The 72,089-nt window shown below is 39.4% G+C and overlaps 1 protein-coding gene across 2 annotated transcripts; it reads left to right on the forward strand.

The window, feature by feature from the left end:
- The first annotated feature begins 10,930 nt into the window (after positions 1 to 10,930).
- Positions 10,931 to 56,069, forward strand: TFPI (tissue factor pathway inhibitor). Of its 2 annotated transcripts, XM_014067920.2 has the most exons (8): positions 10,938 to 11,347; positions 22,737 to 22,856; positions 35,929 to 36,129; positions 40,977 to 41,015; positions 42,982 to 43,158; positions 43,702 to 43,788; positions 51,762 to 51,944; positions 55,531 to 56,069. In XM_014067920.2, exons 2-8 carry the CDS (start codon positions 22,742 to 22,744, stop codon positions 55,635 to 55,637), a joined length of 909 nt encoding a protein of 302 aa, XP_013923395.2. In that variant the 5' UTR covers positions 10,938 to 11,347; positions 22,737 to 22,741; the 3' UTR covers positions 55,638 to 56,069. The 2 variants fall into 2 exon arrangements, with proteins under 2 accessions (XP_013923396.2, XP_013923395.2); XM_014067921.2 differs by lacking the exons at positions 51,762 to 51,944; positions 55,531 to 56,069 and adding an exon at positions 45,671 to 46,066 and having other exon boundaries at positions 10,931 to 11,347.
- Positions 56,070 to 72,089: the final 16,020 nt, after the last annotated feature.

The raw sequence follows: 72,089 nt of genomic DNA on the forward strand, positions 1-72,089 counted from the left end.
ATTAAATTCCCAAGACTAAATCCACAAATCCACCCTGAAAAGAAATATTAAAAGGAAGTTTGGAAGAGTCATGCAAAACCACGTCCAATTCATGTAATATAATTGGGGGGAGGGAGCATAGATTCTAATACACAAAAGACATTTCAAACTATTATAGGATTGAGACTATAAAATAATAAAGAAAAGATAATAATAAAAAGCATGCATAATTCAAACAAAATGAAGATTGAAATCTGTTTACAGCTATTTGTTGGCTAAATTGGAGAAGCTTCCTTAAATAGGCTGTCAGGATGAAATATCCCATAAGGAAAACCAAGAGGTCCTTCCAATCTGGAGATGGGGAAGACCCAATCTGGGTCTTCTGGAAACTCTCCTTTCCATTATCCTTTCTTTCTTTCTTTCTTTCTTTCTTTCTTTCTTTCTTTCTTTCTTTCTTTCCTTTTTCTTTCTTTCATCCATTCATGCTGCTCATCTCACTCTGAAAAGGGACTCATAGTTGCCTGTTATCTGATTAATGAGACATTAAAAAAACAGCATCTGGCTGGAGATGTTTCGCTTTTCCTTCCTTGTCCCACTTTTCTTCCCCAATTTTCATTTTCTTGAGATCTTGAGATTTTTGAAGTATGGTTTACCAATGCTTTAACTTCTTGGATTGATTTCAGATCAAAAAGGGTCTGTTCCTTCTCAATGCGAAGTCACTTGGAGGCAGGCTATTCTCTGGGAGGATCCTGTGTGATCCTCCTTTTTCATTTACCTTTTGATATAAAAAAGCTATCAAGACAATACAATCTACAAATAAATAGATAAATAGATAGATAGATAGATAGATAGATAAATAGATAAATAGATAAATAGATAAATAGATAAATAGATAAATAGATAAATAGATAAATAGATAAATAGATAAATAGATAAATAGATAAATAGATAAATAGATAAATAGATAAATAGATAAATAGATAAATAGATAAATAGATAAATAGATAAATAGATAAATAGATAAATAGATAAATAGATAAATAAATAGATAGATGAATAGATAGATAAATAGATAAATAAATAGATAGATAAATAAATAGATAGATAGATAAATAAATAAATAGATAGATAAATAAATAGATAAATAAAAAAGTAGTTCACACCAGTATCAAAAGTTCTGAGTTAACCATTGTTTTCAAAAGAATTAACAAATTAGAGCGGGAAGAATGTACAGTAGAATCACTATAATCAATACATGAAAAATAAGCTCTGTTGATTGCAGGTTATTTCTTTCAAAAATGCCATCTCTCAAACTTTGCAGTAACCCAGGACATTTGTGTGTGTGTGTGCATTTGATTCATTGTTGACCCATGATAACTGCTTGGGCACGTCCTTGCAATTTTCTTCAGAAACGGTTTGCCCTTGTTTCCTTCCTCAGGCTTATAGAAGGAGAGGGAGACCCAGAGAGGTCACCAAACTGCCCTCTCCCAATCTCAGGGAGGAACTAGAACTCATGACCTCCCAGTTTCTGCCGAATCCTTTAACCACTACACCGAACTGGCTCAAACCAGTAAACTAAATTTCCTAACCTGTAATGTTGACCCTTTGGTCATTTCCAGGAGCAAAGCAAAAGGACCCTTAGAGATAAAGCCAAGGAATCGTTTGTAATGGGCTGCGGGAACAACCTTGAGGAAGCGGTGTTGTGAAATTCTTTTAAGGCAAACTCTGCAATAAAGGTAGCTTTAGCATTCGTAACTTTGTTATTCAAGTCAGGATGGATGTGTCCTGAGAAGCAAAATTCCTCAGGTGAACGGTCATTGGTTTTAGTTTGTACAGATCTGCTGAATAGCTTTAGCCTAAAGAATGTGTGATGCTAAACACTATCAGTAGAGGGCCACAAAAGATAACACATGCCTTTCAGTCTCAGTAAAAGGCTTTTCATCCGGCATCAAATGTAAATAGCAAGTTAGAATACAGTACACATAATTAAGTCCCCAATGCAGAATTAAATGAGAGGGTTGTTAAATGGAAGTTCAAAGGAGAATTGAAGGTAGAGTGGCCCGCATCTCTCTAGAACGCTTAGAATAAACCACAATGGAGTCTTAAAATGTAGACAATCATCTGACAAGTCTGAACTAAATGAAGGAAGGGAATTGTAAGTGGTTCTTAACTCAAGGTGGAATGGGAATATCCAAATGTCCCTAATTCTGATTCAAAATCCTCTAGGGACTCTATCTTTATCCCCACAATAGCCGTGAAATAGGTTGGGAAATAAAGGAATAAGGTAATAATAAGGATATGTGCTAGTCATTCCTGACTCAAGGAGGCGGTGCTCATCTTTGATTCAAAGCCGAAGAGCCAGCACTGTCCGAAGATATCTCCGTGGTTATGTGGCCAGCATGACTAAACATCGAAGGTACACGGAACGCTGTTACCTTCCCACCAAAGTGGTCCCTATTTTTCTACTTGCATTTTTACATGCTTTCAAACTGCCAGGTTGGCAGCAGTGGTGGGTTTCAAAAATTGTTCAAACCTACTCTGTGGGTGTGGCATCCTTTGTGGGAGTGGCTTGCCGGCCATGTGACTGGATGGGAGTGGCTTGCCGCCCATGTGACCAGATATGAAGATGCCGACCACACTTGTCAGAACCACCTTAAATTACCTCACACACAGCACTGCCATGCATAAGAATATGATGTAAACTTGTTTTTTAAAAGGCATCTTTGGTTTGCGTTAAAACAACTTCAACACACGCAATGTTCTGATTGTACCACAAACGCAGTAGTTATCCTTACCTTTCACAGAGGCACTGAGTTTTATAAATATGAGCATGATAGTGTAGAATAATCATATCCAAGGACCAGTGGTTGGTTTCAAAAAATTTTGGAACCTCTGCTGTAGGTGTGGCCTGCTTTCCAGGTCCACTGGTGGAACCTCTTCTAACCGGTTCGGTAGATTTGACGAACCGGTTCTACCGAATAGGTGCTAACTGGTAGGAACCCACCTCTGGATGGCAGAAGCTGGGACAAGTAACAAGAGCTTACTCCGTTTCACAGCACTAGGGATTCGAACTGCCAAACTGCTTATCTTTCTGATTGACAAGTTCAGCGTCTTAGCCACTGAGCCACCGTGTCCCCTAAAATAAAATAAAGGAATAGCATGCTCAAAAATTACTCAGTTAGCTCCATGACCAGGTGGAGGCTTAAAGCAAGATCTCCCTGGCCCAGGTTCCTCAATTGATTTTCTAATTCTTGCTTTAGTATTGGAAACAAGTAGAGAGAGGATATCTCTACGAGGAAGAAGAACTGGCCACAAAATGGCCAGATAGTCCTAACTAGAATGCACAGTGGAAAAAGGCTACTAACTCTGCAGGAATATTTGAATAAATGACATCAGAAGAACTATTACAGCAAAGACCTGTTTGACATTATAAATGTCCTGCCAAAATGACTGCCAATTTATCATAAACTGATTATAATAATTGCAAGAGAGAGAGAGAGAGAGAGAGAGAGAGAGAGAGAGAGAGAGAGAGAGAGAGAGAGAGAGAGAGAGAGAGAGAGAGAGAGAGAGAGAGAGAGAGAGAGAGAGAGAGAGAAGGAATAACAATGAAATATTGGACTATCAGAAGAAGAAAATTGATCTCAGGCGAACTCAGTGACCATTGGATGTAATAGGAGAATGTAGAGGTTATAAATAAACTCAAAAACTATTTACATTTATATTCTGAAGACATACTGTACATTGTGACAAAATAGTGTAATCTGTTATTTGCCCCTTATTATTAGTATTTAAATTTAGATGCTATCCAACTCTCAATATTAAAAAAAAAACATTAAAAACAAGAAAGAACAATATCCATTAATAAAAAGGAGTGGAGAGTGACAAATAACAAAATGAAACAAACCCACATGTCCTCCACTTATGATCAAAATTGAGTCCAAAATTTATGTTGCTAAGCAAGACTGTCTGCCACATTTTACGACCTGTCATGCTACAGCTGTTAAGTGAGTCACTGCAGTTGTTGGGTTACTAACATGGTTGTTAAGTGAGTCTGGATTCCCCCGTTGATTTTACTTGTCATACCGTCACAAAAGTCAATCACATAACCCTGCGACACTGCAACCGTCATAAATATGAGCCAGTAGCCAAGCATCCAAATTTGGATCATGTGACCATGGTAGGCTCCAATGGTCATTAAGTATGAAAAACGGTCATAAGTCACTTTTTCATTGCTGTAACTTTGAATAATCACTAAATGAAGGGTTCTAAGTTGAGGACTACTTGAAATGCAAAGAGTGACATCGCTTATCCCATAGGTCAAAGGCCTGAGCAAACAACTTGTTGTTTCAAAAGACCTTTGAAATATAAGCAGGATGTGAATATTTGAAGAAGCCTCATTCCAGAGGGCAGGCACTGCTATAGTGCAATTCTGAGATACCAAAAGATGGTGTGTGTTTTAATCATAGAAATTAGCCAGGGAGATACTGTGAGTGACATATGGATACCTAAAACAACTGGGCCCTATCCAATGTAAAGTTAAAGGTTCCCCTTGCACCAATGGTGGGTTCTGGATCCCGTTGCAACTGGTACAATGCAACGGGGCTGGGCACCCACCACATGCATGCGTGCAGCATGTGTGTAGCGCACGCATGCATACCCATTGCCTGTGATGCTCCAGCTGCTCGGCAGAGCATCATGCAGGCACTGTATGCTCCGTGCGCGTGTGCAAATGCCCCGAACGGCTCAAATAGCGGTAAGGAGAGTGGGCAGGTAGGTGGGCCCTCCGGAGCACCCTACTGGAACGTACCTGGTGCTCCCAGTAGACACCGTATGCCTGTACAGGTGCGTACTGGTCGTATCCCACCACTGCCTTGCACATATGTGCTAGTCGTTCCTGACTCTAGGGGGCGGTGCTCATATCAGTTCCAAAGCCAAAGACGTCTATGTCCGAAGACGTCTCTGTGGTTATGTGGCCAGCATGATTAATTGCCAAAGGCACATGGAACGCTGTTACCTCCCCACCAAGGTGGTACCTATTTTTCTACTTGTATTTTTACTTAGCAGTGCTTTCAAACTTCTAGGTTGGCAGAAGCTGGGGCAAGTAACGGGAGTTCACTCCATTACGCGGCACTAGGGATTCGAACCACCGAACCGACCTTTCTGATTGACAAGCTCAGGGTCTTAGCCACTGAGCCACCGCATCCCTTATACAATGTAGGACTTTATAAATAATGGCCAGCATCTTATATCTCGTCCAGAAGGAAACTGGACACCAGTATAACTAGGGAATCAGAGGTGTTATATGATCATACTGAATTACGCCCTTCACTGCTACATTCTGGACCAATTCAGGTTTGTGGGTGGTATTCAACAGCAGATCCACTGAGAGCACATTGCAATAGGTAACCCATTCATCTTTTCTCCTTGTAGGAGATTTCCTACTCCGTTCCTCCCACTCCAGGTAAGTGGGTCACAGCCTTCCATCATTTTTATTTTCTAACAACACTTATAGGATCATCTGGATTGTAGAGGAATTCTTAGAAATAAAGATAATGCTTATTGGGGTCTCTAGATTTGGTAGGAAGATCCAGTACATATAAGGATGCTGGGTTGGGACCAGCATATACAGTGTTTGTGCCAATCTAATCTTATTCAGAACAGAGCATGAAGATAGATTAAGGTTGGATGGGGAAACTAGCCCTTTGATTTCCATTAACATGGCCAGTAAACATTAGGAATCATAGAACAGAAGCATCTGGTTGGCTACGGTTATTTACATCTCATTTAAAAGATTAAGCAATTCATGTCCTGATCTCTCAGTATTGATTCCACATATACCTACAATCATACAGTATATCATTTGGTTGAGATACCAATGGTTTAGATCAGGGGTCCCCAACCCTTGATCTGTACCCTGGTGTTGAGCCACAGAAGTGGTGGACGAGTGTATTTCCTCACTATTCCCTCGCCCTCTCCTGCGCCATCTCTGCTGGTCCACAAAACTGGAAAGATTGGAGACTACTGGTTTAGATAGCAGTTCTTTCACTTTAGGCTAAAACAAAGGCTGATCAATTCCACTAAGCAACTAGGTGAGAACAGTGGTGGGTACTTGAGAGACCGCCTACTGCCAATTACCTCCAATAGACCGATTAGATCCCACAGATTAGGCCTCCTCCGAATTCCATCCACTGGCCAATGCCGACTGGCAACCACCCGGAGAAGGGCCTTCTCTATGGCTGCTCTGGCCCTCTGGAACGAGCTCCCCGTAGAGATTCGGACCCTCACAACCCTCCAGGCTTTCCGCAAAGCCCTCAAAACATGGCTGTTCCAACAGGCCTGGGGCTGATGAGTTCCTGTCCCCGCTCGAATGATGTGTCTGTTGAGTTGCTTTTAAATTGTGGTATTGTCTGTCCATGTCTTTTTTTCCCCTATTTGTATCCCCTAACCCCCCCCCCCCAACTTGGGTTGTGAGCCGCCTTGAGTCCCCTCGGGGAAAAGAGCGGCATAGAAATATAATAAATTCAATTTCTACCGATTCAGCCGAACTGGCCGCAACCCAGGCCTGCCACGCCCCCAAACCGGTTCTCCGGATGGTGCTGTAGGCGCCAGCATCTTCTTTTTTACTTCTGTGCCTGAACAGAGCAATTTCTATTGCACTGTACATGTGCGCAAAGTGGGCATGTGTGGCGCAACCACAAGCGAACCAGCAATAATGACTGTCAGAACCCAGCCCTGGGTGGGAAGCTTAAAGATGTCATACCATGTTACTTTATGCATGTAACTCTTTTTCTTTCCCTTTCTTCCATAAGTGATTCTTTCTATATATTAAGGTCTAGTATTATTATGGACAATATATGTACTACTTTTGCATACAGAACAAATAGAAGTGACCTGAAATGTGAAAACTGCAAGAACTGTTAAAAAACAGAACCCATCAAAATACTATATGTAGCTGTTTTAAAAATGCATTGCTTTTTACTACCTGCTCTTGAAGTATCACACTTAGATTTTCTATCATGCTGGGAAGCACAAGATTTGAAATTTGCTCCATCCGTTGACCTGGACTTTCCCATAACGAATTTACTTTTGGGTTATCTTTTACTGTTCATTCTTTGTTCCAGATCAATCAATATATAGTCAAAACAAAGCTCCTATTCATTGCTTTGGATTTATGAGTATTTGTTTTTGTGTGTGACTACCAGCAAAGAAACTTTTCAGGTTCACAAAGTTCATGCTTACTGAAATTTGGTAAAGATTTCATATGTTAACGATTTCTTCCTGAATGTTTTTCTTAATTCTTTCCTTCAGTTTCTTTTGCATGTATTGTCTACAATGCAATGCTTCTCTTCTCAGCCTTGAGATGTCTTATGGAACTGAAATAGACTAAACAATCACAGATGTAGACCAATATTCTTTGCTGAAGCTGCTAATTCCTGGGGATTTGCATTGACATTTTGTATATTTCCTGTATTTAAGACATGCAGAAGTAAATGGTATTCATATATATTTGAATAATATAAATGTGGTTTATTTACAGTATATTTGATAAATACAGTGCAGCATAGAGTATACAATTTTGATACACCTTATGCTCAGTTTTAAGTTATGAGCAAAGCATGGTACTTTAGTATTGACTAAAAGCAAGGGAAAAAAACAAAAAATAAATACTAACACTGAGTTTATTGACTGCCTTTCTGAAGTTTAATGAAAAACTACATTTTCTCAAGATTCAATGTCCCTGTGATGGCTCAGCAGCTAAAAAGAGCTGGAGAGCTATTTGCCCAGGTTCGAGACCCGTGCAACGGGTTGAGTTCCCATTATTTGCCCTAGCTCCTACCCATCTAGCAGTTCAAAAGCATGCAAATGTGAATAGAATAGCAGAGTTGGAAGGGACCTTGGAGGTCATCTAATTCAAACCCCTTCTTAGGCAGGAAACCTTATACCATTTCAGACAAATGATTATCCAATAGTTTCTTAAAAACTTCCAGTGTTCTAGCATTTACAACTTCTGCAGGCAAGTTATTCCACTGATTAATTGTTCTAACTGTCAGGAAATTTTTCCTTAGTTCTAGGTTGCTTCTCTCCTTGATTAGTTTCTACCCATTGCTTCTTGTTCTGCCCTCAGGACAGTGGTGAGTTTCAAATTCCGGCGCTACCGGTTTGGCCGGTAGCGCAGAAGCGACTGGGAGGGTGGACGGAGCCTCCCGCCACTGCCACTACCGGTTCGGCTGATCCAGGCTGAACCGGGAGCAACCCACCTCTGCCTCAGGTGCTTTGGAGAATAGATTGTCTAATAGAGTAGATTCATAGATACCATTTCAATGGGAAGGTGTTGATCATTGAAACACATATTTCAAATTTATAGAATTGCATATAGCAATAGCAATAGCAGTTAGACTTATATACCGCTTCATAGGGCTTTCAGCCCTCTCTAAGCGGTTTACAGAGTCAGCATATCGCCCCCACAGTCTGGGTCCTCATTTCACCCACCTCGGAAGGATGGAAGGCTGAGTCAACCTTGAGCCGGTGAGATTAGAACCGCTGAACTGCAGATAACAGTCAGCTGAAGTGGCCTGCAGTACTGCACCCTAACCACTGCGCCACCTCGGCTTATATAAATAATGATTCAGAGTAATTATGAATTGAGTTACAAATGTTCACAATAAAAATGCACACATAATTTGCATTTGATCTTTGTGAGAAGAGTGATATGAAAATGTGTTAAGTAGTTAAGCTTACACAATCACAGTGTTTTATATAACATTGCTATTCCTGTTGATGTAATGGGTTTTTTTAAAATCTCATGAAAACAATTAGAATCATTTTGGAGTTGGACAGCCCAGAAAGCTGATAAACAGACATTTATACTTGAAATCAATGAATAATATACATTTCAGGTAGTGCAAACAGCAAAAGGTAAAATGTGTTTTAGTTCCTTTATTTGATCAAGAAATATGGTTTAGACCAGTGGTTCCCAACATGGGGGCCAGGCCCCACAGTGGGGAAATTTGATTTTTAATAGGGGCAATTTGAACCTTATTTAAACCAAGTTAAGAGCCTTTTAAGCTTCCTCCACATGAGTAGAGTTCGCTTTTTGAGTTAAATGAAGAATTATATGTCACGGTTCACCGACAAATGTGCGCCGACAAAACCGCGGTGAGAAAACTGCGACGTCGAAATCGCGCCCACAACGCACCCACAACAGCGCGCCAACAAAAGCGTGCCATCAGCAAACAACGCAAAAACAAAGTAATAACCCTAACCCTAACCCTGAACCTAATCCTAATCCTTACCTTAAGCCTAATCGTGCTTTGGGGACGCGGTTTTGTTGGCGCGCTGTTGTGGGCGTGATTTCGACGTCACATTTTTCTCGCTGAGCTTGTCGGCGCGCTTTTGTCGGGCGTGCATTTGTCGGGTCATGATATGTCACCGGGGTGGGGGTGGGGGCAGCATTTTAGAGATGCTTAGGTGGGGCATAGCCAAAAAACTGGGTTAGACTTACTGGAGCTGAAGTTACCACCATGTTTCACCTATTGCTTTGACCAATGTGTTTTTGACACAGGAAATGACATATAAAGTAATTCAAGAATGCCAATAATATTAGGATTAAATGAGAGGCCAGGCACTAAAATGACTCAGACTGGTAAGTCTATGTCTGGCACAAGCTTTATGTCATTGACAGAAAGTCACATAATTAGAGCCAAAGATGATCTTATTCAGAAGTCTGGCCTAGGGCAACTGTCATTCCAAGCTGCTGTTTTTTTTGGGGGGGGGGACTGTAACTAAGGAGTTTCCCAGGTCCCTGAGTTGTGGGATTCTTTTTACCCTAAAACCATAATTTTCCCTTGCACAAACCAAACCATCATCACATTAGTTCTTTTCTTCCAATGCTTTCACCTTTCATGATTGTTTAAAAATGCCCATATAGATGCCAGAAAACAGGAGGATACTGAAAATAAACTCTCATACGACAGTCATCTTTTTGCAGATGACAAAACTGCAACCTACTGAGTAGTCTTCCGTCTGCACTTTTATATTCAATGACTCTGCAACAGCTTGTGGTTTCAAAAATACGTTCCTGCTGTTAATATATTCAGCGTTTGAGAGTGTTTTATCTCAAAATGGAACAACTGGGCTTAACAGACTTAGCTAAGCAGAAGTATGAGGGGGAGGAAGGGGAAAGGAATGACAGTCCCAGGTCTTTGTGCCTGGATGAGAGCCAGGCCGTCTGCTTTATACAGGATCATATTAGCCAACAACTTCCTTTTTACCCAGTAGTTGCTAGTAACATGCCCTAACAGGAATGCGGTCTGGGATACTCTGGGATAAGTATTATCTTGTTTCTTCATGGCAGTGTTTCATGAAAAACCGCCATTTTTCAGAGTATAGTTTGGGAAAAAGTGGGGGGGGGAGGAAGATTTATTTGCAATAGGAATATGAAGAGAAGAAAAGGCTACCCCCCCCCCCCAAAAAAAAACATGCACATATCTGGCATTATACCCCAACCATCCTGGATTTCTCTCATAGTTGCAAATGTTGTTTTTTTTCATTTTTTAAAGAAAAGCCTGTTTTTTTGCCTAACATTTTTGCCTAGTTCCTTCTAAATTCATGAACAGTAGCATTAAGATTCCTACCCATCCTTGAGGAGGGAGGAGCGGACAGCAAAACCAGAAGATTTCCAGGTCCAAGTATATGCATGATTTGTCTGGATTTTAAACATTAAAAAGATATCCTGAGTATTCTTGTGAAGGGGGGGAAAAAAACAGGCGGAAACTCTGTTTTATCCCCCCAAAAACGAACTCTTCTGATAAATGGACTGGAAACCACATAATTTTGTGGGGATTCTATAGCAGTAGCCCAGATCCGAGGCATGCAGAAAAAACCTATTGCTGGAGAGATCAATTTACACTCCTTGTTTGGGGGGGAAAAGGGAGGCGGCTAATCAAGAGAAGACAGCCTGAAATTAGTCAGAAGGGCTGCTCATCCTGCCTCCCACATACCGAAGAGCCTATTATAGAGAAAGGGCTTTCCTGGAAGGAGAGAGAGGTGCAAGATAATTTCACAGGAAGATCATCAACAGGCTTTGAACCGGAAGCTCTGAAAGTTGATCCTTGCCAGGCGAACTCCTTGGGATCCCAAGGTTTTCTGCACGGCATTAAAAGGAGCAACTTCAGAGCAGTGTGTTCAGATCCCCCCCTCCCCTCTCCGTCTATTGAAAAGTCTGGTAATAAGATCAGATTATATTCCTCCCCTTGTCTTTTCTCTCCCCGTTCCCTCCACCCTACCCCAGGCTCTGCAAATACCAAAGCCTTCCTGGAATCTTGTGATAACTTTGGGGACGTTTTCCAGCCCTGCAAGCAATTTGGTGGTAAGGCAACAGCGATGTTCTTTTCATGTTATTTCTCTGGCTGGGTCTGCATTGTTGCCAGATTAGTGTCAGATGTCAGATTTATTGATGTTGTCGAAGGCTGCTTTTGTATACCGAGCGCAAAATTAAAACGCACAGTAATTTAGCTGGAAGGATACCTGAGCAAGGTCAGTGAGTAGTGCCTTCGCAGATCCAAACTTTTAAAGCAACTAACTGCAGACAGTTGGCATTGTAAATAGGCATATTTTCTATAGAGACCAAGGGGGGGGAATAAATGTTTTCATAGTTTAGATTTAGAGTATTTATTTTCTTGGCTCTGCACATCCACTACTGCCTGCAACATCATTTACAAGAGACTTCCTTGTGCATGTTAATGCAGAATTCCATCCCAAGTTAAGGATATGATATTATGTTAAGGATATGATATTATGTTAAGGATATGATGTTATGTTAAGGATATGATATTATGGAAGACTTATGTACTGAAGAAGCTGTTTCAAAGCAATCTATAAAGGAAAGGGATTTACTCACGTACATATATGTATGAATGGGAACCAAGGAAGAATGCAGTAGTTAATCAGCCACTATTTTCATGAAACAAGTTTTAGTACAGTTGGTGATAAGTTTTGTCTATGCCATTTGTATAAAAGAAAGTTGGTGATAAATAAAAATTCCTCTCTGAAACTGGAGGGAAAAGAGTAGGTTTTATGTTGCAATTCTCTTCTCGTATAATTATCATAGAGTTCAATGAAATATACTTGACAGTTTGAGAGAGAAGTTGTTACACTTAGTGGAAAACACAGTATTTTAGTTGTTAACAAGTGCAAGGAAAAGGGAAGAGAAGAGATGCTGTCTATACTGAAAGATGGGTACTGATTTATCAGGCACATATTAAGAAGTTAGTCTTGACTGATAAAACTCAACGAGGCTTAGGTTTCTATGAAACCATCTCTCCCATTTCACACCTGTCCAGGTGATATGATTGACAGAAGAAGCTCTGTTGCTTCTGAGATCAGAGGCTTGTTCTTTTAACATGCAAGAGAAGATCTTGGTCCTGATTGCTCCTAGATACGGAAGATCCTACTACTCCCTTGGGAGCTGTGTTTGCCCTTCTTGGTATTTAGAGTCCTGTATAGGTGGTATATCTCTTTGCCAAGCTTGGAATTGTTAGATCATTTCATTACTTGCTGTTATAATTGCTATTAATGTTAATTTTAATCTATAATCCTAACTGTTTTTATATATTACTTTTGTCCTAAATTGGGTTGGATGCCTTGAGTGCTTCAGACTAGAAGAGAAAGTAATTATAGAATTCTAATAAATAAAAGTAAACATGTCTTCCCACTAGGCAAAAGGTCGCTATCTCATTTAATCTGCCATTGATTTTGAATCCCTTCAGATTAACAGCCTTGAATTTACTTATTAGAAATACAGAGTTGCTTTTATACCTAGCCTCCTCCTCCTTTCATTATCATCCTTCCTATAACTATCTCTGGAAAGAATCAAAAGTCAGTTTGGCATTGTGGTGAAGGGACCACGACACTCTGAATACAGTACTAGTTCCACTTTAGGCATGAAAGACATCTGGGTGATTTGGCCCAGTCTTTCTTTCTCAGCCCAATCCACCTGACAGGGGATTGTTGTGGGAAAAATAGGAGGACGGAGTATTATTAGTATTAATTCCCACCTTGGGTTATTTATAAAAATGATAAAGGCAAGATAAAAACAAACACTTTAAATAACTAAAAGAAATAAAACTAGGACAGCTTGGGGATCATGACCCAACAAGTGTGCACACGACAAAAGCGCGCCGACAAAACTGCGGCGAGAATACCGCAACGTCATAAACACGCCCATAAAAACGCTGACAAAAGCGCGCCCACAAAAGTGTGATTTAAGTTAAGGTAAGGGTTAGGGTTAGGTTCAGGGTTAGGTTTAGGGTTAGGGTTATTAGGTTGTTATTACTTTTTTGTTGAAGGCCCGCTTCTCCAAGCATTCGTCGGTGCGATTTCGACCTCACAGTTTCATTGGCGCGCTTTTGTCGAGCGCGCATTTGTCGGTGAACTCTTGGGGATGTGTCTAGGGAAGAAAAAAGCTGATACAAAAAAATCATGGCATTTGCATAATAATGTTACACGCATATATGGATGCCCATTAAGTTACTCCTAAATTTTAACATTTGTGGCATATGAAAGTTGCTTTTGCAAACAACCTTGAACATAGCACACAATAAATATCCTTTGGGTAGCAAATTTCCTTTATTTGAGTAAAAAAAGGATTTCCTTTGGTTCAAAAAGTTATTCTTGGTAGGCTTTTTTTTTAAGGAAGGGCTAAGAAATGTTAATGTTTGAAGCTCTAAAGATGTCACGCACATGGTCAACATGAGCTGTGCAATTTCCTGTGACATTTCTACACAAAATAGAAAGTATATATAATTATAATATGATCCATTCAAATCTAAAGCTAATTCCCAGGTTCCGGGTTTTCTCTAACTCATTCTAGAGTTTCGGGTTTTCTAGGTTCCGGGTTTTCTCTAACTCATTCTAGAGTTTGATTTAAAACTTTCTTAAGTATCAACATCTGCACACAATTTTCCTAACTTCTGAAGAAATATAATATTCATTTAAAACTTTATCTCTCTAGAGAAATGGAACACTTGCACCAATACTGCTTTCCAGAATTCAAATATTTGTCCTGCATTGAAATAAAAACTCCCTAAAGAATGCTGCTGATTTTAAAGTCAGTCTAATATTTAACCGGCATTAAGGCAAGATTCTTAACTAGCTAAAACACATTTTAAATCAAAGACTGTTTTCTCATTGTTTTATTTTCTGCAGACTAATTCCTACTGAAAAATGTAGTGGTAAGTTATCTGTGTGATTGGGTCACCACTGATAAGCCTTATTGTTTCACAAAATAAAGATAGTTTCATATTACTAATTAGTTACTTTTTCATGTGCCATTATACATTATCCTGTCTCATGATACGATGATCAGCTATGGAGACATTGAGTATCATAGAAATTTATATGAACTATAGCTTTTGGTTTAACGATAGACCTATCGACATAGATATACCATTGATATAGATATGGATATAACTATAGCTATAGATACGGATATGCAGTAGATACAGATGTAGATATAGAAAGGCATAAGCTTGGCTTAACAATAGACTTCTGTCCTGAGTGATTACTGTCATATGGGTACATTATTACTTGTCATATTTGACTGAGACAGTCCTGATTAAAATGGAAACAAACTTCGGGTTTAGGTTCTTCCTCAGTGAGTTCAATCGGAAATGTTTGTTTTTAAAACTCTGAATCTGTGTCACCCTCTCAAAGAGATCAAACAGACCTCTTTACTTGAAAGTCAGTAATAAGATTGAATTTAAGGATACTTTTTAAAATAGACATGGCTGGTAGTGTATAAAATTAATTCCTGATAGCATGTGCTTCTGTGCTCCTGCCTTCCTATACATAGGTTTGGGGTACACTGAGTTAAGTATATCTAGCTCAATATTACTCTTTTGGCTTTACAGCAATTTTCTAACATTTTATGCAAGAGCTTTCCCTACCTGGAGATGAAAGTTAAAGCTTGAGTCTTCTGCAGCAAAGCATCCAATTCTGCTTCTCTGAGCTCATTAGACATTTTGCTTGCAGGTGGACAAGATACACATCAAGGCCAGGGGTGGGTTTCAAAACTTTTTACTACTGGTTCTGTGGCATGGCTTGGTGGGCGTGACGTGGCTTGGTGAGCATGGCTGGGGAAGGATATTGTAAAATCTCCATTCCCTTCCCACTCCAGGGGAAGGATGCTGTAAAATCTCCATTCTCTCCCCACTCCAGGGGAAGGTTACTGTAAAATCTCCATTCCCTCCCCACTCCAGGGGAAGGTTACTGCAAAATCCCCATTCCCTCCCCATCAGCTGGGACTCAGGAGGCAGAAAATAGCTGGGGGTGGGGCCAGTCAGAGGTGGTATTTACCAGTTCTCTGAACTACTCAAAATTTCCACTACCGGTTCTCCAGAACTGGTCAGAACCTGCTGAATACCACCTCTGATCAAGGCATGAGCAAAAGTTTCACACACAAGCACACACAAATTGTGTTTGAATGCTAGTCAGACATTGTATCAAATGCACATGGGAATAGTGGGGAACAATCCCAATTTATATTCCAAGTTTGCATTCAGTTAGGTTATAAGGTCGTCATAAGACTTATCTCTTGTGACTAATGAACACAACTATATTAAAAGCCAGGGGACTTTTTGCTAAACCACAGAAACATTTTTTTTCTAATAATAAAAGATTACCACTAAAGTTATGACATCTTTTCCTCTTTGACAGCTAACTTTGCAGACCTTTAAAAAATCTTTCATTGAAATTGCATTCTTAATAACTTCAGACTTTTATCTCTTTTTGGGTTTTTCATTCTATCCTTCCTGTTGTTCCACAGCCACAAAAGTGACTCATTCAAAGTGACAGCCCAGGAAATTGAACAGAAAAACAAAAGGCTTTTGAAGCTCAAAATCAACCTATGAACTTTTTTTTATTCTATCCATCAGGAACACACATAGTTAAAATAACTAAGGATGTGCTTATGCAAACAAGTAAACAAAAATATTTTTTAGGATCTGGGAAAAGCTGAAGAAAAGATTGTTACAGGTTTGAGAAAGCAAAATAACAAACTATATTAACGTTTGGATGGTCTAGTTATTTATCTGTGGTTTCAGATTTTTTTAAAAAATGGCAAATGTGTTGTTTTATCATTCAAGCTCAAACAACATTGATCCCTAGCAATTTTATTTTCTAAAAAGAATATGGATACAAATATGCTGAAATTCTACCATAAAGGACTTGGAAGATCACTGCACAAAGGCAGAAGATGTTCAAGATTAAGATCTAAAACTGTGGCCCGCTTATTAAATATTTCTCAAGAGAGTAAACATGTGGATAATTATTTTCCCAGTTTGTTTTTAAATTAGATCAAGGCATGCAATTCACAATACAGTGTGATTTGGTATTCTTTATCTTGATTCTTTCCTTTGAAAATATTGGCAGCATGGTGATGATTCGTAAAAGCGAAGAACCAAAAAGCTACTTTGGATAGAACTTGGTTTCATGTGAGCAAAGTGATGGTCCTAATCTCCCACCTGACTCTTCCTCTCAATTCATTTTCCCACTCCTTATCTTATAGCAAGTCTTTATGCTGAAACTGGGGGGACTGTGAATTGCATAAATCATCTGCAAATAAGATTTGTGATCCAAAACAAAGCCAACAACCATCTGTGAAGATTCTCAGTCATCCAGATCATGGGTTTTGTCTCTGTTCTGACCTTCCCCAGCAGCACGAAGCTGAGTCCACGTCCCAATAAACCCCTTTTATTTAATTCACAGTGAATTCCTCTCCAGCAAAGTCTTTCCTCTCCTGCAAACACTCCTCCTATTTCACTTTTCTTTTATTCCCTATGGGAGGGGCCATTCACCATCCACCTGTGGCCTTACTCCCAAGTCGACCCTTGTTCCATAGGTGTTCCCTTTGTCAGGCCTGCATTTATATTCATTTTAGAATTTTGGCCTGCCACACTTTCTTTTATTTCATTATGCTGTTTCTTTAGTATAGTTGATGGGAGGGGGTGAGATTGTGGAATGTATTGTTTTTCATTCTTAACTAGAAGCCAAGGTCAACCTTTGTCTCCGCACCAGTACACCTGACCGGAAGCAGCTGGGCGTAGATGCCTGCGTGTAAGAAGAAGATTGGACCATGTGCTGGACTGTGGGTGTGGGGACAAGATCATGAACTTTTAACTGGGTGGGATTCTGATGTAACTGCCAGAATTGGAATCCCACAGCACGATGTCAACATGCCTGTCTTATTAAATTGGAACTTTAAGCATAGTTTTGCCTTCGACTCTGATTTAATTCTGCATGGTATTTGGAACGCTGACATAATTCCAACTCTCCCTTCAAAATAAATCACCAGTACCCCTCCCTCATGGGAAGGGGCTGGTGAGGGTGTGGGGGATGGGAAGTAAAGGAATGAAGGAGCTTAATCTCAATGCGTCTAGGAGATGGCCAGAAGATTTGATGAATGAAGATCCCAGACTATTTTGGACAACTAAATGTGAGTGCATGCTCCCCCTCCTTCCCCCCAGCCAAGGCTTGGGAAAAACCCTGGAGTGGAGATTTTGACTCCTTCCAAACGGGGATATTTGAAATGAGCCAATGCCCTGCAACTGAGTTGAAGACAGAACCCTAGCAAGATGGGATTTTCAACCCAGCCAGCAGGAAGGGATTTGGCAAGCATCCTTCATGCCACCCACCAGAAATTGGGCTGCAGCTAGTGGATGAAGCACCACTAAATTGGGCTTTCTTCCCAGAGTATGAATGGTTAAGATTCCTCTACCATCAACATGGGAAAGTCCCCCAAGCCAGCAGAGGGGGCCTTGAGACAGAAATCCCCCAAGCCAGCAGAGGGGCCCTTGGGCCAGAAATCCTCCAAGCTAGCAAAGGGGCCCTTGGGCCAGAATTCCTCCAAGCCAGCAGAGGGGCCTTGGCACATAAAACCCCCTAACCAGCCATCATTGGGTGAACTGCAACCTGTGAATCAGGCACCCTCGGGATGGGTCTTCATCCCAGGTCATGGATGGAAGGGTTTCCAGTTGGTACCTGCCCTTCCTCAGCAGATGGCACCATGGCAGACAACTGGGCAGTGGCCAATCGAGGGATTGACCTTCCCATCAGTTCCAGTCTCCCCTGCAACGTCCCAAAAGGTTCTTTCCCAACCTTCCTACAGAGAAAGGTTCTCAACAATGGTAGAAGGGATAACCAAGGGGCAAGCTACAGAATGGATGGTGGAAAAATGTGATGAGGCGGTTCCTAAGTTTAGAGATGTAACTAGGTCCCTTTCCTCGTGGGGGCAATTAAAATGCCACCTTTGCTGTCAACTTGGCCACAAAGAGTCAGAGTGCTTGGCTCCAGCCCCATTGCCACGAACGTGCGCACCAACTGCCACGGTGGAAAACAGAAGGCCCCAGATGCCACCACAAAAGAGTCATCTGTGCCAACAACCTCTAGAAGAGGATCCCCAACTTAAGATGACGAAGAGTCCTACCAAGGGGGAGGCCTCAGAGGAGGAAAAGGGCAACCAACCTCTGGAAGAGGATCCCCAACTTAAGATGACGAAAAGTCCTACCAAGGGGGAGGCCTCGGTGGAGGGAAAAAGCAAACACGCTCTGGAAGAGGATCCCCAACTTAAGGTGACAAAGAATCCTTCCAAGGAGGAGGCCTTGGAGGAGGAAAATGCTGAAGATGACCCAATGGTGAATGCACCCATCCGCCCCTTCGCCTTCCAAGTCAACCTCCAAGTGCCTAAGACGGGGTTGGAGGGGGAAGTTGAAGCAGTTGTGAGCACCAGTTGCGCTTAATGCTTAATCAGCATGTCGATTGTCAAGCAACTAGGCATAAGCACAAGACCTCTAGCCTGTCCCATTCGGGGTGAGCAGGTATTTGGAATGCTGACACCCTTCATCTGGCAACTCTGCAAATGCACACACTGGGAACAGGCTCCAGCTGTTCATCTGCCTCACTGATGTCTGACTCAGAAGGCAGCTGATAACTGTCAGACAGCCGTGGCCCCATCTCTGCCTCTGATGCAGAGCACTCGTCAGAGCCTTCCCCAAACTCAAGGACTGGCCCATGTTCCTCCCCAACCTCCTCACTGTTCAAATCTGCTGCTGGCTCTGCTGGCCACTGATGGGCTACAAGAGTCTCACAGGTGCTTTTTCCAAAGGGGCCAGAAAAGTATATTTCTCATATCCTTTCGGGGTTCTGAAAGATTGTAAGATCTGCAGAGCACATTAACCTTAATTCAGTTGGATATCTGAATGCACAAGTCTTATGTGTCTTCAGTTTTCCCTTTGTCAGTTTTTCAGCATTACCAGGTTGTATACTTGATGCGAAGACAGAAAGCTAAAACTAAAACTGGCTTCTGCTTTTGTTTTTATAAAGCAAACATTTGAAGCAAACGTTTTAAAATTGCTCAGTGAAGGAACGTTAGCCCAAGTTTTATTTTTAACAATGGGTTATACAAAACAAGGAAGAAGGGAACCACAAAAAGTAATTAATCTTGGAAGCTTCAGTCCCTGCTTCTGCATCTCCCAGATGGTGCAATAAATAAGTCAAGTTTCTGAGATTACGAAACAGATGGAAGATTCAAAACAAAACATAGGTACTCGGTAAATTGAAACAGGTAATTATAAATTCTAATGAACAGGAATGTCTGTCCCCCTATTTCCTTTTGCTCCATTTCCCATAATAAGATTGCATTTTAAAGTGTTTGATTTTATTACTCACTCTTTTACATTAAGAGTGATTTAAAAAAAAAAGCTTTCCATGAAACCTAGTTTCAGGTTGAATCTACTACTGCATTCATATTGCATAAGCATTTCACATTCTTTGCTGCTTACTAATGTCATATCATTATATACTACTGGCTTCTACGAGACAGGCTGATGATGATCTCTACAATCCTTGTTTCCTAATCCTGAATCTCCCAGGGAATTTCTTGCAAATACAGATTGAAGCTGTGATTTAATATCAAACTACTGTTAAATAATAAACCCTAACATTAATAATTGGCTTGAACTGTTTCCAAATTAAGCGCTTAGCAATGTTTGTTAGAGAACATTACTTGGGGAAATTTGCTCTGACTCAGTTGAAACCACATAAAAGATTTCTCCGAAAAGGGAAAGGATTTTACATTACACTATTTCAGTCTGCCTTGTGCGGTCTTGATATTTAATCAAAACATTAATTTTGTGACTAGACTAGATTTTCAGGAAGCAATGAGCAGATTTAAGATAATAAACCTTTTGAAGAAAAAAAGCAATATTTTCATAAAAGTCAATATGATAATTTCACTGGGGGCAATCCTACCATTGATGGTGCTTTACTTTCTCTTCTGGAGCTATTCCTCATCTTGCCCCTGTGTTCTCAAAAACATGGAACAGATTTTGAAGGCATACTTTCCAGAAGAAAGGAGAAAAAATGTACCTTTTTGTGTAATTTCACTTCTAGGCTTTGTCAAAAACAAATTCATCTAACAGTCTACAGATTTGCTGATAATGCATTTCAAATAACCGTTCAAAATCTCCATGTTCTGCCACCAAACAATGCAGAGTGCTTCAAATTATAAAGAAAACCTATTCCACATGATAATTTGATCAAAGCTGGACAAAAATAAGTTTTATTGAACATATAAGTTGTATTTAGTGATAAATAAATGTGATTAATAGATGTATAATATGTGTTATTATGGGTAATATATTATTGAACATAATAACATATTAGTATTAAGGTTCCAAAGATAGAAAAATCTTAGTATGCTTCTAGCAAATTTGCAAAAAGATCCAAATAAAAAAGGGATACCCTGAGTCTCAATCTAATAACCAATATCATTGGATTCCTTGGAAAAAAGAAATGTTTCTCTCCTTCCAAATTGTACTTAATTCTTTCTATTAGAAAATGTATTCATAGAGCATATCAGTATCTCATAAAATTTTATGTTAATTCTAAACTTTTTCATTATTAAATAGATTGTTTTGTTTTTTGTTTAAGCGTACAGGAGACAGACAGATAGTCTCTCCATTATTTAAGTATAATTATTTCTTGTCTCTTGAAGTATGGCCAAGGTTACAGATACAGGTTTCATGAGGACAAAGATAAGCATTTTTGTCCTGTTGATAGAGGGGGGAAAGGGGAGAAAAGGAGCATAGACTTACGTATCTTCACATACTTTTGTGGAACAGATTGAATGTGTGTCAGACCTGGAAGCCATCTTTTACCTTTGGGACTCCAGGCCTGCCACATTTTCCCGAGAGGGGATTATACAGAATATGGGTGATATTTAGTCAAAATAACATTCTTTCTCAGAAAGTCAAGGCCATCTTGCCCTGCACCTACAATGAGGTGACAGGGAGGCATCTCCAGCTATGGAGGGTGCCTGATTAGATCCTGTGATGGACATGTGGGTGCTTCATAGAACATGTCCAAAAGAGGATCTTGTGTGCTTCAATTCTGAATTGACTTGTTCGTTGATTCATTTGTTTGTTATCTCTGCTGTCTACGGTATTCTATGGAATCTTCTCCAACACCAAATCTAAAAGTCTCAATACTCTTTCTGTTCTGCTTCTTCGAAGTCCATCTTTCTTTTTGACAGAACCTTACATTGCCTGCACAATTCTGATCTTTGTAAGTGTAGAGGCATCCCTGAATCTTTTCTCAGGCCTACTCTATGAAGTGCTAGTCTGGCCTATATTTCATAACTGCTGATTCATTTATACTTTATAGTTGACTCTAAAAAGCGGAAGCTGTTCATCCTGTCTTCATTGCCAATTAAGATGTAAATGGCCACCCCTCTTAAGCAACTCTGGTGGCTTACAATAAGCATAAAACTAATAAATAATCATAAAGACAGTGGTAAGTCTGCTTGTTGTACCTGTTGTCATTAATTTGGTGGTTTTTTTGCATTTAATCTTAATCTTTTTTCCCCTTAAATTGAGGTTCTTATACAGCCCTTAACTGGTATAAATATAAGTCCCCCTTTATTCAGGGGAAATGTAAATGTATTAAAAGTAAATATATAAATTCTAAAATGTACAATTTAAACTGAATGAAATATATGTGATTGTGGAAGAAACACATAAAATGTACCTGTAACCAATGGATACACTTTCTACAAGATGTAATGAAAGATGATTTTTTTGTGTATTTTTCTTTAATAAAAACAATAAAAACTTTTTAAAAAATGTATTAAACAATAGGTTACATTATACATTGGATGGAAGGGACTGCAGCAACTTAAAACAGAGGTACCCTACGTTAAATAGGAATTAGCAGTGGGGTGAGGAAATTGCAAGCCAATATAACGCTTTGCCAATTCCAGGATTAATAGAGAGCACCCAGAATGCATAATTCACCCTGAATTGGCAACAATCAATCGGGCCAAATATAAGAAAAAAATAGAGAAACTGGTGCTAATTCAACCCACTTAATTTTGTTAGGATTTACCTCATTTGATTAAACTCCAAAACCCATTTCTTTAGACTCAGTATTATTCAGGATAAGCAGGGACAAGCTTTTCAACTTCCCCTCAGGATGAACAATATTTTTGAATTAAGCTTCGACAACTCTGGTGCTGCATTAAACGCAGGCATCATAATAAGTAAGTCTTTGAATCCAGGCCCTTTTTTCTCTTTGCCTGGTGGATGATGATGTGAATTGAACTGTAATACCTTTAAGAGCATTTTTCCTTGGCAGTGGAAGGATGTTCCAAAGCTCTCTTGTTTCTTGCCTTCTGTACTAAAGTTTATTTTTCTTCGCTTGTTTAGAAAAGATGAGCGGAAGGAGGATCAATATGTTTGTAACCGCCGCCTTGTATCTTCTCTCCCAATTTGTCCTTTGCGATGGGGCTGCAGCTTCAGAGAATGAGGAGAACGCAGAGATTATTGGTAAGTGCTCTTTTATTTATTCTCACAAAGCTACAGTACAGAGAAATAAATATGTCCCGGGTTTAACAGGGTGTATTTAATGCAATTCCTAATTGCGGTATGCATTTTCAAGATGAACGCGTAATAATATTTTCAGCCCCGATTGAATTCCACTGGTTATCATTCATGAGCCTGTTCTGCCTTAATTTTCAATTAGTCTGCAATTTCATCCATTCAAACATAGGGTTTCGAATGTACTTTCCACAAAATACCCTTTTAGTAGCAAACCTAATTTCAAAGCATATTTTATCTAAACTAAAAGTGTAAATTAATTATGGCAATTTAGTTGAGGTATGAAATTGAAAGATAATGTAAATACAGAAGAAATGTTTTAAAAATGTAGTCAAAAACAAAACAGTTTCCATCTTTGGCATTAAAATATATCCTGCTCACTATTGCAATATTTGAAATTATCCAGACAATTCCTGTTACTGTCGAATTTTGTTTGACCAAAAAATCAAAGAAAGAACATTGCACTAGGTGTGAAAAGAAAATAGCTGTCAAGTATATATACCAGGGGCCCAGAGAGGGTGTGAAAAAAGTATTATCCATTACTTTATTATTTATTATTTACAAATCAAATATCACAAAAGATGGAGGCCTGCTACTTAATTGCTCTGACAATAAAGCTGTATTAACCCCAATATTTTGTGTGGAGTGCAAGCTTTAAAAAATTCCTAGGAATACACAGAATTCGATTGTAAGGAGGATCCTGACGTATTAATTATGTGAAAGACGCATTTCCTGAAGGAAATGAGTCACAGCCATTGAAACTGCCTCTTTCTTGTAAAGGGTGAAAGTCCATAACTTATTAGCACCACTCCTTGGAGATTCAGCTTGTCTAGCAGGAAAAGCTTTTAACAGGCGTGGGTGTTGGGTGGGCGGCAAGTTGTCAAATTGAGCTTATGATGGGGACAAAAAAGAAACTCATTTTCTCTCAATGTGACAAGCTGTTTTGGCTTGATAATGCTCATCAACAAGAATAATTTGAACAGAGCCTTGTGATGAACTGTATAAATAGAATATAAATAGAATACATAGACACGAAGCATTTCACTTGGGAGACAACAGAACAATCAGCCACAGGGAAGAGTACTGAATATTTTTTCCTGTCAAGTCGGCTTATCATAAATAGGTGATCATTTAGTTATGATTGTAGAATTAAAGAATTGTCATATTCTGCAAAGAAAGTTGATTTGGGTGAGTAAAAAAAAATGCACTTAGCCAAACCTACATGCAAGAGGCTCATTTTAGTAGGAGTAAGAAATAAGGAATCAGTTTGATAGTGAAGGTACTGGCCTAGAAACCAGTAGACTGTGAATTTTAGTCCTACCTTAGGCCTGAAAGCCAGCGGAGTGACTTTGGGCTATTCACACACTCTCAGCCCAACCCACAACACAGGGTGGTTATTGTTGGAGAAATAAGAGAAAGAAGGAATAGTAGATATGTTAGCCATCTTGAATTATTTATAAACAAACAAACATGCTGTGAGTTTCAGTCTTCCTTTGTGCCCGAAGCAAGCTAGGTGAGGTTGGATCAACCCCTACCTCTTACTTTAAGGGAAAAAGCAACAACAAACCACTTTTAAAACAAGTTGACAACTATTCAGACTGATTTGAAGATATATACATAGTAGAAGAATGCAACTTTAAACGATAATAAATTCCTTTAATTCTTCTTTCAATTCAACCTTATCAAACCTCTTATATGAAGCATCATTTTTGAAATAAATTCTTCTCCATATTTTATAAGCCTTTAGACAATTCTTTAAGTATTATTATATATTAATAACTAAGCCCAGTGCAAAATGGGATAAGTACAAGAGAGGAAAAATGAGGAGCAAAACCTGAGTAATTTAGCCCCTCAGCTAAATAGAATCTTCTGTGATAAATACAATATTTAGGTTAGGCTAGGCTACGTTAGATTAGATAAGATAATGCTATGCTATGTTATGCTATGCTATGCTATGATATGCTATGCTATACTATGCTATACTATACTATACTATACTATATATTAAGCTGTTTATGTATCACTGTTTTGCAGCTGTTTATGTATCACTGATTTGCAATAAATTTGACGGCTTAGCTTAAGCTTTACCAGAACTTTATCTAGCTTCAAGGGATAATTAATAAATGACCCAAATTATTATTTTTTGCAATCTGTTTTTTTTATTTTTAAACATAAAAATAAATAAAAAACAATATTAAAAAAATGATCTCATCCATTACATACAGCATGTCGTTTGGTTACAAGTGTTTTTACATCCATATTCTCAATTACATTTACAATCACAGATTTTTCATCTAATATAACTACATACCTCACTTTCATTGTACAATGTATATTCAATTACAATTAATTTTTTTTCAATAAACCTAATTCCCTTACATTCTTGATTGTCTGTTTAATAACAATATACCTTTTTATAATCACAGATCCCGATATGAAAGAGATTTACCAACCATTTATATTTGTATATCACTGTTTTCAATTATGTATAATTCCACCAATCAACTATCGAGTATGCCCTTATTGTCCTTGTACATCATACATTCAAACAAAAATGTTATTCCTTCATTTTTCAACAAGGTATTCTAAATAGTCACTTCATATATATACCAATTTTTAATTACTTCCTTATTAAAATTATTTATCAACAAGATATCTTTATAATATATTCTTAGGGTTATACATTATATCACCAATCCTCTATCAAGTATACATAAATTCATTGTTATCCTTATCCATTTTAAAACCAAAAAGTTCCAAAGTATTCAATTCATATATGTATCAGTCTTTCATTGTATCATTGATAATCTATTTCACAGCATAATTGTATTATCACTTAGTTCCTTCAGTTAAAACATAAGTAAAACATTTTTCATTTCCAGGTTTTTCCCCCCAGCCACTGATAAAACAAATCCCATATCTTATAAAATTGCTCGTCTTCTTGTTCTCTAATTTCAAATGTCAATTTACTCATTTCAGCACACTCCATTATTTTTCAAATAACTTCTTCCTGTTTTGGTATTGTTTCATTTTTCCAGTTTTTTGTAAATGCAATTCTGGCTGCTGTTAGAACGTTTACAATCAAATATTTTAAGTCTTTATTATAGATTTCTGGTATAATTCCCAATAAAAAGACCTCTGGTTTAAGATCTATATGTTTGTGTATCATTTTCTCCAACCACATGTGAATTTTAGTCCAGTATCTTTTAGCTTCAATGCAAGTCCACTACATGTGGTAATATGAGCCTGGTATCTGATGACATTTCCAACACTTTTCTGATTTATTGTTGGACATTCTTGAAATTCTTATTGGGGGTAGATGCCACCTGTAAAACATCTTATACAAATTTTCTCTATATGCAGTAGACATTGTCATTTTATAATTTTGAGACCACAATTTCTGCCATTTCTCTAAATCAATCCCATGCCTAAAGTTTTTCCCCATGCTATCAAAGTTTCTTTAACTTGTTCCTCTTGTAATTTAACCTCCAAAAAATATCCATATAGTTTTTTAATTACTTTTTCATCAGTACCTGTTAGGATTTTACCTAACTCAGTCATTTTGTTGTCAAAACCTTTTGATTTTCTATCTTCATTATATCTAGATTGTATCTGTACATATGAGTACCAATTCATTTCTATCCCTTCTTGTTTCAACTCTTGGATAGATTTGATTTCACCCTCTGCACTCAATATTTCAACATAACTAACTGTTTGTTCCTTTTTATATATTATTGGATATGAAAATGCTTCAATCATTGATATCCAGACTGGAATTTTTATGTAGTGTAATCTTTTAACCTTTCCCAATTTAATAACAAGGCCTCCCTTATATAATGTCTTCTGAAATAGCCATATACCATAAAAGCATGCCATCCCAACAGTAAATCATGACCTTCTACATTCAATAATCTAGAGTTTTTTTAGTGTTATCCACTCCTTAATCCACATCAAATTTGTTGCTTGGTAATATAACTCCCGACCCAAATTATTTTTCTCGTTAACTACACATCCCTTGGAAAAGGTTAAGAACACAGGAATATTAAAAATAAATAAACTTTAAATATAATACACTTTACATTTAGTGTAAATTAAATCACATTTAATGTTTTGCCTTTCTAGTACTCAGTTCTTTGTTCTTGCCATACGTATATATTGGAGTCTGTTCCTTGCCGTGCCACTTAAAACAAAAAACACATGTTCAACCTTAGAAAGACAAATGAAATCAGGTTTGATGCTTTTGACTGGAAAAATACTGTATCGAATTTCCCTTCCCGCCTTTCTCAGAATTGTGAGAAATGATATGATGAGTTTATTCCATTATATCCGGTTTATGGCTGTCATTCTAATCCCTACTGAAATCAAAGGACAAGTTGGGACATCAATTTCAGCTGCAGGAACATTCCACAAGGATGGGCTGTATTCGGGATTTCTTGGAACCTGTATCATTCTGAGTGTGGCTTCCACAATTGCTTTTCCGTTAGAGTTCTTAGTGTGCTCCTATTCCATTATGAACAAGGGAAGAGACAAATGGGGGGAAAAAATCTTACCTCCTTTTCTAAATTGAATCCTCTCTTGTATTTTAGCCAATCCATGAATAACGGATGTTTCTCTTTATTGGGCATGAAGTTAATTCCCAAGGCATTAGTGGGTAAACAAACCCATGTAAATATAAGAATACACTAATTTGCCATCATTGCCTTACTTGTTTTGCTTTTTTGTGTTTATTTTTGCAACCCTTTTTCTATTATTCATCGGTCAGCTCTTAAGAGAAAAGCAAATAGGAATTGAAATAAGTTAGTGTAACACGTTACAGGTCCACCATAAACTCCTACTGAAGAGCAGGACATGCAGTGGTGGGTTTCAAAAATTGTTCAAAACTACTCTGTGGGTTTGGCCTCCTTTGTGGGAGTGGCTTGTTGCCCATGTGACCGGATGGGAGTGGCTTACTGCCCATGTGACAGGATATGAAGATGCCGACAATACTTGTCAGAACCACCTTAAATTACCTCACACACAGCACTGGCATCCATAAGAATATGATGTAAACTTGTTTTTAAAAGGCATCTTTGGTTTGCGTTAAAACAACTTCAACACACGCAATGTTCTGATTGCACCACAAACGCAGTAGTCATCCTTACCTTTCACAGAGGCACTGAGTTTTATAAATATGAGCATGATAGTGTAGAATAATCATATCCAAGGACCAGTGGTGGGTTTCAAAAAATTTTGAAACCTCTTCTGTAGGTGTGGCCTGCTTTCCGGGTCCACTGGTGGAACCTCTTTTAACCGGTTCGGTAGATTTGACGAACCGGTTCTACCGAATAGGTGCGAACTGCTAGGAACCCACCTCTGAGGACATGAATGCCATTTGTACTTGGCTCCCATCTATATTGGCAGCTTCATCTTTCAAGATTGTTTTTTTTAAAGAAATTTGCAGGCAACAAAGAGGTTGGCCTACCAATTTTAGTTCTAGTTAGCCAGTGGCTTTTTTTTTTTTTTTTTTTTTTGTGAACAGTCCGTTCCCAGACCGTTATTTCTTTAAATTGTCTGCTTTTGTCCATCTCTCCCACATCCACCCCCCTCCCGGCTTACTTTCTTCCTGCCATATTCACTGGAAACATTTTATATTTGCAATCCTGTGGTTGCTGATGAGGCATCCCAAGCAGCACAGGATATGTTGTGTGTTCCTCTCCAAGGACCACAAGGACAGTTTGACCTTATTACTACCTCCCAGCTGCTGTGGAAGCCTCCTTGGGAGAAGTGTGTATGTGTACATGTTGTCCTCTTGTTGAAACTAATATAGTTGAGCTCGTGACGGGAGAACTGTCACGTATGGAGGAAAAAGTTCAAATATACTGTTCCACTCTCACTTCTGCCCTGCTAGAATGAACCCAGTAGAGCATGAGACACAGTAGTGTGTTTCCTGTGGAATTTCTGCAACTCAGCGAGTATCTTTGCTAGAAAGAAGTCCAAGTCTGGTATATTTTTATTACTGAGGAAATATTGACCTCTTGTATCTCCCATATGTTTGGAAGTCTTTGATTCCAAAAAGGAAATCTCTAATGTTTGAAATAGAAACAAAGACAGCTGCACCTCACGCGGTGTATAAATAATGACAAATACAATGGAAAAACTAGGATGTTGTGGGGTATTTTTTGGTCATTCCCAGAATGGCTAAGAGTAAGGATACTCTTTGTGCCTTATGGGGTCAACATAACTAGTTTAAATATAGTTTTGGATGAAAGATTAGGCGAGCGTCTATCAAACGGTAAAATTAATCTCCAGTGTTTTGTCATATTTTTTCCATTATGTTGCTTCTGAATTCTTTGACAAAAAATACACCGCCAGGAAATTAAAGAATAAATCTACTTCATATTCACAGATTTTACTATCTGGAGATACCTTAGTGAGGGTGAGGGAAGCTGCTTTCTCTTCTTTTTCTTCCCCTGAACACAAAGAAGAAAGAAACTAAGATATAGCAGTAGACTTAGCAATAGCAGTAGACTTATATACCGCTTCATAGGGCTTTCAGCCCTTTCTAAGCGGTTTACAGAGAGTCAGCATATTGCCCCCAACAATCTGGGTCCTCATTTTACCCACCTCGGAAGGATGGAAGGCTGAGTCAACCCTGAGCCGGTGAGATTTGAACCGCTGAACTGCTGATCTAGCAGTAGCCTGCAGTGCTGCATTTAACCACTGCGCCACCTTGGCTCATCTTGATGCCAAGATATGCCAAGAATCAAACAAAAGAACAAATCCTTGGATGGAAAAAAAAAACTATTAATTCTCTTCCTTCTGTGTAAATCAGGGATAGTCAACCTTTTTATACCTACCGCCCACTTTTGTATCTCTGTTAGTAGTGAAATTTTCTAACTGCCCACCGGTTCCACAGTAATGGTGATTTATAAAGTAGGGAAGTAACTTTACTTTATAAAATTTATAAAGCAGAGTTGCAGCAAACTCCTACCGCCCACCATGAAAGCTGGAACGCCCACTAGTGGGCGGTAGGGACCAGGTTGACTACCACTGGTGTAAATTATTACACTTGTAAAAGGTAATGGAAACTTCCCAGTACTGTGTGCAATTGCACCATTTATTGGGAATGTGTTAACTATTAAAACCACCAAACGTGGAAAATGGAATATATTTTTAAGGGGCTACAAAAGCTCTTGAGAATAGAAGACCTTGCCTTTGATTTGCATTTATTCGGCTCAGATTGAAGCTTCCGCTAATAGCCTTTTGGTGTACCGAAAACAGTTTTTCCACTAAAGAATGATATTGTTGGATTCCACTTAATAAAAATGAGGCATGTTTTGCAGTAATAATGATGTAAAATCATTAACTTTGCCACACTGAAAGGGCACTCAGACATATGAGAATCTCTCCAATCTATTTTACACAAGGTCATTTCCATGTCAGTCAAGCTCACTATAAGATAATAAGTGTCATACGGGACAAACCCAAGTTAACTGTGGTGAACCACAAAAAGATTATTCAGCAATGGACTCAATATGCAAACAACATCCACCCACCCCACATGTACACATAGACATTTTCACATGAACATAGTGAATCAAGATTTGATTGTGCGCTCAGGTTTTTAATGTCATTTAATAATTGTTGAGATATTTAAAAAAAGAATTTCCTTTTTCCCAATTATACATGATAGATAGCACTAAGCTCCCATTGTTCAATGGCTTCCTTCTCCCTGACCACCTTCTCTTTGGGGCACTGAAATTTGTCCCATCCTTTCTACTAAACAATTTATACTCTTATCTTCCTCCCTGGTCAGAGCAGAGGAAAAGAGGGAGGCACTGTAGCCACAGATGGACCAGCTTTAGCCTACGGTACAATCTGGCCTGGCTATTTTTGAGGGCGGAGAGGTTTTCTGGCTCCAATCATAACCATCCCCATTGACAGATAGGAATGATCTAAACCAGGGGTTAGCAACCCACAGCTCTGGAGGGATGTAGCTCTTTCATCCCTTTGCTGCGGCTCCCTCTCGCCAGTCAGCACCACAATTTTGAGAGGAGCTTCCGGTTTGGAGGGGGGGAGAGAGCAGGGCACGCTAGGAGGAGACTCTCTGGCAAGGGGTGTGTTTTCCGGTTAGCTCCATAATTGATAAGGCTTTTGGTTAGGACAGGTAGAGGAAAAAGGATGCTGCACTAGGAGGAGACTCTATGGTGGGGAAACGGGACTTCTGGTTGGCTCTGGAATTGAATGAGGGGTTTCTGGGTAGGACCTTTGTGGCTCTTTGAGTGTTTAAGGTTGCCAGCCCCTGATCTAAACCAAGCGTTCCCAACCCCCAGTCGATGTACTAGTACCAATCCATGGCATGCCAGAAACTGGTATGCACAAATAAGTGAAGCCCCATCCATGGGATGCAGGCAGTACACAAACTGGTACATGGAAAACCCCTCTGGTACATGGAAAAGCCTCTCTCTATGAAACCAGTCCCTGTTGCCCAAAAGGTTGGGGGATGCTGATCTAAACTGATAGCAACTGCAAGGGAGAAAATAATCAGAATAACCTGTGGTCAGTCCTAGGATGGGATCAGGGCAGGGGGATAATTCAAGAGGAACTTGTTTGACAAAAGCAACAGTATTTAGGTTATATCCAGGATCAGATTACCCTGAAATATGCAGAGCCCTGATTAAGGCTCCTATCACATTGGCAGGGGGTAGAGTCTGAATTCGGCATTGACTGGGTGTAATGATGCAATGTATCCCCATGGTCATGTGATTTACATTCAGATGCTTGGTAACTTGTTCATATTTATGACGGTTGCAGTGTCCCGGGATTATGTGATCCCCTTCTGACAAGCAAAGTCAATGGGGACACCAGATTCATGCTTCTAATTTAACAACTGCAGTGATTCAATTTAACAACTGTGGGAAGAAAAGTCGTAAAGCGGAGCAAAACTCACTTAACAAATTTCTCTCTTAGAAACATAAATTTTGGATTCAGCTGTGGTCGTAAGTTGAGGACTACCTGACAAAGCCGCTTGGGAACAATTAACTTCTGAAAAGTGGGGGAAATTTCTTGCTCGTAAACTTCACAGCAAAAGAACCAAAAAATTAAAATATCTCTGCCTACGGATGTGGTATCTTTTCCAGATTTTGCATTTGCACTAAAAGCAGTCTAGGGGGGGAGAAAGAGTGACTCCTTTAAAAGAATAGGATCCTTAAACATTGATTATGTCTTATCTCATCTTTTTTTTAAAAAGAAAATATAGATCTATATCCTATTAAGATTTGTTATTTGTAATCTTCAAAGGAAATGAATAAATGAACAGTGTGTGTGACACTTCAGATTTGTAACTTCCAGGGAACTGATGGCTCTTTGATGTGTAATTTCTAGGCAGATGCTGCCCTCTAGAGATTAGTTATTCTTCTTTAAGTCTCAACAATACATATTCAAATGGTTGAATGAAGCTATACATATCTATAGGGATGTATAGATAAAATAGTGCCATTTAAGAGATAAACTAATATTGAACTTTGTAATAGTATAAACATATATAGACAATGTATGCTATATGTAGTATAAACATTCAGTCCTTTTTCATGCTAACTTGCAAGTGAAAAAATATTGTACCAATGAACTGCTTTTCAGCAGTATGCTCATGGTCAGTGATATTCTTGTTTCTTTTTATAATTACATCCTATAATAATACACATAGTAATTACGCTTTCATATGAAAACTTTCTATTTTCCATTTTCATAACATATATTCACGTGTATACTATTACTATTACATAGCCAATATCATGTTGTGTTGTTAAATATTTACATCAATTCATCTTACCATCAGCTCCCGAAAGAAAAAGAAAAAAACCAATTATTGGCTCTTCTGTTCTCCATACACCATATTTGTGCCTTATCCAACACTTTTTTCTCCCTCTCTCCTCCCCCTCCCTACCTCCTTTCTTCCTTCCATCATCCTTTTCTACTCTACTTCCCCTTCCTTTCTCCTTCTCCTCTCTCCCCTTTCCACTCCTCCTTATTCTCCTCATCTTCCCCCCTGCCCTCTCTCCTATCCCTTTCTTCCTATCTTACTTCTCTCCTCTGCTTCCCACTCTTCCTCTCATTCACTTGATGTATTTCAGCATCTGAGCAAGCTCCATTTTGTGTTGATGGTATTTATAATTCCATTTCAATATAAATAACATATCTTGCTCCTTCTTTGTTTAAAAAATAAGACAAAACAGTATACATGTATGATCATAGTGCTTTAAAACCCAACACCTCCCCCCAGCCTAATTTAATTGCAAATATTTACTTCCCTCCCTCCCACCCTCCCACCCAGATCCCCCCCAACCTTCCCCCCCCCCCCGACTTCCCAGAACCAATACAAGGTATAAGTCTTAACAAAAACAGTCTAAAATATATTTGAAAAGAGAGTAAAAAGTTAATAATGTCTTTCAATTGAGCTTTAGCTCCTCCTTGCTAGGCTAACTCTAAACAATTTATATCACTCCTGGTCTTAATCATAAGCTATCTGGAATTTCTTAGTCCCATATTTATTTTGAGTATAATCAATCCATTTTTTCCAGTCTCATTTATATCTCTCGTTTGAATAGTCCTTAAGATAAGCAGATATTTTAGCCATCTCGGCTAGGTTTGTTACTTTCAGTGTCCATTCTTGGATAGTAGGCAAATGCTTTCAATGAAGAGGAAAATAAGTATTTTTTAAAGCAAGGTTGAAAGGGGTACATGATCCTTGAATTGATAAAAAGAAAGATTATAGTTTAAGCAATAGTTATATAAAGAACATCATAGTAAGAAGAATGAAATTGTTCATCTGCCATCCAGGAAAAGAGGTTTTAGGCTCTTCCTGTGTCTTGATAAGCCCCCAGTGTATGGCCAGCAGTGTTAAGCAAACGAAACCTTTCTCATTCCTTTGCTGCATTTGGTAAGGTATCTTTATTTAACTATTGCTCTTGAAAAACTATATTGGAACTAGCTACCAATATATTTATTTATGGGATAGGTATAGTGAAATACTTAGCAAACACTACTATATGCAGCCTCCCCCAAACAGCAAATATAAGTGGGGTTAAAAATTGGGCTCAGGGGCGCTTGTGCATGCATATCTGAGTAGCTGATAGTACTCTTCCATGTTTTATCTTGCAAGTAAGCTGGCAACTGGCTGATCCAGGCAAACCCAGCGTGAATTTTTACTGGGTCCTTGCTTTAGATAGGTAACCTCATGGCATTTTTTAAAAAAGCTGGAGTATTGTCAGAATGGGTTCCTAGCCTGTCTGGACAAAGGGACAGAAGGTCAGGATTTTCGCCTGCTTCTGTCAAGAGGAAATTCTGTTCTAAAGTCAATGACTTTAAGAAATAAATAAAATTCAGATTGCAGACTAAATGCCAAATTAAGCAACTGCTCCCTTTCCACTAAATAATCTAAAATCTAGATTTTAGATTTCTACATCCAGTAGAAATTTTTTTTATTATGACACTGCCAGATTCTATATGAATTACAGTTACAAGTTTTTTTGTTTGCTTGTCAAACATGTACAAGATACCAAGTATAGGTATGAACATAAACATGAACAAAGGAAGTAAATACAGATAAATGGGGACGGTAAGACAGTAGGCATGCTGGTGCGCTTATGCATGCCCCCTTTATGGACCTCTTAAGAATGGGGTGAGGTCCACGGTAGACAGTTTGAGATTGAAAATTAATTGTTTGTGGTTATTTTATTCCCAGGGCAATCAGACAAACTCATTTGATTTTAGGGTATAATGGTACTCCATACATGAAAGAATGAAAACCAGTTTGATGCAGTGGTTAGGGTACCAGGTTATAAACTAGATGTCCAATCCTGCCTTAGAAATGAAACCAAATGGGTCATTTTAGGTCAGCCAGTCTCTCATAGTTCAAAGAAGGAGGCAAGGATAAACAGAACTTTACTAAAGAAAAATGGAAAGAGGAAGGAATATTGGGTTGCTCAATTATTATTCATAGAAATAAAAAGGCACGAAAAGAAAACCCACAGGGACTAGTTCAGCCAGTCATCAGACGTCAGCAGTGATGAGAGAGAGAGAGAGAGAGAGAGAGAGAGAGAGAGGGAGGGAGGGAGGGAGGGAGGGAGGGAGAAAGAGAGAGAGAAATGTACAGTAATGTTGGACCAAACAGTGGAGTGGAGTAGAGTAGAGTAGAGTAGAATTCTTTATTGGCGAAGTGTGATTGGACACACAAGGAATTTGTCTTTAGTGCATAAGCTCTCAGTGAACATAAAAGCTATAAGTGATAAATCATGATCATAATCGTCATAAAAGTGAACATAAAAGCTATAAGTGATAAATCATGATCATAATCGTCATAAAATACATTCATCATAAATCATAAGATACAACACTTAGTGATAGGATACTAAATAAGCAATCAGCATAAATCATATTAGGAAACTAAATAAAACAATATAAATCATAAAGATACAAGCAACAGAGTTACAGTCCTAAGTAGAAAGGAGATAGGTAATAGGAAAGATGAGAAAAATAATAGTAATACAGCCTTACTAAATAGTTTGACAGTGTTGTGGGAATTAGTTGTTTAGCAGAGTAATGGAATGGGGGGAAAGCTGTCCTTGTGTCTAGTTGTTTGAGAGTAGAAATTGAAACAATTTATGTTCGGGATGTGAGGGGTCTGTAGACTTTTTCACAGCCCTCTTTTAGACACATGCAATATACAGGTCCTCAATGGAAGGCAGGATGGTAGCAATTGTTTTTTCTGCAGTTCTAATTATCTGTTGAAGTCTGCGTCTGTCTTGTTTGCTTGCAGAGCCAAACCAGACAGTTACAGAAGTGCAGATGACAGAGTCAATAATTCCTTTGTAGAACTGAATCAATCAGCAGCTCCTTGATATATTTCACATATATTCTCCTTCTGCCTCTTGGAAAAAGAACTGAGTATATATGATATATCATGTTTAGATTCCTTCAAATGCATTTGTATTTTATACTGTGCAATTTATGTCAGGCAATATTGTCATTTGCATTCTTCCAGGTCTCAATTCATCCCCACTCATACTAGGCATGTCAATCTGCGCCTTGAAAGCTGATTCTGGTCCGTGCAAAGCCCTTCACACCCGCTATTATTTCGACATTCATACTGGCCACTGTGAACTTTTCAACTTTGGCGGATGTCAAGGCAATGAAAACAACTTTTTAACCCTAGCCGAATGTCAAAAAACATGTGTTGTAAAAGGTCAGTATATTCCTTACTACAATTCTTTTTTTAAAAAAAAAAAACCCAACATTTTTAAAGTGTCAGACAAAAGCCAGTTCTTTAGAAAATTTATCAGATTGTCATATTATGTACTACTGGCTTACCGTCAGAATTTATGCAAATATATACATGATCGGGAGGGAAGTATTTGCGATTAAGTGTAGGATTTTAACGATGTGAGAAAGTTTTTACATTCTTCATTTAGTCACTTGTTGCAGATATGCATGCAGATATGTAATATATGCATGTGGTTTAAAAATTGTATTCCTTCTTCAAAAAGGAAGCATAGCCGTTTTATTTCAGTCATTTTTCTTCTACTATGTGGTGCCTTTAAAACTGATCATTGTCCTCAGGGCAAGAATATTTAACCCTTATAATAAAAAGGTAAAGGTTCCCCTCGCACATATGTGCTAGAGTCATTCCTGACTCTAGGGGACGGTGCTCATCTCCGATTAAAAGCCGAAGAGTCAGCGCTGCCTGAAGATGTCTCCGTGGTCATGTGGCCACATCACTAAACGTCAAAGGCACATAGAACTCTGTTACCTTCCTACCAAAGGTGATCCCTATTTTTCTACTTGCATTTTTTACATGCTTTCAAACTGCTAGGTTGGCAGAAGCTGGACAAGTAACAGGAGCTCACTCCGTTACTCGGTGCTAGGGATTCGAACCGCCGAACTGCCAATCTTTCTGAGCAATAAGCTCAGCGTCTTACCCACTGAGCCCCCATGTCCCACTAACCTTTATTTATTTTATATAGCCACACCCTTGTTGGGAATATATATTTAAAGTCACAACCCCTGGTATGCCCAAATATGGGAGGAAGGTCACACTTCCACTCTCTGTCTTCGGCTCGTCACAAGAGACCATCCAGACAGAAATATTGTCTTATTGACAGATACCATCCAGACAGAAATATATATATATATATATCACACACACATATATTACACACACACATTACACACACATGCACAAAACAGTCCCAGTCACAATTATTACATAACAATATAGATAAACATTGAGTACAAATTGGAATAAAAATGATTTCATATTTTTTCAAAAGGAAATTTGAGTGTCTAGGTGTCGTCATAGAATATAGTATTTCCTTCAAACAGTTTCAAGAATAGTTGCCACTATATTATTGTCAGATTGTATTTTTGAAATTAACTTTAAAAAAACACAAACACAAAGCAGGCAAGGATAATGTCAGTTAAAAACAAATATGATTTAGAATAGTTACATATTTCCACCTGTGCTATATAGTCAGAAAAGATGGCAGGAGATCTTGCAGTGAACAGCTGGATATTGCTTGTTTCTTGTATTGGAGGCTTCCAGGGTAGCGTGTGGAAACACATAGGAAGCAGCCTTGCACCAAATTACATCATTGATCCAACTCACTCTTTTCTTGTAGTTTCCCAAACTGTCAGTGACTACAGCCATCTCTGGAGACATCACAAATTAAATTTGCTGCCATGTGCATGTGAAACATCTTTGTACACCTGAACTCTGGTCCTTCTTGGAATTAAAACTAAATCAAAGATAAACATAACACTTCAAAAAGTATTTTGAATAGTAAGTTTCATATCTCATTTTCACCAGGCAAAATGAACATTAAGTCCTAAATATCCATCAGCCTACCCCACATTCCAACAGATGTAAATTTGATGCTCTGGGCAATTTCCCTGTTTTAAACTTCAGTCAGTCCTAACACTATACACATAAAGCAGTTGTTATCCAGGTTTAGTAATACATACCTCAGAGATATTACAGGTTTGGTTCCAGACCACTGTAATAAAGCACATATTGCAATAAAGCAAATCACACAAATGTTTTGGTTTACCAGTCTACATAAACACATTTATATAGTGTGCAATAGTATGTCTAAAAAAGAAAACCAATGTACATACTTTAATTAAAATACTTTATTGCTAAAAATGCTAATCATCTGAGCCTTCAGCGAATCATAATCTTTTTGCTAGTGGAGGGCCTTGTAAAAAAACTCGCACTAAGTGTGAAGTGTAATAAAGTGAAGCACAATAAAACAACTTATATACTTATAAGTCAATATATACTAAAAGTCCAAGTGGGAAATATATCTTATACCAAGAAGTTAATTCAGTTGGGATTTAGTTATTCCAGAGTTTCCAGCAGAGATAAGTACTATCAAATAGCTGGCTGGTTAAGAAAATCCCAAGCTGCAACTTTTAATAAATCTTTCTGCCAGAAAAAACAGTCTTACTTAATTCAGTCAAGGCAAGTGAAAAGCGCTGCAGTGGGCAAGTATAATAAACATCAAGAATTTGGTATGCTGACCTCGAGAAGCTAAACCAGTCAGGGCCCCAGGTGCATGTTTAAGGGTGCACAAAATGCAGCGTAAGGAGAAGTGTTTAATTCAAACATAACAAAAATCAGATGAGGAAATAAGACCCCGGTCTCCAAGGGAAAAAAGCTTAAGTCATGCCCCTCAGCTTTAATCTCCAAGAAAATCCAAAGTCGTTTTAAAATTAGAAGGAAGGTGACGTCATTATGCAGGCAGGGAAGGTCTGTTATAGAGCCTTTCATTGAAAGAATGAAAGGGGTCCAGGACAAGAGCCTCTCTTCCATTTCCCCCATCTTCTGGGATATTCTCCCTTCAGAAGTGAGGTGGGCCATCACTCTCCTGGCCTTTTGAAGGAGTTTGAAGACCTGGCTTTGCCGATTCGAATGGGGCTCACTGACCAACAGTGGGGTTGGTTGGCACCTTGAAGTCTCTCCCCTACCCACACAGACAGACACCTTTTAACTTCTAACTTATTTTATTCTTGTTTTTATCTGGCTCTTCTTATTGATGCACTGTATTTTTAGATGGCTTTTAAGCTTTTAATCTTATATTGCCCAAAATCACTCCGGGAGATGGGTGAAATGCTACTGGTTCGGGCCGGTTCACCTGAATCGGTAGTTAAAATATGCTTTAAAAAGGTTTTTTTAAAAAGGTTCCGAGGATCGCACGGCACAACTGATTGTCACAGCTGATCATCGGAACCTTTTTTTAAAAAAAAAAATTAGCTTTTATTTTACCACCAGTTAGGGCAAGTAGGTAGTAAAAATATGCTTTAAAAAGTTTTTTTTAAAGGTTCCGACAATCAGCTGTGACGATCAGCTGTGCTGTGCATTTTTTAAGCATTTTTTTTTACTACCTATTCACCCGAACTGGTAGTAAAAATGCGTTAAAAAAGTTTTTAAAAAGGTTCCCACAATTGCACGGCACAGCTGATTGTCACAGCTGAACGTATGTAAGATTGTGTGTGAGTCAATTGTGTAGCTTTTGTGTTATTTTTGTGTAAAGTGTGATAGTTTGTGTTTGAGCTCTCTGTGACTCTGTGTGGTTCCTGCTTGTTGCACCAAGCCACTCTTGCCCGGTCACATGATCACCAAGCCACAACCACTCAGTCACGTCCATCAAGCCATGCCCACAGAACCGGTAGGGAACATTTTGGAATTTCACCACTGGTAATATCTAAATTTGACAGATGATAAATAAATACTCATGGAAAACAAAACTGTATGGAGACGTTCTGAATTTGGAACTGAAAAAGATGTCATAGTTACTTTTCCTGAGTCATTTGAAAAACAATGTGTGTCCATACATTTATAAGATGTGAAAAAGAATCATGCTCATAAGATGTTCATATATTCTGCAACACGTATAGCTTGTAACATCTCTCAAGTTTGATTACTAGAACCCTATTGCTTGTCCATTTGCTGAAATTAGTTTAGATGCTTTGTCTACATTTCTTATATCCAACTCAATCATTTTCAGCAGAGTTTGTTGGTACTATCTCTCAATTATCTCAGCCTGCCCAACCAGATTGGACTGAGTTGATACGTTACAAGTGCCATCTATTAAAGAGTTTTATTTTATAGAACCCAGGAACTCTGTGGCTCTGGCGGTCTTGTAGAACAGCATTCCCCTCTCCCCTTCATCACTGAGATTCAGATGACCCTGATCCTCTTGGCCTTTAGACCTAATTCTTCCTCCTGGTTCTATGGCCAGGATGTTGCACAGGCCATTGATATGTGATTTGTTTAGTTATAATCCCCAGCACTATATACGTATGTGTCTTTCTTGATTTTTATTCTGATTTTTTAAATTCTTGATATCAGTATGTTAGAGTATATTAGCTGCTAGGTGTCAGCTCACACTGTGAAATGAGTATTATATATATTTAATAAATACATAAAATTAATGTATTCAGAGGAACACATTCATAGTCCAACAATGACACTAATGACTTGCAGCTTCACTGTTTGATATTTATGAAAGAAAAGAGTTCCACGTAGATGCGGCAATGACAAAGAAAATCTACATTTTTTAAAAAACAATTGTGATGTGCAAATTTTGAGAAGCAAAGGAAAAAACTGAAAACCAGCCTCCACAAGATATTTCTATTGAAAAGAAGTCATCATCATCTCCAAATCTACACACACACACACACACGTGTGTGTGTATGTGTGTATGTATGTGTATGTGTATGTATGTATGTATTGTGTCACAATCCCTGGTATGCCCAAATATGGGAGGCAGCATACTGCTTCCCTTTTCTGTCATTCAGATCACCCTAGGAGCCATCCAGGCAGAAAGCCATTTTTTATGTTGCCTTTGTTACATTTGTGTTGCATTTATTTATTTATTTATTTTTCAGCACAAATGCAACATATAGATATAGATATAGATATACAGTATATAGATGATGATGATGATGATGATGTGTGTATGTATGTATTAGAGAAAGAAAGATTATGCCCTATGAGAACTTTTACTGTTACATTTCTTCTTTCTATTACAGATGTGCCAAAAAACACAGAGAGATCAAGACTTAAGAATGGTAACTTAACTGTTTCTTTGTGTTTTGTAATCTCTCAGTATCAAGGAATAATTTCCCAACAGAAATATGGCTGGGTTAAGTTACTATGCAGATTTTACTCAAATGTCTCAAATTCTTATGAGCTTATAAGATTGTTGTACTTATCATAGGAAACAATAACTATAATGATTTATTTTAATGTTTCTTTCATCTGTAAGAAGGAGAGGGGCTTAAGTAGATCATTTTTATTTATGATGTTTGATTTTGGAGGGCGTCATATTAACAGTACAATGCAGTACAATAATTTTTAACTTACAGTTTACAATGTATAATGCAATATAATTGTATCACAATTAAGTTTGTATTGTAATATGAATAATGAATGAGAAACGAACATTGCCAAGATTAATTATTAGTGTTCATATCACATCAACTGAATTATCCTTAGTTAATTAGGTTTTAAGTGGCCTTGCACATGAATATCTTGATTGTAAAAGTACCATTATCTTGAAACCCATTAAAACCTATCAAAGCAATGGGAAAGCAGTGGCATGAGAATTAGAATCAATATGTTGCAAGACGTATTTTCTTTTTTTTATTATTCAGAAAGATATTTTTACCCATAAGAATCCATAGTTTTGGGAGAATTGCATTAAAGTTGATTTCATTTCAGACATTAATTTCTGGATCCAAAAACTGACAAAAAGGACAGTGCTATCTATTGTTTCTTAGGAGATATAGGCATCAAGCAGAAATACCTCTGGATGGTACTAACACTAAGTCAGATTCATCCTGAAATAGACTAATTTCTTCCCATATCACCAAAATTTAAGTTTGGCCCTTAGGTTTAAAGTTTGAGATTAGAATCAAATGATATGGAGCATTTCACTGTAATTAGACTAACATAGATATAGTGCGTAAACTGTTGAATTAAAAGTGCAAGAACCAAGTTCAGATCTATCCCCAGAGATTTATTTATTTATTTATTAAATTCATATGCTATCCATCTCGCTGTCAAACAATTTTGGGCATCTTAAAACATCATAAAACAACAATATAAAACAATTCAGATGTTAAAAACTGGGTAACTTTGGGCCAATTGGTCTCAGCCCAACCTGATTCACAGCACTGTTGTTGGCATTAAAAGTGGAAGGAAGGAGTGGTATATATTTATGCCACCTGGAGCTCCTGAAGGAAAGACAGGATATAAATTTTGTAAATAAATAACAGAATGAGAAGTTGGATGTTTAATTAACAAATTTAGCCGAGTTACCATTACGCAATCTTTTGGACCAAACCATTTTCAAACAATTGTCCGTTTTCCAGCTGCATTAGAAGTTGTAGCAGCTGTTCTTACTTTCAACAGTTTGTGGTGAAATCATTTGTGTAGCATACGCTTGAAGACTGTGTAAATATAGCTGAGTTTAATCCTGACAACTGAGTATAAGGAAGAAAGAAAAAAAAGATACAAATCTCATATTTTTGTGGGAGACATTTTCTAGCATAGCTTACTTTCTTGAAAAATTGAGGCCATCTGGATTCTGAAATTAAATATTAAATATTATGGTTGCATCAAAGGTTTACCACCCTCTTGAGGGCTATTGCCTAACTGTGGCTGAAAATATCAGAATAAACCCAACTTGTGAAACTCATCACATTCCATGTCAGTTATGGGTATCATGGAAACTGAATCAGCCATATTATTTGCAAACCAAAGTAGAGGATATAGCAAGTCCCTAGACAACTACTGTGGCTAATACACTACAATTACATTATGTTTCACATTCTGGATATACAAAAATCTTATAAAACTAGAGTATTGAAGGATTTTCCTAAATCTTTCCTCCTGAAGTCAATAGGAGGATTGAGTAGCATTTAACTTTAGTTAGAACTTAATGATTTTGTTACGAGGTTAAGAGGGAACAATAACAATAACAGTGGAAAGAAACATAATCATTTTCCTCCCTGAAACAATCCTAATTCACAGGAAAGCCGTCCTTCTGCCTTTTGGAATATGACCCTGGGGTCTGCCGAGGATTAATTCCCAGGTATTTCTACAACAAAGAGTCACAGCAGTGTGAAAAATTCCAATATGGAGGTTGCCTGGGAAACCAAAACAACTTTAAATCTTTGCAAGAATGCCAAAATACCTGCCATGACAGGGGTAAGTGGAACTGTTTCTTGGTACTTAACTGCATCTCTCAGTGCCTGTTGGTATAAGGCAGGAAGATAGAGCCTCTATCCTTCTAGATCTTTTTTAGAAAGCAACTGTTGCTAGCTTTTATTGGCTGATAAGACTTGGAATTTATAGAATTCAAAGCACGTGGGAACGGTGGCGGGCCTGCTGAGTTGCAACAGAAACTCATTCACACGTTCATTTTGAAGGCTGCATGTATGGGTGGTTGCTATCATGTGCTTTCAGAACTGGGGAGAAAAAGCAAAGATAAGGAATCCCTTTCAGTCTTCAGTGAAAGAACTGCATAAACAATGTATTAGAAAGCTAGTATGATGTATAACAGAAGGTGGGAATAAGCTCCTTTTTCAGTTTAATGTAAATGAAGTGAAAACTACTTCTTATGTTTAAGTAAGTTCAAATGAAAAGAGGATTTCAGGCAATTACAACCTTGGGGTATTAAATAGATGTTAATCGCTGTTTTCTCTGTCCCAATATACCATTCTAATCAAACTTTTTTTCCTTTTATTTCAGTCCCCTCAGGCAATTCACTACAAATAGATGATGACCACGTGGTTTTTGATACTAATAGCAATAATAGTGCTCCACGTATTAAGCAAGGTATGTGTTAATAGTTTATGCCTGAGTAAGAGTCGGGCTCACTCTACAGTTCTCATCTGAATTTTTCCCCGTCATGTTTCTACTTCGCTTTTCATGATTCTGAAGGGCATTTGGTTTAACAACTAAGGGGAGTTTCTGCAAAGATGGGTGACTGATTCCTCCATTTTTAAAAAAATTCCTCTCTATTCTATCATTGGTATACTTGCTTTTTTTAAAAGCAGGTGTTTTTGCCCTCCCTCCATGGAAAAGCTGCTACCTTGTGCATTCTATTATTACTAAAAGATGGTAAAATCCCCATTTCATCACTCTCATATATAATGCCTAAACAGAAAAGAACAATAGCATATGAACATATGAAGCTTCCTTAACCAGAGTCACATAGTGCATACTATATTATTTATTCTAACAGCCAAAAACATACTCAACCCTGCTAACTAATACTGGGTATGGTAGAAATCGCTGGGAATTCCTCTTTTGACTGTGCCATTGCACAACTATAGTTTACCAAGGAGATCTCAAATTTCTAACATGCCATTGCCAAATGGGAATAGTCACACAATACATGCTAGCACCTAGCATGTTATCTGACATATTATTAATTCTGAATGTCTGGATTTGTATTTTACTGCTTTCTGCCTTAAAGAGTCAGTGGCACTATACATTTACATCAGAAATATTCACTTTCTCTGGGGTCAGCAGCCTGCGGCTCTGGAGCCACATGTGGCTCGTTTATCCCTCTGCTGCAACTCCCTGTTGCTGGTCGGCTTCACAATTGATAGGGCTTTCAGTTAGGACAGGTAGAGGAAAAAGGATGCCAGGCTAGGAGGAGACTGTGGACTTCCAGTCGACTCCAGAATTGAATAGGGGGCTTCCGTTTAGAACAGTGGTTCTCAACCTTCCCAATGCTGTGACCCTTTAATACAGTTCCTCATGCTGTGATGACCCCCAACCATAAAATTATTTTCGTTGCTACTTCATAACTATACTTTTGCTACTGTTATGAATCGTAATTTAAATATCTGATATGCAGGATGTATTTTCATTATTACAAATTGAACATAATTAAAGCATAGTGATTAATCACAAAAACAATATGTAATTATATATTGTGAAATGGTTTGCTAATGAAAATAATATAATATAACATAACATAACATAACAATATATATAATATAATATAATATAACATAACATAATATGATATGATAATATAATACAATATAATACAATACTATGATATGATGTATATAATTAATATAATATAATATAATATAATATAATATAATATAATATAATATAATATAATATAATATAATAATATAATATAATAAATATAATATAATATAATAAAATAAAATAAAATAAAATAAAATAAAATAAAATAAAATAATAAAATAAAATAAAATAATAAAATAAAATAAATAATAAAATAAAATAATAAAATAAATATAATATAATATAATATAACCTTTGTGGCTGTTTGAATGTTTAAAGTTGCCGACCCCTGCTGTAAACTAATGACTCCAAACATCACTGAGGAAACATGGATGAGTTTATATGCACTATAAAATTGTCAATAAATTAAATCAGAGTTTCATTTAAGTTCCGTTTTTAATTATTACCTAACTATTCTGCATACCTCCTTGAGTCTTGAGACTGGGATATATAAATGTCAAGAAAGAAATAATAAATACTAATATTTCTGAGGTAATTGTTAGGGACAGAAATAAATCTCTTTTGTTGTTTTTGCTTGTTTTTTTAATCTTTCCTGGTGGTGGTGTTTTTTTGTCTGAAAGCTTTTCTTGAAAGTTTTGCTGCCATTGTTTTGCCATGAGTATATGCCATACTGGAGATTGAGGCTTCTCACTTTTATGATCCACAGTTGTACGCCAGGGAGAAAGGAACAGCTGGAAAAAGACTGATCACGGTTGCTATATTTTTCTGCTGGCCATCTGCACTTTCATTCAGATGTGCTTCTGGGAACTGGCTGGTAGTTTGTGGATTATGCATGCTGGCTAGAAATCTGGAGTGCATGTAAGAGAAGCCCAGGGAGATCTTCCTAATGAACTTTAGGACTGCCTATGATGGGAAAGTGCTGTGTGGTTTTTCTACATCCTGGCTTCATTCATCATAGAACATAGAACTTTGCTTGGGCTATAATCACCTAATCCAGTAATGGGATGAAGGAACGCATTCTTGTGTCAACCAAAATCCAATCAGGATGAAGGGTGGTAGGGAAATATTCTGAGTAGATAAATAAATAAAGCATTAAAACTGTTTCAAGAGTAATTGACGATACTTTTTGTTTTGTTTTGCTTAGTCTTGCAGTTGGCCCTGATTGACCTGTTAAATACAACTCATGTCTTTATGTTGATTCTTACTCCTTGCTTATGCATGGATCTACTGTTGAATTTAGGCAACCCACTCAAAACTTAAACCTATCCAATCAGAGGTATATATTGGTGGGAAAACAGAGAGCCCAGGTGGCGCAGTGGTTAGAGTGCAGTACTGCAGGCTACTTCAGCTGACTGCTATCTGCAGTTCGGTGGTTCAAATCTCACCGGCTCAAGGTTGACTCAGCCTTCCAGCCTTCCGAGGTGGGTGAAATGAGGACCCAGACTGTGGGAAAATATGCTGACTCTGTAAACCGCTTAGAGAGGGCTGAAAGCCCTATGAAGCGGTATATGAGTCTAACTGCTATTGCTATTGCTAACATGGTATCTTAGAAGTTCTTAGTTCTAGTTCTTAGAACTTAGAAGCGCTATCTTCTAAGAATATCTTGACACCTCTATGGAGCCACTGTGAGGAAGAGTCTGACAGAATGACAAAATCCTGGGGAAGTAGTCCTCAACTCAAGGCTGTAATGCAGCCTTCACATTACAGTCAGATATCATGATTCAGTGAAGTGCCCATGTGATCATCCCTGCTCTTCCCAATGTGGTTGTTAAATGAACATGCTGATCATTAAGCAAAGCATAGGGTGACTTGGGCCCTGGAGGAGACCCTGGCCCAAACCTCCCAAAGCCTTTCCCACCCTTAAGGCATCCCATGCTCCACTTCCTGTTCCTCAGGGGTCCATGGGCCTTGCACCCCATCTCACTGGACCCAATCAGAGATGGTATTCTACTGGTTCGGACTGGTTTGCCTAAACCGGTAGCAGAAATTGTGGGTTGCCCCACCCATGCCATCTCTATGGCATCCCATTTAGGCCCCCTTTTCATGAAAAACACATGCGCAGAAGGCTGAATACATGCGCGTAGATGAGCATGCGAACCGCTAGGGAAGGTAAGTGAATATCACCCCTGGGCCCCTTTTTCTTTACTTCATATTAACACACGTTTCAAAAAATTCCATAGTTCGGATTAGGGAAGCAAAGCAAGCTGTTTTGCTGCTGGGCTATGCGACATGAACCCAGAGATGGCCACCATTTTTCGAGCAGGCACCATTCTGAAACCTCACCATACAACCCAACAACAAACACTTACTCTGTTTTCTTAACCCCAACTCCAGATCTCTTCAATAGGCAAGCGTACAATGGATGATGGGTAAGGAAGAAAGTGTGGGGCCTGGTGGGGAGAATGGCAGGGTGTGTGTGTGAGATAAGCAGGGGACCTGTAGCATTCCTGTAATTGGTCGTAAGGGCAAACAACAATGGGGTGTTTTCTGCTGGGGGTGGGGTATCTACTGTAACTTCAAACATTTGCAAAGTGACCAGGCGAGAAATACCTCTACATTATTCAAATGCACACAAATAAATACACACACACACATATATATATATATAGTTATATATATAGTTATATATATATATAGTTATATAGTTTATATATATATATATATATATATATATATATATATATATATATATATATATATATATATATATATATATATATATATATATATAGTTATATATATAGTTATATATATAGTTATATATATAGTTATATATATATAGTTATATATATATATATAGTTATATATAGTTATATATAGTTATATATATATGGTTAACACCTCTGCCTAATATGTAATACAGCCCAGGTTCAAATCCCAGTAAGGGTATGGGTAGCTGATGAGAGCTAAATAGCTTGAAATAGATCTATACTAGTCTCCCTTTATTTATTTATCAGCACAAATACAACACACACACACACACACACACACACATATACATACATACACACACACACACACACACACACACACACTCATGTATCTTCCTCTAAATGCCTAACTAGATATAATGCCAACTAGCAGGGCTTAATGGAAACAATTTAATTTGCCCTTTTTGCTTGCGCTGCAATCTTCTTGGTAAGCGGGAAAAGTAATCAGATAATTATATAGATAAACTAGATAAATTTTTACTCTAATGAAAGAGATTTGAAGTTGCCATAAATTTATGAACTGTTTTTAAATGGCTTTAATAAGGCATGAAATGTTGCTATTATCTCCGAGTCTAGATAGTCTAATGAACTGCTATGGTTTCTGGATCAACTGATTCTTATAGTATCATTCCTTGACAGAACAGCCAGCCACCAAATATTCTTTGGGGTAGTTAAATAATATCACCCATTTATTACTGCTGTGTTAATTGTTAATTTCATATTTTCATGGAAAATTGTATTTCGTAATTAGCTATCATAATTCTTACAGCGGGAATGTGAAATACACACACACATACACAAAGAGAAAGACACATACACACATACATGTGAAATTAGGAAAGCAGAGGGAATTTTATGGGGAGGGAGTCAAAAAAGGCAAGATGCTGGTCACGGCAATGTGATTGAAGCTCTACACCAGTGGTAGTCAACCTGGTCCCTACCGCCCACTAGTGGGCGTTCCAGCTTTCATGGTGGGCGGTAGGGGTTTGCTGTAACTCTGCTTTATAAACTTTATAAAGTAAAGTTACTTCCCCCTACTTTATAAATCACCATTACTGTGGAACCGGTGGGCAGTTAGAAAAGGTTACTACTAACAGAGATACAAAAGTGGGCGGTAGGTATAAAAAGGTTGACTACCTCTGCTCTACACCTTCTTATATGTATTGATGTCACATGCATAGGTAAAGAGGCAAGTCTTCAGTCATATTGCCACAATTGTCATTGTGCTGTTTTTGAATGGTCAAATGGCAGTCGACAATGCTTCATTATTTCTCTTTATAGATATTCACAAATAGGAGAATTTTATGGACAGAATTTAATCCACCTACTTGGCTACTTTCTTTGGCTTCATGCTGTTTCTCTTTGTGTGTAGTGAGTGAGTGAGTGTGTGCGTGTGTATGTGTGTATGTGTCTCCGTTTGGCTTTGTTCTCCTTGGTCATCTTCACAGAAGAGGCAAAAGAATAAATTCAAAATGCAAGCTAGGCATTAAGAAACACCTCATGATGCTCTAGGAAATGGCTCTGCTAATATAATATAGAAAATCGAATCGAATCAAATTGGAACGGACCTTGGAGGTCTTCTAGTCCAAACTCCTGCTCGAGCAGGAGACCCTGTACCATTCCAGCCAAGTGGCTGTCCAATCTCTTCTTAAATGCCTACATTGATGGAGCACCCACAACTTTGAAGGCAAGTCAAATTGTTGCACTGATTCATTGTACTAACTGTTAGCAAATTTCTCCTTAGTTTTAGATTCCTTCTCTCCTTGTTTAGTTTTCCATCGTTTCTTATCTTCCTAAAGGAAGGAGCCATGATATGCAAAGCTGTGTCATCTGCCCAGTGTGGAATTAAGCCCACATTCTCGTGACACCAAAATCTCTTCAGTCAATCGCTGGGACAAACTGGAAATGAGTTTAAATTAGAAAGCCCTGCATGTTCTGTGCAAAGAGTATGAAAAGCACCGAAGAAAAGCTTGTTCATTAATTTTATAGGAAAGGACCCCCTCAGGATCACAACATGAATCTTTCGCTTTGTTCAATGAAAAGACGTGTTCTCTACATTTAGTTTGAACCGACTGAGGGAGAAATTTCTTTCCTGGCATTTTATAAGCAAATTGCTATTTCCCGAAGTTTCCACTGTTTGTTTGTTTTTTTCTGTAACTTAGCAGCACATCAATATAATTTAGGATTTATACTGAGTTTTGTAAAATAATGTAAGCTTCCGATTTTTATTGCCTTTTTTCTACAAGCTGTGAACCTGGGCAGGTTTGATTGCCATAGTACGATACTATCTTTATCATTATTTCAGACCTAGAAAATCAAGGCCCTTAAAGCCTCCAGTGGCCAATCCTTGCTTTGCTCAAGTTTCATAAAACCTTCTTATTCCTCCCACGAATCATTGGCATCTTTGCACCAAATAGACTTATTGCTATTTCTGTTTCTTGGCTGTTTCAAAAGACAACTGTCAGATCACTAAAAGTGATACTGCCATTCAATTGGGAGGAGGGGAGCCTCGGAGTTAAATCATTAGCTACATCTGAAACAACTGAGTTTTACAACTTTACAACTTGTTTCCTGTCACCGGGAGACTGAACATCTTTGGAGGGATGTTTATGGTAGCCATGTGGGATATATAACTTTGATGTCTAATAGAGATAGCCATGGGAACGTGTGCATTATTTGACTCCCAGGGCAGAAGAGTTAAGGAAGCATCTTCACACTTGTGTATTGATCATAATCTGCATTTGGACAAAGGGGAGGGGATCATTATCAGCTTAATCCCATTTGCATGGCCTAAAGGTTTTCAGATGCTGCTTTGCTTCTAATGGTTTCCATCCTGCTTGATTAAAGGTTCCTTTTGAAATAATCCGTTTCATGAAGGCTGTATCTCTTTTCTGATTGTTTTGTACTTGTCTGTTTGTTTTTGGTTCTGCCAACCTAGCAGTTCGAAAGCACGTAAAAAATGCAAGTAGAAAAATAGGAACCACTTTTGATGGGAAGGTAACAGCGTTCCGTGCACAATTTTAGCTGCTAGAATGCATTCTTTACAAATGTGAAAACAGGAGGCTTATGAAAGGAGTGACCTTGTAAATAATGGAATGATGTGGTGCTTAAATACAATTTTGCGGTGGGTTTTAATGAGATACAGAATTGGAAAAACATAACCACTGCTGTTGACTTGGTTAAATCTAGAAACTATATACTGAATTGGAAGAGTAGCTAGAAGCATTACATGTTTTAAACAAATTTAGTCAAGGGTAGGTTTAACTGATCTATCTTGGAAGTCAGATTTATTAGCACAGCACAGCATTGCCACAAACTGGCAATCTAGGCACACTTGACTGAAAATTCCCATCATCCACAGCCTTCATATCCATTGGCCCTTATTGGGTAGGGAAGGGGGGGGCTGCTGGTCCATCACATTTGGACATCATGAGGTAGGGATAATCTGGGATTTAAAAAAAACCTGTGATTTTATCATGAAAACTCAGTTCTTTCTGTGATTTATTTTACTATTTACTAAGAGGTGGCACAGTGGTTAAATGCAGCACTGCAGGCTACTTCAGCTGATTGCAATTCTGCAGTTCGGCTGTTTAAATCTCACCCGCTCAGGGTTGACTCAGCCTTCCATCCTTCCGAGGTGGGTAAAATGAGGACCTGGATTGTTGTTGGGGGCAATATGCTGACTCTGTAAACTGCTTAGAGAGGGCTGAAAGCCCTATGAAGCGGTATATAAGTCTAACTGCTATTGCTATTGCTATTTGTTTGTTTGTATTTTTATTCCTTTATGAATTTCACTTCCTTTTTTATTTATTTTTTTAAGTCTATTTATATTGTATTGCATATATTAAGTATGCGTATTTCAGAGTTTCATGCTTTTATTCATTTATAATCGCATTCAATTTCGACACTTTCCTTTGACTTAAAAAAGCCTCCCCAACAATGCATGCACACACACACACACACATTTTAAATTCTGAGAACTGCAATGCAATACTGGAGAAATGTATATTTATCATAGAACCAAAAATACAACACCAGAATCCAAGTTTCTATTTCTCACCATGTTTTCTTCCTTACTCTGTCTAGAGTTATCCCTGCTCCCTTCTCTTTGCGTGATGCCCATGGACAGAGGTCTTTGCAAAGCAAATGAGAAACGGTTCTTCTATAATCAGACTACTGGAAGATGCCGTCCGTTCAGCTACACTGGATGTGGCGGGAATGAAAATAATTTCACCGCTAGGAAGGCATGTGTGCAGATGTGTAAGAAAGGTACAGTCACAAATTTTGCAGCACATGGATGAGAATATTCTTTGCTAAAGTATTACTGCAAGTTCCAATCTGGGTCGGTCACTGGGACCAAAGGTTTACTTTCCGAGCTTTTGGGCTTTTGCTGGAGCCCATCTTCAGGGAATTTCTCTCTACTGGAATATATATTGGAATAGAAGACAGAAATTCCCTGAACGTGGACTCCGGCACAAGCCTGAAAGCTCAGAAGACTAAACCTTTGTTCCCGGAGACTGATATAGATTGGATCTAGCAACATTATCCTGGGACATATATATTTGCCTTCATTTGTACATTATTACAACTGAATGCACAAGTCAAAGAGGCTTGTCCTGTTATTTATTTTAAACAAGCATCGACAAAATGTAATTTCTGGAAGCCCTGAACACTATTAGCACAGCTGAATAGGAAAGATTTAGACTGTCTCCTGGTAGAAGTTTACGTGCAACACACAAGCCTTTAAGATTTGCAGTAACAATCAATCAATATACTTTGCTAATCTAACAGCCCTCTAAGGCTCCTAAGACGTTGTTAAATTTTCAACTTCTCTCCCCATCAGTGATGCTGGCTACAACTCTTTGAATTGTATTTCGACATACTCACGAGGCCCCCATCCCTGTTCTATTTCGAAGCATCTCTTTTGAATGCCACCTATTGTGAGGCAGTCAGGTGTACTGGTTTAAGTACCTAACTTAGGATCCTAGAAGCTTGATATTCTCTTGACATCATTAATTCTTATTCCAGTAACCTAGTTCTCACTAGTATTTTAGTATTTATTTAGTATTTACTGAACATTTATAGGCCGCCCTTTTCCCTGAGGGGACTCAGGGCGGCTTACAATAATGAGGGAAGGGAGTGCAAGACAAGACATAAAAGAAAAACGTGAGAAAAAAGAAAAAAAAATTAACCGTAAAACACAACATTCACTCAACATTCGGGCGGGGAGAGAGTAAAATCCTATCCCCAGGCCTGACGGGATAGCCAGATCTTCAAGGCTGTGCGGAAGGCCTGGACGGTGGTGAGGGTGCGGATCTCCATGGGGAGATTGTTCCATAGCATCAGAGCTGCAGCTGAGAAGGCTCTCCTCCGCGTAGTCGCCAGTCGGCACTGACTGGCGGATGGAATTCGGAGGAGGCCTACCCTGTGCGATCTGATGGGACGCAGGGAGGTAATTGGCAGAAGGCGGTCTCTCAAATAGCCAGATCCACTACCATGGAGCGCTTTATAGGTGGTAAGTAGGACCTTGAAGTGCACCCGACGATCAACAGGTAGCCAGCGCAGCTCACGGAGGATCGGTGTTATGTGGGCGAACCGTGGTGCGCCCACGATCACTCGCGCGGCCGCATTCTGGACTAGCTGAAGTCGCCGGATGCTCTTCAAGGGCAGCCCCATGTAGAGCACATTGCAGTATTCCAGCCTAGAGATCACAAGGGCTCGAGTGACTGTTGTGAGAGCCTCCCGGTTCAGGTAGGGCCGCAACTGGCGCACCAGGCGAACCTGGGCAAATGCCCCCCTGGTCACAGCTGACAAATGATGGTCAAAACTCAGCTGTGGGTCCAGGAGGACTCCCAAGTTGCGGACCCTGTCTGAGGGGTGTAAATTTTGCCCCCCCAGCCTGATTGATGGAACATTAACCAAATTTTTGGGAGGAAAACACAACAGCCACTCGGTCTTTTCCGGGTTGAGCACCAGTTTGTTTGCTCTCATCCAGTCTTTAACAGCCTCAAGGCCCCGGTTCATCACGTCCACCGCTTCATTGAGTTGGCACGGGGCGGACAGATACAACTGTGTATCGTCCGCGTATTGGTGGTACTTAATCCCGTGCCTCCGAATGATCTTGCCCAGCGGTTTCATGTATATGTTGAATAGCAGGGGGGACAAGACCGAACCCTGCGGCACCCCATAGGTTAGGGACCTCAGGGACGATCTCTCCCCCCCCACCAACACCGACTGCGACCTGTCCGAGAGGTAGGAGGAGAACCACTGTAGAACAGTGCCGCCCACCCCCACCTCCCGCAGTCATCGCACTAATTTGTAAGACTAGGGTTTGGGAAATAGGGGGACATGTACAATGCACTGATCTCCGTACAGGAAAGAGTGGAATACACTTGTAATAAATAAAGATAGCCTGTTTGGCGTAGTGGTGAAGGTACGGGCCTAGAAATCAAAAGATTATGAGTTCTAGTCCTGGCTTAGGCATGTAAACCAGCTTGGTGACTTTGGGCCAGTCACTCTTTCTCAGCCCAACCTATCTCATAGAGTTGTTGTGGGGAAAATAGGAGGGCGAAGAAGTATTCGGTACATATGCCATCCTGATGTATGTATAAAGATAATAAAGGCAGGATAAAATAAATCTTTTTTTAAAAAATCATCTGGAAGAACTCCTGGTTAGAGGTAGATATAACTTTTATTTTTCCAGAGGGCTGGAGATGATTCCAAAGAGAACGATCTTCTTGTGTTTTTGATACGAGCATTCATTCATTCATTCATTCATTCATTCATTCATTCATTCATTCATTGTATAGGCTACCCTATTTTTTATGTTTCTGGGCAGATTACAAAATAAAGCAATAAAATATATGAACGTATGAAACCTTAAAAAGAAGAATGTGGAGAAAAAATATCAAAACACCAATAGCAATAGCAATATAGCAGTAGACTTATATACCGCTTCATAGGCCTTTCAGGCCTCTCTAAGCGGTTTACAGAGAGTCAGCATATTGCCCCCAACAATCTGGGTCCTCATTTTACCCACCTCGGAAGGATGGAAGGCTGAGTCAACCCTGAGCCGGTGAGATTTGAACCGCTGAACTGCTGATCTAGCAGTAGCCTGCAGTGCTGCATTTAACCACTGCGCCACCTTGGCTCTAACCACCCAGTTGCTCTATTACAGGGTTGAAATCAATTTACCTTCGCTACCGGTTCACAAATGTGAGCGTGCACTCTTGCTTGGCTTGCACGCACCACCTCCTCACATGCGCAGGACCTCCCACACATGCACAGAGCATCAAAAACAGGACGTGATGTCATCCAGGTGGGTGGGCAGAGCCTCCCACCGCCACCGCTATCGGTTCGCCCGAACTGGTTAGAACTGGCTGAATTGAACCACTGCTCTATAACCTACTGTAACCCAACACTTGGGGGGACCAGGCCTTGGGGCTTTTTAAATTAAGGTCAGGGTAGGGATTATACAAATCTCGGGGAATATTATTCCAAAGAGCAGGGGTCATGACAAAGAAGGGAAACTTCCTGCGTGCCCCCACCCAGAAGATCACGCCTGTGCCTTTCATAAGTGGGCTTTTGGTTTGTTAATCTTTTATTTGTCATAATAGAATTGTGTAGGTACACCAAAGGCATCAATTTCCCTGTCATAATGCTTTCAACTACCTGAACAATTGCTGTATATTGTCAGTCCTTAATTGTGACAGCTGTTTTTTTTAATGTTCCCACTTCAAGGAGTTTGTAATATATAATTAGAAAAAAAAAAGGAAACAACAAAAGGAAGGGTGGGGAATTGAAGTGGAGAGCGAAGGAGAAAAATATGTCATTTATTTTCTCTTTTCCCCCCCAGGTTTCATTTCAAAGAAGGGACAAAAAGGTGTCAGGAAAATACGTCGGAAAAGAAAGAAACAACTAGTCAAGCTGGTGGATGGGGAAATTGTTATTGAAAGGATTTAAGCACTATATAATTAAACCACTCTGAAAATGTTTCATTTGAAGACATCTACTATTCTTGTATTACCCACTTTATTTAACATTGTGCGTATTTATCAAGGTTTCATATAGCAACCTTTACGCCTTTCTGTTCCCTTGGGGATTTGCCAGGCAGGAGCGAAACTTTTCACTGTAAAATTAATGCTGTGACTTTTTTTTTTCTATGATTATTACATAGAATTGCAGAATAAAAGGCTGTGACCCAGAGCTATCTCACTTTATCTTCTAATTTGACACTATGTAATCACTCTGACTTGTACACGATACAGAATTTGCTGAATATACAGCTTTGTGACTGCAGATCACTCTCTCTTATCACCCCCTTCCCTGATTGAATTGTGAGCCGCCCTGAGTCCCCTTCGGGGAAAAGGGCAGCATATAAATGTAATCAATCAATCAATCAATCAATCACGAAGGGGTTGATTTGCCTGAAGACTGATTCCTCGCTGTAATGGATCCTTGGAGAATAGAATACAGGTAATCCTCGACTTATGACCACAATTGAGCCCAAAATTCCTGTTGCTAAGTGAGACGTTTGTTAAGTGAATTTGAACCAGTTTTATGGCCTTTCTTGCCACAATTGTTAAGTGAATTGTTGCACTTATTAAATTAGTAATCCAGTTGTTAAGTGAATCTGGATTCCCCGTTGACTTTGCTTGACAGAAGGTTGCAAATGGTAATCCACATGGCCTCGGGGTCATTGCAACTGTCATATAGTCAGCTAGTTGCCAAGCATCTGAATTTTGATTACATGACCATGGGGATGCTGCAATAGTTGTAAGTATGAAAAACGATCATAAAAATCACCTTTTTTCAATGATGTTGTGTAATTTCAAACACTCAATAAATGAACTGTTGTAAGTCAAGGACTACCTGTATATGTGGACTCTTGGATATACTGTAATCCTTGAACCTGTATGACAATAAATGCAGTTTAGAAATTTCAATCATTAGGTACTCTAGAATTGAGAAATTTAGTTCTCACATCTGCATCAGCTTATTGCAAATAAATCTTGACAATAAGATGGGCAGTGGTTTGTTACAAAAATACACAAGAAGAAATAAACAAGAAGTGCTTTCCAAGTCACAAAAGCTGCTATCAAACATGTTAAACAAGGCTTCAATTTCATTTCAATTTCTATTTTAAAATCTAAAGCTTTAAACAAACACAAGGTTTAGTACAGCTGTGTAAAAATCTGGATTCAGTACCAATCCTCAAAGTGCTTTTTCAAGAGGCAACTGGCTTTCTGCTTTTCCTTGCTTCTCATCCAAGTTTTTTCAAAGGAAAACCAGAAAGTCCATTTGCCTCTTGAAAAAGCACCTTTGGGATAACCATGACCTAGATGACTGAGAATCTCCGTAGACATTCAGTGCAAATGGGTGCACAGCTAGCACCTTCAGAGGTTCTTTAAAGCAGCCGTATCAAGATTGAGTCACTGACTGCTTTGTGGGTTTTTTTAGTGTAAATATTCCATCAAAAAAGCTATATATAAAGCCCTGAATTTAGGCATTTGTGTATTTTACTGCAGGTTTTTAAACTCATTGCTTCTTTTTAAAAGAAATAATAAATCAGATTCTTTTTATATTCTGTAAATATGTAGTATCAAATTCTGTATTTAGTAAACATGTTTGAATTTACTTTATCCCATTATCATATCTAAGAATAGTCAAACTGAACACTTTTAAAATATATATATATAGATCAATAAATACATAATGTAGGAGACTATACTGTTACATTTCTTTTTTAGCAGGTCAATGTCTTCAGATGTATATATGTAAACCCTCTTTCGTCTTTCTATCAAATCACTGTTTTTAATTAAACTTGGGTTGAATTAGGGAAGGAGGGCACTAACAAATCTTTGCACCCAGGAGGGAATGAAATAGAGCATGCTAAACGATTGGGTATGGAAAAGAAGAAAGAGAACCTGAAAGAAGACTTGAGGATTGGCATTTGTGGGGGATTGTAATAAAATGCTCATTTGACTCAGAGGCGGCACAAGAAAATAGGAAAAATATTTGAGTTCTGGGGAGGTTGCAACTTCCTGGTTGTGTTACTTGAACTAGGAGGCCTTGGAGAGGCCTTCAAAATTCTGTTAACAATATGCAAACCATATTAAACGTTATTCCAAACTTTATAGCAGCTTCTGCATGTTTATTTATTTCAATTTTGAAATAAACTCCTCAGTGAGTGTGGGCAGGCAATTTGAAACAAAACTAAAGTGAGTAGATGGGAATAAACAATCTTTTTAATCTAAGTCCTGGGACAATGATGGCGAACCTTTTAGACACTTGAGTTCCCAAACTGCGTGCATGCCCAAACTGAAAGGTGTGTGTGCACGCGGACATGCACACATGCACAGACGTTGGGATGCACACGTGTGCATGCGTGAACGTGTGTGAACATATGCATGCATGCACACATGCGTAGCAGAGACCCGAAGACCAACTGGCTGACGGGGGGCATTCCACCACCGGCAGCGTGGCAAGAGGTAAGATCTTTTTTCTTTCGTGCGCTTCTGTTTCGTCGTTTGCATGGAAACAGAAGCTCATGAAAGAAATGCCATGGAGATCTGACCTGGGGCCATGGCGCATGTGCCAGCAGAGGGCTCTGTGTGCCACACATCATGGTCTTAGGAGAACAACCAGGTTGTGAGTAAATTAGAGAACAATATAAGGATGGGAGGTTATGATGAAGAGGAGGGGGCATTCCAGAAAACAGGTATTACAATCAAGTAACTCTCTCCCAGATCCTGCAAGATGGTGAGCTAGGTATGCCTAGTCTAATGAAGAGAATGATTGGAGGTGATACAATAGCAGTCTTCCAGTATTTGTGGGGCTGCTACAGAGAAGGATTGATCATTCTCCAAAAAACCTGAGGGCAAGACAAGAAGACTATCAAAGATAATACTAGAAAACCCAAATTCTAGAATAAAGGAGAAATTTTCTGACAGAACCATGAATCAGTCGAACAACTTACCTCTGGAAGTTGGAGTTGGTCCATCACTGAAGGTTTTCAAGAAGAGACTACACAGTTACTTGTCCAAAATGCCATAGGGCTTGAGCATGGAATTGGACTAGAAGACCTCCAAGCTTCTTTACAATTCTGTTATATAATATCCTTCATAGAATGTTGTATGTTTTTTTAATAAATGGGACCTGGCATGAACTCGCCCTGCGTGATCTGACCAGACAGACATAAACATTTGTAGATAAGCAATCCGTTATAACTTCCCATTATCTTGATACTATACCTCCATGGATGCATCTCAAGATTGTATCCCTTCCTTTTAGCACACTGCTGACTCATATTTAATCTGCAATCTACCCAGACCCAAGACTCTCACAAATACTACTGCTGACTTCAATAACACCAATGTTGTACATGTGCATCTGCTTTTTTTTTCTACTTAAGTGCAGAACTGTATCTTTCTTATGCTTAAACTGTATAGTTTGAGATAGGACCCATGTCAACTCTATCAAAGGTTTTTTTTTAACCTTTTGTCTTTATCAGGACTTTTTAATTTGGAAATCCTGCTGTTTTAATACACACACAGACACACACACACACAAGAAACATTTTCAATACTGTTAAAAATTAAAAATTTCAAGCACTGCCTAGACAGATGTTTTTGGTTAAGATTCAGTTCAAAGTTGGGGGGGGGGGAAGCCAGATGGATATTTCCTACATCAGAACTCCCTCTGCTGGTTGAAGATAAAAGTAAAAATAGAAAGCTTCATTCAAATTATTTGAAATTTGGTAATGTATGTTTGAATAAGACAGATAATATCGTAAAACAATTGTCTCTAGATAAATAGATAGATAGATAGATAGATAGATAGATAGATAGATAGATAGATAGATAGATAGATAGGAGAGAGGGAGGGAGGGAGGGAGGGAGGGAGATCGATCTATGAAGAAGGCCTCAGAGACAAACACATAGTGGTAGGGTGTAAGATGCAGGCAGGAACAGTATACATTGACTCTCACAACCAAGTAAGTGGCATTTCGACAGCAGTGACATGCGGTGAGGTTTATGGCTGTTGAGGCAGCAATTTTTTTAGATTTGTGCACTTCAACTCCTAGAATTCCACAGCCAGGAATGCTCAGTTCTGATTTAAAGTGACAGCATTTGTTTTTTTCCTTTGCGAAAAAGTTTCCTTCATTCTTTTTCTTCTCCCTTCCCCTCCTTCCCTCTCTCCCTCTCTCAAACAGACACATGCATACAGAGAAACCCTAAGGTGACCAGACGTCCCGCTTTTGGCGGGACAGTCACGATTTTTAATAATTTGTCCTGTGTCCCATGGCATTTTTAAAAAGTCCCGATATTTGTAGAAAGGGTGCCCCGCCCCTTTTTTGGCTGTACTACGTGGCTTCTTCTTGCAAACATTTTCACTCATTTTTCCAGCTCTATCTTTGTCTATGGACTAGTGGCTGTGTGCCGGGAGGGCGGCCTGTGGGGCTGGAGGCTGCGTAGCAGCTGCGCGCTGCCGAGCACTAGCAGGAGTCGCGGGGCGGGCTGGCCGAGTGGCCTCGCACACAGCTCGCCTCACCGCCCGATGGAGGCTGTTGGATGCTTTCCCTCCACCATCATCTTTTTCCTCCCCTTTCTCCTCCTCGCTGCGATTTGATTGTTCAACACACCTTTCTTTCCTCCGCATTCGGCCCTTTCGCGCGGAGCTACAAGATTACAAGCAATGCGGGGTTGCTACGCTAAGGGTGCCTGGTCCCAACTGGGAACTGCTGCTGCTGCTACTGCCGCAGCGGCACCTGATCCCTGCAGCAGTGGCTGGCTCTGCTCCCGGCTGCGGGCCCCTGCTGCGTCCAGTGCGTCTTCATCAGCAACTGGGTTGCCCACCCAGCTCGCTGCCGCTGTCCCTCCATTGCCGGATCATCCCAAGCGTGCATGACCCAGAACTCCCCGCACCTAGCTATGTTGTGCACACACACAGGCATTCAAGGAATCCAGCATATTTTTTTTAAAAAAAAATCCCGATCAACCCGATCGCTCATTCTTTTTAAAGGTTCCAGATCCTCTGCAAGCACCCTACTGCATCCTGGCCATCTCCAATGCAAGGGCAGTGAAGGGCAGCGAAGGGCAGCCAACAAGTGGCCGGGGCAAGTAGGCCGCAGTGCAGCTGGTGGTGGGTAGGAAGGTTTCGGGCGGCTCCTGGGCGGCGGGCATCTAGGTGAGAAGAGCCGGCGAGGGGGTGGCAGTGGCATCTTCGGCGGCGGAGCAGAGGTGCAGCAGCGCTAGCAGCCGGGCAGCCTCCATCGGGCAGATGGAGATTAGAAGTGGGGCGGCTGCTGGGGCTTCGGCTGCTCCTAGCTCCCACGCCACTTGTTGGCTGCCCTTCGCTGCCCTTGCATTGGAGACAGCCGGGATGCAGTAGGGCATTTGCAGAGGATCTGGAACCTTTAAAAAAATGCCAGATTCCTTGAATGCCCACGCATGTGCGCAACACAGCTAGGCGCGGGGAGCTCTGGGTCATGCGCACTTGGGATGACCCAGCCAGGGAATCCTGAGGACTGAAGCGCAAGAGTACTCGAGAAGGACTAGCGTCTTGCAAAGTCCTCTAAGGAAAACGGAACTGAGAGGAACAGTGGAAGTCTCTAAATTGCTCGGCTAACTATAATCCTGCTTTTTGGGGGGAGGGAAGCGGTGGGTATGTGCGTGAGTTTGCAATGCCAAGATCAGACTGGCTTTTCACTCCGATTCCTGAGCCCCCAGCTGTTAGTGACGGAGGAGGAGGAGGATGAAGGAAGGGGTTACATTTTGTCAGGCTGACAGATCGGGTTCCCCCATCTCCCCCACCCTTTCTGTGCAAGATATCAGCAGCCCCCAGGCTGCGAGCTCCTCCCACTACAAACAACTTTCGCTTTTGCTGCCAATGCAAGTGAACTCCTTGGCCTTTTTGTTATATTCATTTCCCTTGTAATGCACGTGTCAGCACAGCTGGCAACTCTCCTGCAGCACCTCCACTGGTGAGGAAGAGTGGATCGGCGCTGAACGACATCCCCCTCATCCCAGACCCCAGAACAACTATTGCCCTCCCAGGACGCGGCGCGCTTCCTCTACCTGCCTGCGTCACATCTCTGCAGGTAAGCCAAAAGGTTCTTTCTTGCTGGCCAGAAGGTTCAATCCTGTCGCCTCGTTCCTTCGAGTGAGGTGTCTCGAGAAGGGGGAAAACGGGATGCCACCACTTTCATTTTTGGGGAGGTGGAGCCTTCCAGGGAATGTCAAGGGCTGAGTCCTAACAAAGATAATGGGGGGGGGCTTCAGGGACTCTTTTCCTATAAGCTCAGTGAGTTGGGGGCTTGTTCGCACGGGGCACCTTCTCTGCGCTTGGTTTAATCCTCTCCCAACCCCAGCTCAGGAATTTGGGGTTTTCTTCAGGAGAACCACCTGCTGGATAGGCTTGAACGTGGGAACAAGGAGCTATTTGAGTATTTTGAGTATTTATTAATACTTATAGGCCGCCCTTTTCCCTGAGGGGACTCAGGGCGGCTTACATAAAATGAAGGGAGGGGGTATACAGACAATAGACACAAACAATACATAGAAGTAAAATAGTAAGCAACATTCATTCATCATTTGGGTGGGGGCAATTATCTTTGTCCCCAGGCCTGACGGGCTAGCCAGGTCTTAAGGGCTGTGCGGAAGGTCTGGACGGTGGTGAGGGTACGAATCTCCACGGGGAGATCGTTCCAAAGGGTCGGAGCTACTACTGAAAAGGCTCTCCTCCGTGTAGTTGCCAGTCGGCACTGACTGGCAGATGGAACTTGGAGGAGGCCTAATCTATGTGATCTAATTGGTCGCAGGGAGGTAATTGGCAGGAGGCGGTCTCTCAAGTACGCAGACCCACTACCATGAAGGGCTTTATGAGTGACAAGTAGCACCTTGAAGCGCACCCGGAGATCAACAGGTAGCCAGCGCAGCTCGCGGAGGATAGGTGTTATGTGGGTGAACCGAGGTGCACCCACAATCACTCGCGCGGCTGCGTTCTGGACTAGCTGAAGTCGCCGGATGCTCTTCAAGGGCAGCCCCATGTAGAGCACATTGCAGTATTCCAGCCTAGAGGTCACAAGGGCCCGAGTGACTGTTGTGAGAGCCTCCCGGTTCAGGTAGGGTCGCAACTGGCGCACCAGGCGAACCTGGGCAAATGCCCCCCTGGTCACAGCCGTCAGCTGATGGTCTGGGACTGATAATCATGATTTCTGATAATCCTTCCCCGGTGAACTTCCTGGGCTCCCATGGTGCTTGGGCTGGTATCATTTTTAAGGGGTTCTGGACAGAGCATCCTCATGTGGCGGATATTGGAGAGTAGTTTCTGATGTATCTCAGCAAACCATTTAACAATGAGTGAAAGATTATTAGAATGCTAACGTGTCTGTTCCTCCCCCACATCCTTTTGGGGCTAAATTTTTGCAAGGCAAGAAGAACACAGTTTTGCTAAGCTCCCCAAGCCCCAGTGTAAGCGAAAAGGGTGGAGAGAATGTCCCTTATCCCCCCCCATTTATATAAAACTTTCGAAAAACAATAATCAAAAGCTGCTATCTCAGCTAGGCCATAAGGAACAGCAAAGAAACATTTTCCCCTCTCTGCCAGCGAAAGTGTGATTAAATGACTTTTGGTATATACCTCTCGGCAGAAGTATTTGATTAATGCAGTTGATATCATGAATGATAACTGTGTGAACGGACGTTCTGAGACCGAATAACATGTAAACAGTATAATCTGCCAGTGTATAAACAGAAACATTCTTTGTAATTGAGATTATTTTGACATGGGAACTGCTTTGGTGGTTTCTGTGGGATCAAAGGTAGTTTAGCAAGGACTTCAGGGGGGATTTTAGTTTTTGTCTTGCTATTTAAAAGCAATCCCTTTTAATTTTGGGGGGGTTGGAGACATAATCCTCCATTTACTGATGCTAAGTCAACAAACTTTGGTTGGTCTTGAAAAATGAGCAGAACCAGGCCTAGAAAACACTAGGAGCAAAATCCCAGGATTACAGGGTAGATTGGAAGCTGGGGCAGTGATTTTTTTTTGGGGGGGGGAGATGGAGGCAAGAAGAAGAAGAAGAAGAAGAAGAAGAAGAAGAAGAAGAAGAAGAAGAAGAAGAAGAAGAAGACAATTGGCAAATTACTTCTAGAAGCCATTACTTCTGCTTAGAAAACTGGTGAACATGTCCATAATGTTATCAGAAGACAATTTGAAGGATAGGATTTTTTAAAATCTTTTTTTTAATTTTTTTTTAATCAAGAACCCCCCCCCCCTCCGCCAATGGCGTCCCTCTTTACCAATGTTAAAATCTGGTCACCTTATCCTACCCCCTTCCCTCTCTCACTCACTCTCTCTCAAACAAACACAAACACAGAAGTTGGATTGGATATATTTTCCAATAGCTTGAAAGCAGCTCCTCTGCCATACCTCCCCCCATTCCCCTCCACCATTGCAAATGCAGCCTGCTGTCTGGGTGGGAAATGCCTGAAACGCAATAAAGCCCACCCACCCACTCATCTCCTGCTTGCAGGCTGGGGTGAGAGAAGAGACAGAGAAGCTGGAGGGCAGCCGAGCCGAGCCTTTGATTTCAGGTGGAACCACATTGCCTTTTCAAACTTGTAATCAGTGAAGCTGGGCTTATATAGTTTTATCCAGCTCTCTCTCTGTGTGTGTGTGTGTGTGTGTGTGTGTGTGTGTGTGTGTGTGTGTTTGAAAAGGCAACGTGGCTCTGCCTGCAATCAAACTACACCTGGGGAGGGATCTACACTTGAGGATGAAGTTTGAATTCCTCCCCCTCCCTCTGTACCTTTTCCAGCTCTTTCAAAGAGGATTTCAACTCTGCTCTTGCCTGCCATCATGAAAAGAAAAAAAATGTAAAAGGAAAAAGGCAAGAGGTCAGGCTGGGCTAGTTGCTGCCAGAGTCACCGTGGATGACTCTGCTTAACTGTTTAAAAAAGCCCCTAAAAAAGTACCTTCTACAGAAGGAGGCAGGAGAACGACGTGCCTCATCTACGTCAGGAATGTTTTGGCTTTTAACCCTTGCTTAACTCTGCTCGAGTGATCATAAAAAGTCAGACTAGATGAGGCACGTCGTTCTCCTGCCGCCTCCTGTTGAGGATGCTTTTTTAGAGGCTTTTTTAAGCAGTTAAGCACTAAGCAGAGTCATCCATGGTGACTCTGGCAGCAACTAGCTGTCAGCATTGACTTCATTAGAGTAATCAGGAAAGAAAACCACTGGACTCCATTTGAATTGAAATCAAGTGTACTTTTACTAATTATAAATGAACAGTTGCAAAGCAAAGCTGAGTCTGGTTAATTAGGCGCGAAAGTGGATAATCTCAAGTGCAATTCAATCCCCTCCCCTTGGCATCCCTGAACATAGTCCAATTATAATGCACCCAACTGTCAGGTGGGAGATAACTTCAAAAAGTCTCATCAGGATGGAATGCTGGACAGTTAGCTTGGCGGGAAACTCCCTTCTTCCACATGCGCAGTAAGATGGTCAGATCAGCGACTAGAAACTTCCTCCAGCAAATAATGATTCCCCTCCCAGATACCAGGCGCCCCCTCCCCGTTTCAAGGACAGCCAAAGCAGCAGCAAAGCAGAGGCTGACACTAGCTCAGCCTGAACTCAGCTCTTGCCTTTTTCCTTTTACATTTTTTTTATTTTCATGATGACAGCACTGAGGTTCTGTCTCCCCACCTCCCCTGACTGCACGTCCCTGTTCTACAGGAGCATCTACATAGCTTATGAGCTAGACCCTCCTAATGAGAGATCCCACAGAAGGTCATGGAGAATAAGAGGACTAAGATCCTAGGAGACTTCCGGATCTAGATGGACAGACATGGACTAGCCAGTCAATCAAATATTGTGACAAAATATAAGGACCGAAGACAGCAGTGGTGATCGAAAGCATATGGGAAGCTGGGGAAGTACTAGGGGCTAAAGGAAAATAAAAGCTAAAGTGGTCCCAGTTGTGGTACGAGCGTTTCTCTGATTCCTAAACTGGTAGATGCCAGGAACAACCTCAAGTTCTCTGTTCAGAAAAGTGGAGTAGTAGGAACAGCTAAGATATTGTGCAGACCCCTTAAACTCCCAGGCATCCGACAGAGGACCTGAGATTGAGGATTGCCAATTACCTCCAATAGACCGATTAGATCCCACAGATTAGGCCTCCTCTGAATTCCATCTTCCGGCCAATGCCGACTGGCGACTACCCGGAGGAGAGCCTTCTCTGTGGCTGCTCCGAACCTCTGGAACGAGCTCCCCATGGAGATTCGAACCCTCACCACCCTCCAGGCCTTCCGCAAAGCCCTTAAAACCTGGCTGTTCCGACAGGCCTGGGGCTAAAGAGCTGTTGCCACCCGCCTCGAATGGTATGACTGCTGTGTGTTTTTAAATTATGTATTGTTATGTTCCGTCTTTTTTATTTCTTGTCTGTACCCCCCTCCCCTGAATTGAATTGTGAGCTGCCCTGAGTCCCCTTGGGGAAAAGGGCGGCATATAAATGTAATCAAATCAAATCAAATCAAATCAAGACATAGATCACCCATAAAGATGAGAAGGGAATCCATACATAAGTGTAGAAATTGATCTCTCTCTGAGATCCCAGAGCCAATTATGTTAAAAGGGATAGGGCTACTTTTTCATTATTGCTGCTTAACTGTTAAAACTAGGGGGGTGGGGGGTGGACTGATATACAGTATATGTGATAGAAAAACTGTTTCTTTCAGACTGCTGATAAGTTAACAGTCAGTTACGGACAATCAGATATTTTTCATCATATGACCACTGATCAACTCTATGACTCATTGTATCACATTGCAGACAATATTAGTACTCATCTCTCATTCCTCCACTTGAACTGTAAGGTGAATGATGAATTATTGATCTTTCCAATATCTTACGAAAAGTATTTGGTGAGTACTGATCTATAGCAATATTTATGTGTGTGGTGGCTCAGTGGCTAAGACGCTGAGCTTGTCAATCAGAAAGGTTGGCAGTTCGGTGGTTCGAATCCCTAGCACCATGTAACAGAGTGAGCTCTCGTTACTTGCCTCTCCTTCTGCTAATCTAGCAGTTCGAAAGCACATAAAAAATGCAAGTAGAAAAAATAGGAACCACCTTTGGTGGGAAGGTAACAGTGTTCCATGCGCCTTCAGCATTTAGTCATGCCGGCCACATGACCACAGAGACGTCTTCGGACAGCACTGTCTCTTCGGCTTTGAAACGGAGATGAGCACCACCCCCTAGAGTCAGGAACAATTAGCACATATGTGCGAGGGGAACCGTTACCTTTAATACCATAATTATGCTAACATATCAAAAGGATATTTCTTTTGAAATTTCAATATTTGTTAGAGATGCTAAGTTACTGTAGAGGGAAAAATCACATTGGAAGGACGGCTTGGGAAGTTATTCAGAGTAGGAAAATTAGGTTGGGATAGCAAATAAAACCGATGGAACTCCCTTCCTTTGCCAAGTAAATGAGATAATAAATAGATTTTCAAGTATTGCTATTATTTATGGCAGATTAATATACAGAAAATTAAGTAACTTTTTAAAAAATAATATCTCCCACTCTCCTCATTCCCCCAGCACTTTAAACAGTAAAACTGTTTTGAAAGATTACTGCAATTTCAAGAAGCTAAAGATACTTAATTAAAATTTAGTATGTTTTAGAATTTGACTCTTTAGAATATTCATCATTGCTGAATTCAGTGTTGGACTGTTACAATTCCAGTTACACATGAGCAAGCATGTTTCTCCAGAGGGATTTTAGAATATCTGTCCTGTAGTAATGCAAAAGGCAATTATTATTCTTTGCCCAGAAGAAAGTTTTTCTTAATTTGGAGAATGTCAGTAAAGAGAGATAATTGGCTGTTTCCCAAAAGCCCTTTGTCACCCAAGTCCTATTTCTCTGTGACAAGTTAGTTACTGCCTGAAGTTCAATGTCATTAAATCTTTGAAGAAGTATGCATTTGGCAAGGTCATAGCCCAGGAATCGTAGAAACTCTAACGATAGCTGATAAGTCATTTGTTTTTGTTCTATGGCATCATTCAAGTTTAAGGAGCATTCACTGGTCATTATTAATGGGGGTAGTTCTGAGGAGAAGAACTGGACCTTCTGTCAGCAGTTTAACATCAATCTCCGTGCTCTAACTTCAATTTTACAGATTCCTGTTTTTAACCTGACCAGAGTACTGGAAAAGTCTCTTGGTACTACAGATGTAGATATCAGAATTTTAGTTTGGGGCACCATAGAGTTTTTAGTCCCAGCGTAAGGTCCACCATGACTCCACATAGTTCTTCGGCTAAGGTTTCAGCTTGAAACTATGTAATATATAGCCGCTCGTTGTAAAATAAAAGACTTTTGACTGTTTGGGGCAACTGAAAAAGCAAATATACTGAATTGTACTTAAATACTTTAAAAATACTGTACGAATTTCATTCCAAACAATATCTCAGATGATAAAAAGGGAATTCAGTTAAATGGCTTTACTTGTTTCATAAACCTAATCAAGATTAACCATCTATTACGTCTCGATATTACTGGTAAATAAAAATAAATAATGGGTAACCAATCGACATAGCAGAAAGGGAGAAAGATTGGCTGCAGTTAAGAATTCATCATGCTGCTAATGACCCCACAACTAGAATACCTAGTAACCCATCACTTTGTGAAGATATTGAATAATGATGATGAAAGAAAAGATTGGAATGAAGTGTATTATCTTTGGTCAATATATAGGAAGTTGCCTTAGGCAGACTATTGGTCCATTTAACTTCTTCTGTTGATCTGCTGCCCTTCCTTGATTTCCATTTTGAAGCATTTTTCCAGTCCAGTGATAAAGATCTTTGGGGCCCTTCTTTTTCCTTCCAAGATTATCTTATTGATACAATTAGTAATTGGTTACTCATAAAACTATTTCCTGTTCTGTCAGTCTACTTTAGTACTATGACAGTCTCATCTAGATGGACAAGTAACATGTTTATTCATTGAATACATGTGGTACATGCTTTTTGTCACTTGTACAAATATACAGAAGCAAGGTAGAAGCAAGTACCATGATGGTCTGACCTGGTTTAGAAATATTTGCAGCCCCCCTTCCCTGCCTGTACCAGATGCCATCTGCTGATATGTCCATCCTCTAGTTCTTGTCTTGATTTATCACATTCTAGATTTATCCATACTGCCTAGTTGCCCCATTACCAGAACAGATTGGCATCTATTTATGGAGGGCAGGAACGAATGATGTTGCCTTCTTTTAAACTTCTGTTTACTTTCAAGTTTTGTAAATAGAAGATTGCAGTTTCAGAATTTGCCAGATCCTAATCATCTGGGGTAAAAGAGTATCATTCTTAGTTCCCAAATAGCCATTAGAGCTTTACAGGCCAAGAGTCATAGCAATTTTGCAATTGTAGCACTCATGGTAAAGGTAGCTCTTAAAAAAAAAACCAGAAAAGCAATAGGAGAACTTAAAAGTGTGTGTGGGGGGGGGGTGAGTGAAGAGCAGAGGAGAGCAGAGGAAGACGCAAAGATAAAACTAGAAGTAGATGACATTATCTGTCCATAGGAAGAAAAATGATTGGCAATTACTTTCTTAAAACAGAAACTATGCAATGATATCCTACAGTCCAGAATAAATAACTTGCAAACTGATATCAAAATGTCACAATACAGTCCAGATCAAGCAGAATTTTCTAAAGTCAGCTTAGAATCAAACTGGCATGAGCCCAGAGCAGGAACAGCTTAAACAGTTCGTGCAAATATTCCATCTATCAACTCTACATTATGAAACTATGATATCCATTCTATATTTTAGTCGATCTTGGATTTTCTGTTCAGTGCTTCCTACCTGTTAATCAGCCTTCCTGTCTTGGTTCATATCTTATTTGTGCCATCTCTATGGCCATCATTTGAGGCTGCCTGCCTGAGCTTTTGCAATGGGCATTGAAGCACCTCACCTCCAAAACCAAGGGAACTCTGCTGCCAATTGCATCTCCTTCCACACACAGGGTGCATGCTAAAGGAACATCTGCGGAAAAGAAGGCGGGGCTTAGCAGTGAGAAGATGGAGTTTTAGGCTACTCCTGAAATTCCTCTATACCAAAGGATTTTTTGGACGGGTTCTTTGAACCCCAGCTGTCCCGGAGACGACAGTGGAGGTGGGGAGGGACCCAGGACCCCAGAGATAATCGCAAATCTCTGGGGGAGGGTATTAACTCCCCGTGCCAATTCCTTTTTGGATTAGCTGTGTGCTAACTGAAACTGCAGGTCGCCCCTAAGAATGGAAGAAGTGATATCATCTGGTAAGCTGATTTTATTATCCAAGAGAGATTGTTCCTGTTAAAAAATAAGCTAATTGAAAACCAAACAACAGAAGATCAGCGGCGAATTAGCTTTTCTAATGGTTTTATGACTGGTGGTTACTCTACCTCTTAAATGCTTCAAGAAACTCCGCGATATTCCCCCCCCTCTGAATCTCCCTAAGTGGATCGTAAAACTTATTTCCTACTAACTAGCCCGTTACGATTCGACATTTTTATTACTTTACTATCCAGCTCTGTTTACAACTAGATAAGATTGACAGCCGGTAAGAGATTAAAAAAAAAAAAAAGTTAAAAAGTGCTTTGAAGCCTCTGGGGAAAAAAAAAGAGAGCCTTTATTTTAACTACGACACATCATGGCGTCCCAAGATACTTCCAAGACTTTATTTCAGACTCTTTTCTCTGCGTGTAGAGATCTTTTTCATTCTTACCAAAGATTGGAAAGAAAAATGGATCAATTTATTCTAAAATATGAAGCTAAAACTGAGAACGTTGAATGCTTAAATGTTCCTGAAACACAAACGGAAAATGTGAGAAATGGTGTCTGGTCTATCTCAGAGGAAGAGAAGAAGGGGGAAGCCATAAAGACGGCTCATTTAAAGGGACAGTGTACAGAAGGAATGGAGAATCCACCCTTGAGAATTAAAGTTAAATTGGGAAGCTTTATAAACCAAGAACAACTTTATTACTTCATCACTGACATTCAGAATCTAAAGGTGCCGAAATACTTTTGTTTGGACTTGCTTATGGAAACATTTGGTAAATTTATTCAACGAATGGCTACTGGACGGAGAAAACCTTGTGGCTGGAGGGACACAGGCTGAAGATGGGACAATAAAAACTAAAATTAGCTAGATTGAATTACTTTAATTGGTAATAGATATAGCTGAATAATGACTGATATGGATAGCAATATATATAATCTGGAACTGGCTGATAGATTGTTGAATACAATTGAAAACTAGTTAAACCCAATTGCTTTTCTGTGTAACAAATATTGTTGAATAATAATTGATATTGATAGCAATGTATATAATGTGGAGTTGACATGATAATTAACAATGGGATATGAGAAAATACTTTTAGATTACACATAAAGAGTATTAATTATAATAATTAGCACTATTAAAAAACTAAATAGAATCCATACAATCCAATGTTAATTAATACTGGGAAAATGTTATGATATATGATATAATTGAATATTATGGATGTTTAGCTAAAATAGAATCTAGATTGGATCACTTCAATTTGTAATAGATATAGCTGAATAATGATTGATATAGATAGCAATATATATAATTTGGAATTGCTTGATAGATTGATGAATATAACTGAAAATTAGCTAAATCTAATTGCTTTTTTGTGTAACAGATATTGCTGAATAATAATTGATATTAATAGTAATGTATATAATGTGGAGTCGATATGATAACTAACAATTGGATATGAGAAAATACCTTTAGGGTATACATAAAGAGTATTAACTATAATAATTAGCACTATTAAAAAATTAAATAAAATCCATATAATTAAATGTTAATCAATATTGGGAAAATGTTAGGATATATGATATAATTGAATATTATGGATGTCTAGTTAAAATAGAATATGAGGATTTGATGATAATAGAGGATTTTACAAATAAGTAAATGAACTGCCAGCATGTGTTATGGACTAATTCCTTAGCATAACTAAGGATGAAGGATGTTTAAATAATTATAATAATTGAAACCGGAGGTATAATGATGTTGATATGGCAAATATTCGAGTTAAGATATTTGAATTAATGGAAGTCAATCGAAGAGAAGCACCAGAACATGTTGTAACCAGTTGATATACTTCCTATTTTTTCATAATAGATACCTGTGTTTTGTTTTGTTTTTCTGATTGTTGTCTTTGTTTTTGTCTGTATTATCTGTAATTGATTGATATATTAAGAAAGATGTTGTACCAGCTTTAAACTAAAACTAAAAAAACATTTAATAAAAAAAAAAAAAGGAACATCTGCGTGGTTAGTAGTGGCAGAAAAAGATGAAGTCAATATAATCTCTTCCCTTTCAACATTGTGGTTGCTAAT

Source organism: Thamnophis sirtalis, unplaced genomic scaffold (assembly GCF_051295495.1).
Source record: "Thamnophis sirtalis isolate CommonGarterSnake01/CBP01778 unplaced genomic scaffold, rThaSir2_p1.2 scaffold_1, whole genome shotgun sequence".
Taxonomy (NCBI): domain Eukaryota; kingdom Metazoa; phylum Chordata; class Lepidosauria; order Squamata; family Natricidae; genus Thamnophis; species Thamnophis sirtalis.

What these genes read in the sequence shown, in the direction of transcription:
- TFPI (XM_014067920.2), top strand. Translation starts at nt 22,742, where the DNA reads ATGAGCGGAAGGAGGATCAATATGTTTGTAACCGCCGCCTTGTATCTT. An exon ending in GGAGAACGCAGAGATTATTG is followed by an intron (nt 22,857 to 35,928) that starts GTAAGTGCTCTT and finishes GCATTCTTCCAG; the next exon opens with GTCTCAATTCATCCCCACTC. An exon ending in TGTGCAGATGTGTAAGAAAG is followed by an intron (nt 51,945 to 55,530) that starts GTACAGTCACAA and finishes TTTCCCCCCCAG; the next exon opens with GTTTCATTTCAAAGAAGGGA.